Source organism: Elaeis guineensis, chromosome 11 (genome assembly GCF_000442705.2).
Source record: "Elaeis guineensis isolate ETL-2024a chromosome 11, EG11, whole genome shotgun sequence".
Lineage (NCBI taxonomy): Eukaryota > Viridiplantae > Streptophyta > Magnoliopsida > Arecales > Arecaceae > Elaeis > Elaeis guineensis.
The window spans coordinates 98,758,344-98,830,432 of NC_026003.2; the positions used below are offsets into that span (position 1 = coordinate 98,758,344).

At 35.3% G+C, this 72,089-nt stretch overlaps 1 protein-coding gene, 1 long non-coding RNA gene and 1 other non-coding gene across 5 annotated transcripts in view; 1 reads left to right on the top strand and 2 right to left on the bottom strand.

Moving 5' to 3' along the window:
- The first annotated feature begins 28,718 nt into the window (after positions 1 to 28,718).
- Positions 28,719 to 38,175, top strand: LOC140852401 (AT-hook motif nuclear-localized protein 20-like). The gene is made up of 4 exons (XM_073245331.1): positions 28,719 to 28,798; positions 30,936 to 31,054; positions 34,845 to 34,876; positions 36,971 to 38,175. The coding sequence occupies exons 1-4, from the start codon at positions 28,719 to 28,721 to the stop codon at positions 37,910 to 37,912; spliced, it is 1,173 nt and encodes a 390-aa protein (XP_073101432.1). The 3' UTR covers positions 37,913 to 38,175.
- Positions 38,176 to 47,000: 8,825 nt separating this feature from the next.
- On the bottom strand, positions 47,001 to 47,071 carry TRNAG-GCC (transfer RNA glycine (anticodon GCC)). Its single transcript has one exon. It is a non-coding gene; the product is annotated as a tRNA-Gly (tRNA).
- A 13,334-nt stretch (positions 47,072 to 60,405) lies between these two features.
- LOC105053581 (uncharacterized) overlaps positions 60,406 to 72,089 on the bottom strand; it is a 21,218-nt gene continuing 9,534 nt past the window's right edge. Inside the window, exons 2-4 of one of the 3 annotated variants that reach the window (XR_833481.4) lie at positions 63,744 to 63,879; positions 63,439 to 63,513; positions 60,406 to 60,913 (exon numbers count right to left, since the gene is read on the bottom strand). This is a non-coding gene — a long non-coding RNA (uncharacterized lncRNA). The remainder of the gene's footprint in view (positions 60,914 to 63,438; positions 63,514 to 63,743; positions 63,880 to 72,089) is intronic. The other 2 variants (XR_833479.4, XR_833480.4) reach the window with 2 other exon arrangements.

Below are 72,089 nucleotides of genomic sequence, written 5' to 3' on the forward strand. Positions count from 1 at the left end.
AAATTTAAGATTTTTACATCATTCATATACATCTTTCAACTGCTCCATTATTAAGGTGTAAGATGCTTTCGGCTTTAAAAATTTTCAAGATGACACCTCAACCAGCTCTAATAGAGGATGCTTACATACGTTCTTCATATTTGCTTGAGCCTTGAGATTGTCCTTTGTCTTACCCTTGACATCCATAATAGTGTAAAAAATATTATCGAATATATTTTTCTCAATATGTATGATGTTAAGATTATAACGGATCAAATTACTCAACCAGTATGGTAATTTTTAGAAGATGCCATGGTTCATCCAGTTATGAATTCTATCGAACTTCTGAGATTTTTGCTTGTCAAATAGTATACAAAACTGAACTTCATCTAATTAGGATAGCCTTTGAAATACTTTCATACCACTAAAACATGGGGGTGCATGGTCCTTCTCTATCTTATTCCTCCTAAAACAATCTCGTTGCTTTCGAAAAGGATAATGCTCGAAGAGAAATTGACGATAACAATCAAACCAGCAGGACTTACGATTATGCTCAAGTTGAAATATATAAATATATAAAAATATATAAATATATGAATATCGTAGAATATATACATTAATTAAAAGATGGGTCTATCATTATATGCAATGCAATATTTTTAAAATTTTTAAAATACTAAATTTCTAGGTAAAGAATATTTTTGCAAATGGAGACAGTTGGGATGCGTGTCCCGCACATGTGGACTTGGAGCATACCAGACAACTAGCTCATGCGAGCATACCAGCATGGCATCCAAGCAAATCCCATCCTGAAGGTTCCAAAGTACTGAGCGGGATTGCAAATAGGGTTGGAAATGGATCGGGATGGGCCAAGCTACTGTTGGGATGCGCAGGAGTTTCATGCATGCATTTCAAAAATTTTATAGTAAAAAAATATTAAATTAAATTATTTAATCTATAAATATATGTATAAGATCTAATCTTAAAATTTTTATAAACGGATCTATGATATGAATTTACATGTATAAAAATCTGAATTTAAAATAACAAGCATATGAACAAAAATTAGCGCACAGCAATAGATCTAATCTATTACTATTAGGATTTCGAACCTAAAATCTGAGTGTAGGTAGTCGAACTTCATGATAAAAAATGTAGATCTGAAAGTTCTCTCTGATCGTTCGCAGCCACATAAAGTACCCGGTCTCTACGGATGGTCCATACAAAGCCCTCAGATCGATTAGATCTCCATGGGAGTGCTAGCTTGCATAGTCGGCTTCTGATGGTGGATCTGATTTGATTTTCTCTTTCAATCATCTCGAATTTTTCTAATATCGAAGATAGATTAGAGGAGCACCTGGATGGTAGAAAAAAATCAGATGAAGACTCTCTTCTCTTTGATTTTTTTTTTCACCCAGAAACCCTAGAACGATTTTAGGTCTCTTATCCGAGAGGAAATAGATCTCCTCCTTTGCACACACCAAGAAGGTAGAAACCCACCCCAAACCTCATGCCCCAAGAAGGATATTCAGCCCCTCTCTTTCTCAGCTATCTCATGGTGAAAATCTAATATTAGGTAGCGCACAAAATCATAACCCTTTTATGGTTGCCGCACCAAAAGAATTGGATGAGATAAGAACTTATTTGATTTGAATTCAAACTCCCTTTGAATTTGAAATCAAATGCCACTTAACCCATCCATATTCAGATGAAAAAGGAGGCTGAACAAGCCTTTTTGGTGTGAAAATAATTTAGGGTACTTCTCTTTTGTCTCACATAATAGAGACCTTTTATAAAGTTCCGACGTGTGGGAGGATAAGGATATACTTTTAGGTTTAAATTCAAACCTTTTGAATTCAACTTAAAACCAACCTAATCCTATCACTAATGGGTGACAATGGAAGGGCTTTGGCATGGATTATTCAGTGCACAAAATAATTTGTGCGATGAAAGAAGGCATGGAGACAAGGGGCGGCGCAAAGGAAGAGAGAGTTCCATTCATTTGGGACTCTAGGGTTTAGCCAATTAGATTTCTTTCAAACCTAATTCAATTAAATCCAAATAAAATATGATGAACCTAATCTAATTAGGCTCCTATAATCTCAATTAAACTTGATCAAATCAGCAAATTAATTGAGCTATAGACCCGATCAAATCAATATCAATTCTCCCTTACCGATTAGGTCATCTCATAACCTAATCAGACTTGATCTGATTGAATCCAATTCAATTAGTCTTGATTCAAACTTTAATACTTAATCAAATTAAGTTAATTAGTGATCTAATTACTGACTAATCCTTCATTAATGATAGAATTCCAGTCCAGTGAGACTTTTCATCAGTGTCTCCATCCAATGAGACTCTTCACTAGAGTCTCCGTCCAGTGGGACTATTGAGATCACCATCCGATCGGAGAGGAACTTCTAATGTGTATGACTCCATAGGTTCAAACCTAAGTCAGTAGTACAAAAATAGACTCTTATACCAATCAAAGTAACCATCTAGCAATGGTACTCGATATCTGGATAGGTCGAATGTATGCAAAGCAAAACTCAAGAACCTACTTGGATACAGTTACTTTATAATTCATCTCTTTGACTCTTGATGCTAGGATGACTTAGAGTTTAAACTGTCAACTCTTAACAGTACATCCATTATGTATCTCAATCTAATAAATCCCATGACTCCTTACAAGGACTGCTCTAGCCAAGGTCTTACTAAATTAAAACACAAAGTATTCTCTCCAATCCCTTGGAGTAGTTAATTCTATCTTGACTCATGTACTGACTTCACAAGTACTTGACTGTATCCAAAAATCTTCTGATCCTGAATTAAAAATTTAGATAGTCTGGCATCAAAGCACAATGAGTTGCTTACAAGTCACCATGGTGATCTCAGATCAGAGGGACACTTATACCCATATCCCTTCAGAATAACTTTTGACAGTAGAGTACTTCGGAGTCATGTTCAGTGAAATATACTCCTGCATTTCACCTGCATACCATACCAGCATCTCCATGCTCCTTTGTTAAGAGGACAACCAACTTATATGGCATATAATGACCTACACTTGATATGTCTATCGTCCTAATAATATTATATCATTTGGTCACGAACTCATTTAAGGACTAAACGATAAATCCTCTTTTATCATAGTTCTAAGAACTTTCATCATAATATAGAAGTTTGATATAGAAGATGTATAAGCTTATGATGAAAATTACTGAATAAATATTTTATTAATAATTAATTTATATATAATTACATCAAATAGCACAACCGTCAACAGACTGATGATTGACTTTGGGACATATTTTCCAACAACTCTCATTTGTACTAAAGCCAATCGGTACATTATTGTATATCCATCTTCATTTTATGATCTTTGAACTTCTTTACTGCAAGAGCTTTAGTGAATGGGTCGGTCAAATTCTCTTTTCCATCGATTTTTTGAAGGTCGACCTCATCTCGATCCACGATCTCTTGGGCAAGGTGGTAGTGACGCAGAATATACTTCATCCGTTGATGTGCCTTCGGCTCCTTTGTCTGAGCTATGGCTCCAGTACTGTCATAATAAAGCAGAATTGGACCATCGATGGAGGATGCCACTCCAAGCTTGGTGATAAATTTTTTTAGCCACACAGCTTCCTTTGCAGTATCAGATATCACGATGTACTCTATCTCGTATACTGAGTCGGCCACTCTATGCTGCTTGAAACTTTTTCAATAGACAGCTCCATCATTTAAGATAAAGATGCATCCCAATACGCTTTTGCTATCGTCACGATCTAACTAAAAATTAAAATCAGTGTATCCCATGAGTTTCAAGTCAGATTCTCCATAAACGAACCATTGGTCCTTGGTATTTCTTAAATACTTAAGAATGATTTTTTACAATCTTCCAATGGTTCTCATCCAGATCTGATTGGTATATGCTCACTACTCTTAGTGAGTATGTCATATCTGATCTCGTACATATCATGGCGTACATTATAGAATTCATTGTCAAGGCATATGGGATTCTACTCATATGCTCTCTCTCTTGAGGGGTTATCGAAAATCCTTCTTCGAGAGAAAAATTTTATGACCTATCAAAAGATAGTCTTTTTTGAAATTTTCCATACTGAACCATTTCAGTATGGTATCTATGTACGTAGATTGGGAAAACTCAAGCAGCCTCTTAAATCTATCCCTATAGATCTTTATTCCTAGGATGTAGGCTGCTTCTCCTAGATCTTTCATAGAGAATTATGACGATAGCCATATTTTTATTCTTTGTAATGCACGAATATCATTCTCGATTAAGAAAATATCATCCACATATAAAATAAAAAATACAATCACTGAACCATTAGCCTACTTATATATGCAGGATTTCTCTTCGTTCTTAATGAAGCCATACGTTCTGATCACCTTATCAAAATATATATTCCAACTCTGTGATGCTTGCTTCAATTCATAAATGGATCTCTGAAGCTTGCACACCTTGAACTCATCTGTGGATGTGAACCCTTCAGGTCATATCATATACACCTCTTCGTTTAGCTCCTATATAGGAAAACTATCTTCACATCCATTTATCAGATTTCATAGTCTAGGTGTGCTGCTATCGCAAACATGATACGATTGGACTTGAGTATTGTCACAGGAGAAAATATCTCATCATAGTCAATATCATAATGTTGATGATACTTCTTGACAACCAGACGAGCGTTATAGATTTTCATCTTTTCGTCTCTACCTCTTTTTCTTTTGAAGACCCACTTTCACCCTATGAGTTTTACCCCTTCAGATGGATCAACTAATATCCATACATCATTAATCTTCATGGACTCCATTTCAAATTTTATGGCTTCAAGCCATTTTTCAGAGTCGGACCTCTGCATTGCACCCATATAGGTGATTGGATCCTCATTATTTTCATCGAGCTCAATAGGATCTCTGTCCCGGACCAAGAAACCTAAGTATTTGTCTGACTGATGTGGTGCTCTATCGAATCGCCTTAAGAATGATTTTATACTAAACTTCGCATTTGATCTAATCAAATCTAATTCAGATTCAGTCACTGGTATCGGTTCTTCTATTTGTCAAACTTTATCAAGCTCGACTTTAGAGGTACTTGTTCCTTCAATAAAGAACTCCTTTTGCAAAAAGTATGTCTTACTGCTGACAAATATCTTTTGTTCAGCAGGAAGGTAAAAGTAATATCTCTTCATTTTTTGAGGTACTCTATAAAATTATACTTATCAGATTTAGGTCCGAGCTTGTCAATTTGTAATCATTTGACATAAACTGGATACCCCCAGACCTTAAAGTAAGTGAGGTTCGGCCTACACTCTGATCATATCTCATATGATATTTTACTAACTAACTTGTTTGAAATATTATTGAGCACAAAACAGGCTGTCTCAAGTGCATATCTTCAAAAGAAGATCGACAGACTTGCAAACCCCATCATGGACCGAACCATGTCCAACAAGGTTCGATTCCTTCTTTCTGAGATGTCATTATACTGTGGTGTCCCTAGAGGAGTCCATTATGAGAGAATCCCATTCTCTTTAAGATATGCCAGAAATTTACTAAAAAGGTATTCACCCCCTCGAATAAATCAAAGAGTTTTAATATCTTTTTCAGTTTATTTCTCTACTTCATTATGGAATCATTTGAACATTTCAAATGATTCGAACTTGTGTTTCATCAAGTAGACATACCCATACCTAGATATATCATCTGTGAATGTAATAAAATAGTTATATCCTTCTCTGACACTAATATTCATAGATCCACATATATCACTATGTATTAGACTTAGAACTTCACTAGCTCGTTCATATTTTTCAATAAAAAGTGACTTAATCATCTTTTCAAAAAGATAAGACTCACAGATCGACAATGATTCACAATCATTGATATTGAAGATACCCTTTTGTGCTAACTTATTTATTCTGCTTTTGTTAATGTGACCAAGCCTGCAATACCGAAGGTAGGCATCTGTGACATTATCTAACTTTTGACATTTATTTGGAGTGTACATTACACTCACAGACTGTGACAAAATATAAATATGATTTTTTAATTATCCTCGCATTATTGTAACATCATTCATAATGATATCACAATAATCATCTTTTATTGATAAACTATAACCATCTTTGGCCATAAGGCCAATAGAGATTATATTCATAAAAAAAGATGGATAATAATGACAATCACCTAAACTGATATTATTAGATTTGAAAACAAGCTCGACGACTCTTAAAGTTAGGATTCGAATTGACTTCCATTTTTCACATTTAAGAATCTCTCGTCGTTCTCAAATTTTGTACTAACTTGAAGTTCTTGCAATGAATTGCATATGTGAACTGAACTTTCAGTATTCAATACTTAGGTAGTAGTATCACATATAGAGAAATTATAAAGTATTATCATATAAGTACTTTGACCAGTAACTAATTGCTCATTTCTCTTTAGCATATTTGGGTCATAGTATGCTTGACTCAGTTCAGTCTTAAACTTTTTAGCTAGATTGGGCACAAGACCAATGTTCCACTTCTGACACTGACTATCGAAGTTGGATCCAATAAGCTCATTATTGTTTAACAGTGAGTGGAGCGATAAATTGCTAGCCATTTTTGAAAAGAAAAAAAATATAAACCTAATTAGTATATAAATTAATCAAGCTTAAAGATATAGACCTTAGTCTAAAGGTTCTTTCATTATTTTATATGAATTGGTAGCTTCTACCTTTAATTCGATGAATTATCTTAATTTTTTAGTGGGTACTAGAATCCACACAGACTGCATATAAGCTTGAGTATGGCTCGACTAACTCATATGCATCTATGGGTAGGTTCTCAACCAATTATTTTTTCAAATAATTTTTAGTAATTAATTTTACTTCAGATTTTATTTCAATAGGCGATGGGCCTTCACTAAAAATTTTGATTAGGTCCAACCATTAACATGAACCTACTTAGTAATTCTAACTAATGAATGATCAGATTTGAGTATGGCTCAACCAATCTAACCATTTATCAGATAGTACATCAGAGTCATCATATGATGAATGATAATTTCATTGTTTAGAGAAACACTAGATAGATGGCACCTGCAATGTCAATCAAAATTAATGGATCTATTACTATTCACCTTAATGCGAGACTATGATCTAGCTATCATCATAACCAGCTTATTTTATAGACCTAATAAGTTAAAAAATTTAATTAACATAATTTTAATAAAATTAAATACACAGACCAGCTAATTTTGATCCTCCCACTGACTTCATCAAGTCAGATCAAGCTAGACTAGAAAGAAGTCGGTCCAACTGATAAGTCATCAATCCTCCCATTGACTTCACCAAGTCATGATGAAGACTAAGACAAGTCAAACTAGGAGCACCTAAATCAGTTATAACTAATTTACCATGTTGGTCAGGTAAGTGAGATCGGTAGGAGAGATATACTATTAATTCATCATAGATCTAATCTATGCGAGTAGCTTCCAATTAAAGTTCATCGGTCAAGACTACCAAACTTATCTTAGACACCAACTGATTAATCAGTTATAGTTGGATCAACTTATGAATTTAGGTTCGACTGCTGAGCTCAAGGTCAAAGTCCATTTGGATCTAATCAAAGATATGGACTCGACCAGCTACAACTATTATGTTGGCTCTAAAGAAATTCTAATTTAATCTAATTCAACTTTTGGTTAGACTTAATTAATTTTTTTATTTAGTCTATTTAATCAATTAAATTTGAGGCTGTAAGTAGGGGTTTGATATTCAAAAATAATTTTAAACTTTATAAAATATTTTTATAATTAATTTTCATACATAATTATTTAGATCTGAAACTTGAATCGACTCACCCCTGAATTGAGTCGACTCATCATAATGGGTTGACTAAGTTTTGAGATTTAGTTGACTCATTGATGATGAATTATTAATCTCATTTTTAGCTTGTTTCATTGAGTCAGCTTAATAGAAATTGAGCTGACTAACCAGGATCCTGAGTCGATCCAAATAAAACTGAGTCGACTCAACAGATAAACTACAATAATTATATTAATTTTAGATCAAAATAATTCTATATAAATAGTAATAAAATCAATCATAAATTATTTTAAAATTATTCTAAACATGTTTATGATTCTAAATTTTATTTTCAAAGATTAAATGCAGCTACTTTTCATACAATATATCACATACACAATCCTAAGATTTTGCAGAAAAGTAAAGCTTTCCTTTCACATTCATCTTCATGGGATATAGTCACAATGATACCCCTACACATCATAAGAGGATTCAATAGAATAGAAAAAAGAGAGATCTAATCTTTATTACCTCCTATGACTGGATGGCTTGGTGACAAATCCGATCAGATTACTTCGCTACTCAGATTATCTAATCTAAATAATTTAAATCTAATCTAAATTATTTTAAATCTGATTATTATATTTTGATTATATTAAAATTAGATAATAATTATCATAAATAAATTTTATATATTTTAATTTAAAATAAGATTTTATAAGGATCAGCACAAACTAGGACAACCTTTGCACTGTAAAGGGTAAATCTTGCAGCAGGACAATCTTATACCAGCTTGTGCGATATGATCTATAACTAATTTTAGATCTAAATATCATATATCAAATCTAATCTAAATTAAATTATAGATCTAAATGTATATAATATCATATCATATAGAACCATAGCTTTGATACCACTGTTGGAATGCGCAAGGGTTTCATACATGCATTTCAAAAATTTTACAGTGAAAGAATATTAGATTAAATTATTTAATCAATAAATACATGTATAAGATCTAATCTTAAAACTCCTATAAATAGATCTATGATATAAATTTACATGCATAAAAATCTGAATTTAAAACAATAAGCATATGAACAAAAATCAGCACACAGCAATAGATCTAATCTACTATTATTAAGATTCTGAACCCAATATCTGAGCATGGATAGTCAAACTTCATGATCAAAAATATGGATCTGAAAGTCTTCTCTAGTCATTCATAGCCGCACAAGCATCCGACCTCTACGGATGGTCCATATGAAACCCTCAGACCGATCAGTCCTCCATAGGAGTGCTAGCTCGCGTAGTCAATTTCTGATGACAGATCTGATTTGATTTTCTTCTTCGATCACCTCAGATCTTTCTGATGTCGAAGATAGATCAAAGGAGGATGCTGGATGGTGCAGAAAAATTAGATGAAGACTCTCTTCTCTTTAATTTTTTTCTTACCTAAAAATTCTAAAATGATTCTAGGTTTCTCATCCGAGAGGTGATAGATCTCCTCCTTTGCACATGCCAAGAAGGTAGAAACCCACCCCAAACCTCGCACCCCAAGAAGGATGTTCAGCCCCTCTCTTCCTCAGCTATCTCACAGTAAAAATCTAATATTAGGTGGCGCACAAATCATAACCCTTTTATGGTTGCCACCCCAAAAGAATTGGATGAGATAAGGACAAATTTGATTCGAATTCAAACTCCCATTGAATTTGAAATCAAATGCCACTTATCCCATCCATATCCAAATGAAAAAGGAGGTCGAACAAGCCTTTTTGGCATGGAAATAATTTAGGGTACTTCCCTTTTGTCACACATAATAGAGACCTTTCACAAAGTTTCTATGTGTAGGAGGATAAGGATATAATTTTAGGTTTAAATTCAAACGTTTTGAATTCAACTTAAAACCAACCTAATCCTATCACTAATGGGTGACAATGGGAGGGCTTTGACATGAATTATTCAGTATACAAAATAATTTGTGTGATGAAAGAAGGCATAGAGAGAAGGGGAGGCGCAAAGGGAGAGAGAGTTTCATTCATTTGGGACTCTAGGATTTAGCTAATTGGATTTCTTTCAAACCCAATCCAATTAGATCCAAATAAAATATGATAAACCTAATCTAATTAGACTCCTATAGCCTTAATTAAATGTGATCAAATCAGCAAATTAATTGAGTCATAGACCCAATCAAATTAGGATCAATTCTCCCTTACCTATTAGGTCATCTCATAATCTAATCAAATCTGACTTGATTGAATCCAATTCAATCAGACTTGATCCAGACTTTAATGCTCAATCAAATTAAGTTAATTAGTGATCTAATCACTGACTAATCTTTCATTAATGATAAAGTCCCAATCCAGTAGGACTCTTTACTAGCATCTCCGTCTAGTGGGACTCTTGAGATTAGCTATCCGATCGGAGAGGAACTTCTAATGTGTGTGACTCCATAGGTTTGAACCTAAATCGGTAGCACAGAAATAGATTTCTATGCCAATCGGAGTAAACAACTAGTAATGGTACCTAACGTCCAGATAGACCGAATGTATGCAAAACAACACTCAAGAATCTACTTGGATACATTTATCATATAATTCATCTCTTTGACCCTTGATGCTAGGATGACTTAGAGTTTAAACTATCAACTCTTAACAGTACATCTATTATGTGTCTTAATCTAATAAATCCTATAACTCCTCACAAGGACTGTCTTGGTCAAGGTCTTACTAAATTGAAATACCAAGCATTCTTTCCAATCCCTTGGAATGGTCAATTCCATCTTAACTCACGCACTGACTTCATAAGTATTTGACTTTACCCAGAAACCTTTCGATCCTGAATTAGAAATTCAGGTAGTCTGGCATCAAAGCATAATGAGTTGCTTGTAAGTCACCATGGTAATCTCAGGTCAGAGGGACACTTATATCCATATCCCTTCAGAATAACTCTTGACAGTAGAGTGTTCTAGAGTTAGCCACATTTAGTGAAATGTACTCTTATATTTTATTTGTATGACATACCAGCATCTCCATGCTCTTTAGTTAAGAGGATAACCAACTTATATAGCACACAACGATCAATACTTGATATATCTATCATCCTAGTATAATCATATCTTTTGATCACGAACTCATTTAAAGACTAAATGATAAATCTTTCTTTATCGATTTAAAATAGTCCTAAAGATTTTCATCATAATATAGAAGTTCGATATAGAAGATGTACAAGCTTATGATGAAAATTATCAAATAAATATTTTATTAATAATAATTCATACACAATTATATCAAATAGCACAACCATCAATAGCTTGACGATTGACTTTGGGACATATTGTTTCAACAACACCCCTCTTTGAGTCTGATCAAAAAAAATTTTTTAGACTACGGGCCGGATCTAAGGCCTAAAGTCCAATCGTCAAGCTATTTTGACTGCCATCATAGTAGATGAGTAGGCTAGAACCAGTTTGATGATGGTCTGATCTCGAACTCTTACCATCGAAGACAGTAGGACTACTCTTACCAGAGAACTTTTCAAAGTAGTTCCACCTCCTGAGAATAATATTAATTTAAATAATAATATTATTTACATTATTAATAATATTATTTAAATTAATAATATTATTAATTTAAATATTATTCATATTTAAATTAATAATATTTAAATTTAAATATTATTAATTTAAAATTAATTATATAAATATAATTTTAAATATTAAAAATTTAAAAAGGTAGGAATGGGTTGTAGTGATGGAGCCGTCACTGATTAATCATATAAATAAAATTTTAAATATTAAAAATTTAAAAAGATAGGAATGGGTTGTAGCGATGGAGCCACTGCTATTGCTAAAAATTACCTGACGGCTTCGACGGCAGTGCGGATTCGACGGTGGGTCGACGGTAGGTTCGATGGTGAGTCAGCGGTGCGATGCTCCAGTAGCTGGGCATCCGAAGGGGGAGGGGTGGAGGAAGAATAGGGAGGTGGTAGGGGGCCTGACCCGACAAGGGGAGGGATAGTCCGACAAAGGAGGAGGCAATGGGAGCTCCGATCTGATAAGGAGAGGGCTTGAGAACATGTGATTCGATGAGGGAACACCAAATCAAAGGCAGGGATGGTGGCACGGGGCCTAGGGGGAGGACGTCAGGGGCTCAGACGATGCTACGAGGGAGAAGGAGGATAGGAGGTGGGGGAAGAGGGGAGGTGTAGGGCGACCCAACAAGAGAAGGGCTCAGGAACACGTGATCCGACGAGGGAACATCAGATTAGAGGTAGAGATGGTGGTGCGGGGGATGGGGGGAGGAGGTCGAGGGCTTCGATGATGTAGCAGGGGAGAAGGGGGACCAGATGCGGGGGGAAGAGGGGAGGTGAGGGGGAAGCAGGGAGGCAGTCGGAGGCCCGATGGGATTTTTAAGGGCAGACTATTAGCGACGGTTAGCTTTCGTCACTAAGGTCGTCGCTAATAGGTTTTTTAAAATTTAAATTTATAGCGACAGCTTTGCCATTGCTAATAAGTATTTAAGCTATCGATAAATCTTAGTATTAGTGATGGTGTTTTGTCATTGCTAATAGCTGTTGCTAATAACACAAAATGCCATCGCTAATAAGTTTACAGGATGGGGGGGGGGGAATTTAGGGTTATTAGTGACTGCAAATTGCCATCGCTAATAAGGTAAGTCCATCACTAATAATTCTAGAAGTAAATTAAAAAAATAAAATTATTTGATTATTAAAGATGGCAAAATACCATCGCTGATAACATAACCTCATCGTTAATAATCTTAGAATCATATTAAAAAAAATAAAATTACTTAATTATTAGCGATGATAAAATACCGTCGCTAATAAGATAACTCCATCACTAATAATCTTAAAATTAAATTATAAAAAATAAAATTATTTTTTATTAGAGATGCAACTTACCATCGTTAAAAGTCAAAACTACCGTCACTAATAAATTCTTTTTTAGAATGATAAATTTGTTGGTCACCATTCGTCATTGGTAAAAATTGATATTAGCAACGATAAAATTATCGTCAATAAAAAAGTATTTTCTTGTAGTGATGTTGAGACTAAAATAATTTTTGAAGCTAAAAAGATGCTAATTGGATTATTTTAACATAAAAAAAATTAAATCAATTTGAAAAAAATAATATTTAAGATTTAATTAAGAGATCTAATTAGAATCATCCTATTATTGGTACAAAATAGATTTTTTGAAATAAACTTGATGAGCAAGATAATATAAATTAGAAACAAGGCTACATTAATTATATAAGGTTATAATCAAAAAGAATGATTTTGATGAAATTTTTGCACCAGTTGCTAGACTTGAAGCTAATAGATTGCTTTTAGTTTTTATATATTTTATAGATTTCAAACTTTTTCAAATGGATGTTAAAAGTATATTTTTAAATAAATTTATTATAAAAAAAATTTATATAGAACAACCTCCAGATTTTGAAAGCTATAAATTTTCAAATCATGTTTTCAAATTAAATAAGGCTTTATACAATTTAAAACAAGCTCCTCACGCATGGTATGATCATTTGAATAAATTTTAGTTTGATAATAATTTTGAAAGAGAAAATATTGATGCTACTCTTTTTATCAAAAATATTAAATGATCTATTAATTGCTCAATTTTATATTGATAATATAATATTTGGTGCTACTAATAAGGATTTGGGTCAAAATTTTGCAAAGTTAATGTAGGGAGTGTTTGAGATGAGTATGATAGAAGAATTAACTTTTTTTTTTGGATTCTAAATCAAATAATCAAATAAAAAGATCTTCATCATTGTTGGTCACTATTCGTCGTTGGTAAAAATTGATATTAGCAATGATAAAATTAATGTCAATAAAAAAGTATTTTCCTATAGTGATGTTGAGACTAAAATAATTTTTGAAGCTAAAAAGATGATAATTGGATTATTTTAACACAAAAAGAATTAAATCAATTTGAAAAAAATAATATTTAAAATTTAATTTAGAGATCTAATTAGAATCATCCTATTATTGGTACAAAATAGATTTTTTGAAATAAACTTGATGAGCAAGATAATGTAATTAGAAACAAGGCTAGATTAATTATATAAGGTTATAATCAAAAAGAATGATTTTGATAAAATTTTTGCACCAGTTGCTATATTTGAAGCTAATAGATTGCTTTTAGTTTTTGTATATTTTTTAGATTTCAAACCTTTTCAAATGGATATTAAAAGTATATTTTTAAATAAATTTATTGTAGAAAAAATTTATATAGAACAACCTCCAGATTTTGAAAGCTATGAATTTTCAAATCTTGTTTTCAAATTAAATAAGACTTTATACGATTTAAAACAAGCTCCTCATGCATAGTATGATCATTTGAATAATTTTTACCTTGATAATAATTTTGAAAGAGAAAATACTGATGCTACTCTTTTTATCAAAAATATTAAATGATCTATTAATTGCTCAATTTTATGTTGATAATATAATATTTGGTGCTACTAATAAAGATTTGTGTCAAAATTTTGCAAAGTTAATGTAGGGAGTGTTCGAGATGAGTACGATAGAAGAATTTTTTTTTATTTTAAATCAAATAATCAAATAAAAAGATCTTCATCAACTAAAGTAAGTGTACAAAAATAATTAAAAAATTTGATATGGAGAATGTCAAGGGCATTAGCACCTCTATGATTTTAAATTGTAAGCTTGATCAAAATATAAAAGATAATAGTGGTTCTAAGCTTTATAGAGGTATGATCATATTTCTAATTTACTTAATAACAAGTATACCTAATATTACGTTCAGTATCAATCTAATCCTAAAGAATCACATTTTATCATTGTTGAAAAAATTTTTAGATATTTGATTGATACTCAAAAAGTTAGTTTATGGTATTCTAGGCAATTTTTTTTTAATTCGATTGGTTATTCTGATACTGATTTTGCTGGATGTAGATTAGACAAGTAAAGCACAAGTGGTACCTGTCAATTTCTAGATGTTAATCTAATCTTTTAGTTTAGCAACAAATAAAATTCAATAGCATTGTCTATGACATAAATTGAATATATTGTAATGTAAGTTGTTGTACTCAAATCTTATAGGCAAATAACAACTAAAAAATTTTGATATTAATTATAGCAAAATTTCTATTAGACATGATAACACTCATGCTATTAATTTAACTAAAAATTTAATTCAATATTCTAGATCAAACCATATAGAACTCAGGTATCATTTCATTAAAATCATGTGTAAAATGATGATGTTATGCTTGAATATGTTTCTACTGATAATCAAATTGTCGATATTTTTTACTAAGTTTTTAAATAATTTTTTTTATATAATTAGAAAAGAATTAGGCCTTTATAATCCTTATGGTTGATTTGTTAGATTCTATTTAAATTGCTTTTATGTGGTTCAAATTCGTTGAATTCATACATGTTTCAATATATGTTTGAATGTGTATTTCAATGTCAATTTAATTGACTGTGATGAGTATTAAATGAGATATAATTGATGGCATCATTGTTCGAAAGTCTAGTTCTGAAACTCTTTTTGTGCCGGTTTGAGCTGGCTAACTTAGAATTTTTGTTGATTCACTATTAACCGACTAATTGAAAATCTTAGTCAATCCACTCTGAGCCAAATAATCTGAGAACTTAGTCGACCCAAATATCAAGATCCAATTTTTAAACGAAAGCCTAAAGAGACCCCATTTATCACATCATTCAGATTCTCTTAGTTGTCTCTTTTCAAAATTGTTGCCCCACCAAAATCTATTCTCCGTTATTGTTTTTCATGTTTTTAATGGGTTTTTGATGTGATATGGCTCCTAAGAAGCAATTGGTTTATCATATGAAATGGCCATGCCAACATCTTGCTATTTGAATGATAAATCAAGTTAAGCTAAAATATGAAAGAAATATTTACTTGCCTATCTTATGACTAAAATATTAATATTTTAGTTGCTTATGAATGAAGTTATGTATGTTTAAATTATCTTGTTGTTACTTTTTTTTGTTAATGAATTTATCCTTTTTGTGCTTCAATACTTCTCTCAGGTATGATTTTCATAGTATTTTTGATATTGTCAAAAAGAAGAATAAAAAATTGAGAAATGTTTATTGCAAATCAAAAGAGTAATGCAAATTCATCTTGAATCTTTTAGAATTTATATTGATTCATTTGCTATATTTGTACTTTTACATCAATTGAATATAAAAGGAGCAAAAAGAGTAATTAGCAATATTATAGTCTTGATCATATATTATTTATCATTGACTATCTCTCTAATATATTGTTTTAAAATCTTGCTATGTATTGATGATCATGTTTATCACTGATATTATCTAGTGTTTAGTTCTATTTCTTTTTTCTTTATCATGACTTTTGATTCTGCTAATGTAATATTAAAAAGAGAGAGATGAAATATATTTGAAAAATAGTAAAGAATATGATAATTAGTGATGAAAAATAAAATCTTTTCAATAGATTCATTTGAAATTTGTTTTAATATACTTTATAAAATTTAAAGCTTGCTATTTATTTGATTTTCTATATGATCTTTGTCTTGATGAAATTTCAAATCTCATACTTGTTGTTCTCAACACTAATATGATTGATTTTGAAAAACAAATTTGAAGAAAATGAGCAAATGAATTCTTTAAAAAAAGTAAGAGTAATGAAATAATTTTTGTTTGGTATCTCGAGATAATATAAGGTCTGAACCTTTGGAAAAAAATTTGTATTTGAACTTATACTACAAGAAAATAGTATATTAGCGATAGCTTTTAGCGATGGCAAACAAGCCATGCTAATAGCAATATTTACCAACCAAGTGTTACGACAGAAAATAATCCCATCACTAAAAAGATGACAACTTATCAATGATGGCTTATTTGGTTATTAGCGATGGTGCTACCGTCGCTATAAATTTAAATTTAGATAATTAGTATTATGAATGGCTTTAGTCGCGCAACTAGTCATCGTTAATACAAATGCCCTAAAAACAGCCCACCTCGATCGCTCAGTCTCATTTTCCACCGTTGTCCCTTAATCCCTACCTCCAGTCCCCGTTCTTCCCCCTCCGCACTGTCAGATGCCTCGTCCCCATGCCTGAGCCCCCACACCACCGTCCCCTCCTTGGATCCAGTGTCCCCACATTCGATCGATCATCCCCAAGCTTGCACCCTCCCCCTTCTTCCCTGCCTCCCCCCTGTTCCCCCTACGTAGTGTAAGTTCATCGAAGCCACCGTCCTAATACCCTGCCCTCCCCCTTTCTTCCCCCGCCACCATCCCCATGTTGGATCGGACGTCCCCCATGCCGGATTGGCCTTCCCCTCGTTGGATCTGTCGTCCCCTGCCTCCCCCCTTCTTCCCATGCCTCCCCTCTTCTTCCCCCACTACGCTGCCTAAATGCCATGCCGCCGGAATGCCGCACCATCGGAATGCTGCATCGCAGTCCCCCTTTTTCTCCGGCACTACCGGTAGCCTCCCAAAGCCAACATCCCATTGCCCCAATCTGCCCCCTTCTTCGTTGGTGAGTATTAGTGATGACAACGGAGCCGTAACCATACGTCGTTTCTTCCTCTTTAAATTTTTAATATTTAAATATAGATTTATTAAATTTATTTAAATTAATAAAATTTGAATAAATTAATAAAATTTTGTATGGCAATGGAGTTCATCTGGATCTTGTCGATAATCAAAAATTTGTGCATGGGAAGCACATTCTCGATCACTGGTAAGATCCAGATGAGCTCCGCTACCGTATGAAATCTCACATCCAGTGGTGCTCTCAGAGGGTGGAATCACTTCGAGGAGCTCTCCAGTGACAGTAGCCCCACTGCCTTCGATGGCAAGGGTTCGAGATCGGACCATCATCGGACCGACTCTAGCCCGCTCATTTACTCTGGCAGTGGTTGGAGCAGTTCAGTCAGTTCTTTGATAACCAATGTACTTCTAATGAGGAATATTTGCCCCTCACAAATGATATGGATCGGTCCGATTGGATTCAAATCAGGCTTGGGCATTCTAATTTAAAAGCTTCTAGACTCTAGTCCCGGCTTGAAGCTTGAAAAAAATTTTCAAGCCGAGCTTAAGGAGGGGTGTGGTCTGGTCCAGCTCGGTCCTTTTTCAGCCCTATTTGCAATGCTACTTGGTACTTTGAAACCTCTAGAATAAGATTTGTCTGGATGTCATGCTGATGTGCTAGTGTGGCCTAGTCATCTGGTATGCTCCAGTCTGCATGTGCGAGATACGCATCCCGACCATCCTCATTTTTAATGATGCTATGTACTTTGGAACTCACTAATTTAAAAATTTTAAAAATATTACATTGCATATAACTATAGATCCATCTTTTGATTAATGTACATATTCTACGACATCCGTATATTTATATATTTTTGTACGAATAAAAAAATTATGTACATTGGTCAATTAATTATCCATTATGGACAGTTTGAGAAATGTAATTAATTCTATATGTCATTACAGTAATCAAACGATATGGTGAGGGTTCAAAAAAAATTTTAGACAGTATTTTTCTTTAGTTCTCCTTACACATCTTATGCTAAGTGGGGAGAAGTAAGGGGAGATGGTGTCGAAATTTTTTTTAGCCCCTGTTGCATATCGTTTGATTACTGTATTTGACCTATAGAATTAATATAATTTTTGAATAGGATAGGACTTTTTATACCTATTAGTTGATTGTAGGATACAATTATTACATAAGCCATTTAAAATGATAAAATAATTATTTAGCTATTGCTTTGCATTTGTATATGCAGAATCCTTAAGTAGTATGCCATGGGCCATAGTTGGATGGACGGTCGAGTAGTCGATGAGATGATTTGTACTGAATACAAAGAGAGTATAGAGTACTTCTGTGATTATGCTTTTGAGAATATGGCACTCTTATATCAAGAGGGGTTCATTGCCCTTATAAGAGATGTGGTAATAGAGAAATACTTGATAGGGATACAATGACTGCCCACTTATATAGGAGTGGATTTATGTCCAACTATAAGCATTGATATCTACATGGGAAGACATTGGAGACAATTGCAAGAGTTAAAAATGAGCAGGACAGGGACATCGATAGAATGGTAGACATGGTTATGGATGCTATTAGTCCTAAATTTAATTAGAATATAGAGGACGATCCAGAAGCTGACAGATGCGATTACTATCATATGTCGAGAGATGCTGATGAACCACTATGATCGAGATTTGAAACACATACTATATTATCAGCTGTGTCAGAGTTGTTGAACTTGAAGGTCAAGTTTAATATAACGATCAACTATTATGATAGGATGGTAGCGATCATAAAGAAAATGCTACCGAATGATGAGAAGCTTATTGAGAGTTTCTATGCTTCAGGAGGATGAAATATTAGGAGTTCATCAGTCTTTAATAGATGCAGAGTTAGATGCTCCAACAATTCTCCTACATGATGGACAATATGAGGAGGTAGAACATATTGAGTTTGTTTGAAAGGACAATCCTATTCAAGAAGGTGAAGAAGTGGAAGAAGTGGAAGAAGAGGAGGAAGAGAAAGAATCAAAAGAAGAACCTGACAGATACCAAATATCTGAAGAAGTTGATGAGTAGTCAATCTTAGGAAAGAAGGAGTCGATCCTAAGGTCAAAAGAGTCAATTATGATAGGTTGGAGGAGAGTGGCATGCAGCAAGAGTCGACCCCAAAGCTGGGGTTGTCGACTCCTGAATAATCAGAGTCGACCCAGGGCAGATAGAGCAGTTTTTATCTTTATGATGTGCTTATTTTATTTACTTCTCATACTTACATTGTATCATTTTTATTATTACATTGCTTGCCATAATTATATAATTAATCCATCAATCTATTTATTTTTATTTTCAGAGATTATAGAATGACTATTTCTAGAGGACGGAGCCATGCTTGTCGAGGAAAGAGCTCCAAAGGACAGAGCTCTAGAGGAGATAGCTTTCGTGCGGCCAGCTCCTATGGTTCTATGGCACCCACACCATGAGATAAACTCTAACACTTTAAAAATTCTCCATTAGATTATTTTATCTTTTATTATCTAATATAATATTTTTTATAATCTTTTGCTATTCTTAGATTCGGATGATGTGGGGTCACCACATTGACCCTATAGTCACACGGTGCAATGGCCAGCTCTCAGCCTTAGCACCATGGCAGAGGATCTGCCCAGCTTGCGGCACCTCTAACTCGATCAGAAAATAAAGAGCTCATGCACATTCAGAGTCACTCGTAAGTACTAGATCTTCAAAAAATATATTTAAAAAATTTTATCCATTTTAGAATCAATATTTATTGTTCAAAATCAATTTTGTAGGACATTTAGGGAGCCGAGGGTGTCTTGTGTGGTTATCAAGATCATTCAATAATTGATGCTGGGGTCGGTGAATGAGTTCTTTGATTGATCGTCGAGGGCTCGTGACACAACATGGGAGATATTTGTGGTAAGTCAAAGGTGTTTAATTTTTAAATTCATGGTACGTTGGAATATTTGTAATCTCAATATTAATACATGCCATCTTTTATTTATAGTCATACTACTAATTCGAGACTCCTGAGGATGAGGAGACCGACTGTCGGACTTTCGAGGAGGTTGCCACATGTAAGCTCTGAGATGGACTGTACCATCTCAGGCAGGCCATCATTGAGTTCTTCAGTTTCGAGTCACCATCGAACTGAAATTCTTTCATAGATCATTGGATGTGGAAGGATGTATGGGAGGCCCTTTGTAACTAGTGGATTAGTGAGGAGTACTCCGGTAGATGGTAGAGAGCCTGATAGAATCAGATCGCTCAGCAAGATCTGATCAAACACACCGATGGTTCTGTTGGCATACATGTTATAGCAGATAGATTGATAAAAATTTTAAATTTATATTAATTTAATATTTAGTTGATCATATGTTAGTTTTTATTAACTTGATTTCTTTATTTATTGAAGACACGGCAGCTGGATCATGTACCACGATAGCTGCAGTTGTGGGAGGCCACACATCAGTCTAGAAAGATCGATGATTATTTAGATTCTAGGTCCAGATAGATCATGATAAAATAAAATATTATTTATTAAGATTTTGTATATACTGATATATTTAATAGCACTAATAAATTTTTAAACCATGTAGATAGATTACAAGGAGTACATCGTAGCACGACACGAAGAGAATTCATCTTCTCAGCCCCTCTTTGACATCGAAGGATGGCTTAAGGCCACCGAAGGGGTTACTAGAAGTCGGATCCTTAGGTTCGGGCATAGCTTCGACCCTTTAGTGGCTTGCTAATCTTCGACGTCCTCTCCTTAAGCCTCGATGATCTAGATATGGGGTGATGCACATGTTAATGAGGTCGTGCAGAGGTTTTTTTGCCAATGATGTCAAAACTTTTGGGATATCATCCACATCATGGTTGTTGAGATTCTTCGAGATCCATATCTACGTGATCAATTGAGCTTGTTGTCACAGCTATCACAGCAAGTAAGTTAAGTAGTATTAATAAATTTTTTTTATTTATTTTAAATTTTCATATTTAGAAGCTTCACATAGTTAAGCTTGAGTCGGAGGAAGGGGATCTAGGGGTCAAAAGTCAATCTACCTATCCGATAGATGAGATGGAGGTGTAGATACATTCGTATCATCGAGTGAAATGTATAGAAACAACCATTCGAGAATTGAAGGAGTATATCAAAATATACCCCTTCATGTCGGTTTAGGCTTGAGACGAAAGTGAGGGATATCAAGAGGTCAAAATTCAATCTAACCATCCGATGGATGGATCAGAGATGTCTGTAGCTTCGTATCATCAAATGAAATGTATAAAAATAATTTATTTGAGAATTAGAGGAGTATATCAAAATATATCCCTCCATATCAGTTTAGACTTCAAATGGAAGGGAGGGAATATCCAGAGGGTCAAAATATAACTTAACCATCTGATAGAGTACTGGCTGAGGGTGTCTATAACTCCATATTATCAAATAAAATATGTTAAAATAATCTGTTCGAAAATCAAAGTAGTATATTAAAATATATCTATCCGTAAAGATTTAGATTTGAGACACATTAATTACAATAGTTTATGATTTTAATTAATTTAATTTTAAAATTATTAATAATATTTTATTTTTTAGCAAGCATCTCGGAGCTGGAATACTCATTTCAATAATGTGATCAAAATATTTGGTTTCATCAAGAATGAGGAGGAACCATGTGTGTTCAAGAAGGTCAGTGGGAGCGCAGTTGTCTTCCTCATACTATATGTAGATGATATCCTCATACTGTTGGGATATCTGATTCTCATTCACCTACTGCTGTAGAGGATGTGTAGGAGGAGCAGGAGGATGATCTCTGTTATTTTTTTTAGTTTTAATATAATGTATTTAAAATTTAAGCAGTGTTATTTGTACAATTTAATTTTGATGTAATATATAATATTAGTTTTTTATTTATAATGGTGATAGTTAACTATTATGTGGTATAATGTCCGTAAATATATGTTGCTTATTAATTTAATTACAATAGATTTTAGTAAATATAATTATTTATTAATTAAATTATAATAGATTTTAAGAAATATAATTTTTAAAAATATTTTTTTTAAAAATATAATTATTAGTGATGGCTGTAGCAACAAAAATACCATCGCTAAAGATATTAGCGATGGTTTACTAGAGACAAAATACCATCATTAATATTATTTTTTAAATTTTTAATTTTAAATTAAAAAAATATTATAAGCGATGGATAGTCATCACTAATTACCATCGCTAATATCATTATTAGCAACGGCATCGCTACCGTCACTAATATATATGCAGCTTTAGTATCGGGCTTTTTTTCGATCACTTTTTAGTGACGATATTTTCATTATTAGCGACCGTGATTGGCCGTTGCTAATAATAAATTTTCTTGTAGTGAATTAAAATATTTTGTTGCATTTATGCCTTGAATTTGTTCTTTAACACATTATGCTCTCATGCATTAATATTTTGATAAAAGGGAGCAGGATAAGTTTTAAATTTGATCTTGCATGTTTATATCCTTAAGCTTTTAAGACTAATTATGTTATGAAATCTTGAATGAACAAATGAATGAATGAATGAATATCATTGTAATGAATATTTATTTATTTGTGATAAAAAGTGGGAGAGAATTTTGTTAACTTTTTTATTATGACAAAAAGAGGGAAGACTAAGTGAGTACTAGAAAATATTTCAAATTTGATAGCAATCTCAAAAGTTTAAAATTATTTCAAAAATATTGCTTTTCTACATAAGTAAGGAGAGTTTTGTACAAAATTTATTCAAATTTGATAAATGTTTGATTTTTATTGAAATTAACTGTTAAATCTTATTAAGATGTTTTGTATTGGATTTTTAAAGCCTCTTGGTACTTGAAAGATAGTACTTAAAGGATTTTATCATCATTAAAAATGGAAAGATTGTTAGCCCAGAAATTAATTTTGATGATGTCAAAAAAGTTTTGAGTATAAATTATAGTTACTAATGATGCTTGTGAGAATGATTGTAGAATTTTTTATAATGCTTAATAGTTGATTTCATTCAAGAAGAAGTCCTATCAAAATTTGAGTAACTCAAAATAAGAAAAGAAACTAAGTTCGGCATGAAAAAAATTTGAAAAAAAAATCTAGCCTAAAAAGACTTTTCAACAAGATTATCTACTCAAAAATTAATTTTTAAAAGACAAGTGTAGCCCAAAATATCTTTGAACAAAGAAAACTGCTCAAAAATAAAGAGAATTAGTTTTGTCATGCCTGGCATGCCCTTAAGTTGATCAAGATAGAAGCTTAGTCAATCCAGTCTCAATTTAAGGGAAAAGATAGAAAGATGTAAAATTAAGACTTTGTTTCTTAGCTGACTAGATATTTTTCTAAGCCGATCAAGATAGGATCATAGCCAACTCACATAAATAGATAACTGATTCAGCCTCAAACTTAGGTTGAAGATAGAAGAATGAAGATTGCAAATATTTTTTTGAGCCAATTATGAAAATAAGATAGTCAATCAAGATACGAACTTAGTCAACTCAAAGAATGAGATAGTCCACTTAGTCTCAGAGGTAGAAGAAGACAGAAAGTAGGAAAAGTTTACAAATTCTCTAGGTCGATTCTGAAATAAGTTAGTTGACCAAATCTTGGAGTTAACCGACTAAGAAGATATCTGAACCGATTCAATCTTAGGTAGATAGAACAGACAGAAAACTAAAAAATGAGCATCTATTTCTTAGATGATCTAAAGTTTCACTTAGCTGACTCAGCATTTTATTTTAACCAACAAAGATTTTGAATGAATCGACTCATAGAATTCTGACAACATAATGACTAATTTTTTAGAATATTTCAAACAGCTATATTTTATGTCAAATGGTTATTTTTTATCTTCCAACGGTTAGAACATTAATTACAGCCATTTTTTAGGTCATAAATATTGAGAATTCAAATTAGAAAGATAGCTATTAAATTTATGGAGGAAAATATTCAAACTATTGAGTAAAACAAAAATAGAGAGAGGAAGGACAATCCAAGAGCTTTCAACTTTTACTTTTCTATATTTACTTAATTCAAAAAAGAGAAAGTATGAACTTAATTGAGCCAGCAGCTATGGAACAAAAGCATTCAAGTCTCCATCAATCCTCTCTTAGCATTCAAGAAAGAAGTCAAAGCATTCAAGAGCTAAATCACTCTGACTTCTTCAAGAGTTTAAAAATTTTATTTTATACTTTAAATTCTTGTATATCTTTCTTTATCTATTGTGACAAACTTTTTAGGGAAGAAAACTTAATTTTTGATGGTTGGCTCCAGTCAAAAATTAGATGTTGTAAAATTTTGATTGGTAAGCCAAAAAAAAATTAACTGAATTGATTATGAGCTTGAGAAAATAATCAGTTGTAAGATTTTGATGAGCTAGAAAAAATTAGCTAGATTAGATTATAAACTCTGAAAATAATCAAACTATAATCTTGTGGGAATATAGTTGAAATTTTTAAGTGGTTTGACTTGAAAAGTAAATGTAAATATTGAGTTGAAAATCGAACCACTATATATTTCTTATGTTTGTGATTTTGTTATTTTCTTTATACTACAAAAAATCAAATTATTAGCGACAGTTGATTGCCGTCGCTAATAGTCATTTTGCCATCACTAATAATACTAGCAATAGAATATTATCACTAAAAATCTGATGAAAATAACCTCATCACTAATTATCATTATTAGTGACAGTAATTTTTTTATCACTAATAATGATAATTAGCGACGGTATTAGCGATAAAAAATTATCACTAATAATTTTTTTTTTTTTTAATTAAAGTATTAAAAAACTATTAGCAATGAAAGGTATCATCGCTACTGCCATTGCTAATAATTTTTTAATTTTTTAATTAAAATTTTTAAAAAATTATTAGCGATAATCGAGTCATCACTAATACCATCACTAATAATTTTTATTTTTTTAAAAATATTTATAATTAAATATTTTAAAACCTATTTTATAATTATTTTTTAAATTTTATTGAGAGAGTCTATAGCTACCTTGTTTGCTCTAAGCCTTCCATCTGATTGAGATGGATCTAAACTTTTCTATTCAGTCATTTCGAACCTTCCATCTGATTGAGACTTATATGAATGAAAAAAATAAAAAAAATATAAAAAAATATAAAAAAAATCAACAAAAATAAAGAAAAGATGGAAAAATTAAAAGGCAAGATATTTTTTTGCATAGATTTAAATTTATTTTTTTACGAATCAAAAGCTATAAAAATAATAATATTTTTTAAAATATAATAAAAAGTTAATAATAAAAAAATGATAATGAGATTCACAGTCTTGCCTGCTAAGTGCAGTTGATAACTTCGTTATGCTGTATCGAACCTCAAGTTCATATATTAAACCTCAACTTCATTATACTGTATTGAACTCTTCTCTCAGAATCTAAAAAACTATCAGATTCACATCGACATCATTCTATTAAGCTAATAAAAAAATACAAAGTATAATGAATGATCAAACAAATCAATAAAAAATGAAAAGATATGCAACTCACTTTTTCTGACTCAATTCTTTGAGTTTCTTCTCGAGCAAACTGATGGAACAACAAAAAAAGAATAATTAAAAAAAGAATAATTAGTAAGAAATAATACCACTAACCATACTTTGCTTTAAATGAGAGAGTTTGTAGCCAGAGCAGGATTAGGTAATTATTTTTTGTTCTCCATCAGTATCATGTAGTTTTTAGCATCATATGAGAAACCTAATTTGATTTCTCATCAGCTATATAGAAGGATTGTTATTTTAGTAACAACAACCTTTTGCTCCTTGTTTTATATCATCGTTTGGGGGAAGAGGCGGTCAAAGGGTCCTGACACAGTTGCTGGTGTGATATAGTAGCCTTACTATCCCGAAAAAAAATTTCGAAGCACGATTGCCGCTGTAGTGCAGCAGCCTTCCTGTGCCCATGAACTTGGACAGAGGTTGCTGCTAGAATGGATTTCAGAGACAGGTTAATAGGTTAAAAGGACGTGTTAATGGATTTCAGGTTATTAAGCCTATAGATTGTGGTGGGCTTGGGGTTCGGTTAGTGGTTGGGTTGGGGTTAAATTAGGTTACGATTAATATCGGGTTTGATTAGGTTTAGTATCAGAATTGAGTTACGGGTCTAACCAAGGTGAGGGGTGGAGTTGAGTTAGGATTGGCTTAGGGTTAGGATTAGAATGAGGTTATGTTGCATTTGGTAGCTGGCAATCTATCTAGATTGCTGGCAATTTAAAAGGACCCTATCAGATTACCATGTTTGGTAAGTTTTTTGGGTTTGTAATCTAGATTACCTCCCATTAGGTAATCTAGATTACCAAGAAAAGGGGTGGCTATCTAGATTACCTCCTATGAGGTAATTTTGTAATAAAGTTTTTTGATGAAACTATTCTCCTCCCCTCCCCCTCCCTGCACGGTGCCATCTGCACCTCCCCCCAAACCCCCCCAACTCCTTCTCCGGTGGTAGGCTACCTCCTACACCGCCTTCATGGCCCTCATTGAAGGCAGCTCGACGGGCGACCAGGGGGCAAGGGGCGGTGGTAAGGGTAGCATGGGTAGCTGGGGGGCAGGGGGCGGTGGCCAAAGCAGCACGAGCGGTCGGAGGGGCCAGGGAGGGGTGGCAGTGCGACAGGCAGTCAGGGGTCTGAGGTGAGGTGACCAGAGCAGCACGGGCGGCCAAGGGGTCGGGGAGGGGTGGCAGCATGACGGGCGGTCGTAGGGCTGAGGTGCGGTGGCTAAGGCAGCATGGACGGTCGGGGGGTCGGGGAGGGGTGGCAGCATGACGGGCGGTCGAGGGGTTGAGGTGCAATGACCAAGGCAGCACGGGCAGTCGGTGGGCCGGGGAGGGATGGTAGCACGACGGGCGGTCGGGGTGTGGTGGCCAAGGTAGCACAGGCGGTTGGAGGGTCGGGGAGCTAGGGAGGGGTGGCAGCATGATGGGCAACGGACGGGGGGGCAGGGAGAGGGGGATCGAGGCATGGCATGCAGGGGAAGAAGGGGAAAAAATAAAAAATAGTTTAAAATTAATAATTTTTATAAAAATAATAAAAATAATAATAAATATTAAAAATAATAATTTTTTTTTCATATAATAATTTTTATCATTAAAAAATTAAATAAATAGTTTAAAAATATTAAACTAATAATTTGATTTAAGAGTATTTTGAAAATTTGATGTTGCTTTACTAGTAATTTGATTGTCATACCAAACATGTCAATCGAGATTTTTAATAATTTTTCTGCAATATTACCTATGTATACCAAACACAATAATCAACATTACTAGCAATCTATCCAGATTGTAGGTAATTCAGATTACCAGGTAATCTAAATTACCACTATCTAGTAATGCACCAAATGCAACCTTAAAGTTTGGCTTGAGGCAAGGATTAGAGAGGAATTATAGTTAGGGTTCGGTTAGGTCTAGGGTTCATAGGAGGGTTAGCAGTAGGGTTTGGTTGAGGGTTAGAGAAGAATTAGGGTTAGGGTTTGGTTACATTTAGGGTTTCAAAAAGTGTTAGCGGTGGGTTCGATTCTTAAGGGTTAGAGTTAGGATGAGGTTAGTGTTAGGTTAGATCAAGGGTTAGGGTTAGGATGGAATTAGGTTTAGGGTTCATTCGATTGTCGGAGAACTCAGAGAGAAGAGAAAGATGAAAAAAAAATAAAAAAAAATAAAAAAAGAGATGGGAAACGTTATCTGTGAAAGCTGACAGGCAAGATCTATGCTCAATTAGTATCATCGATGGAGAACAGGCAAAGGAGGTCAGAGGATGGAAGAAAAAATATGAAATATGGAGAGAAGTTAGAAGGAAATAGCCAAAAAAAATCCATAAAAAAATATCCATTTGAGATGAGAGAGCTTTCCATGAAGGGAGCTGCTGGAGGTGATCGGTTCCTTAGTGGGGTACAGAGATCTAGGAGAAGAGGAAAAAACATAGATCTAAACTGGATATAGGAGGTTCTCGATGAATTTTGAGTGGACCATTGGAGTGGGGAGAAAAGGCAAATAGCGACCTCCTTCGGTCTCCTTGCCGCCATCTCCTGTCGGTCTCCACCATCACCTTCCTCCCTATCATCACCAATGTCGGGCTTCCCCTCCGATCTCCCTCAAATGCTTTCCTTCCCATAGATCTCCAAAAAAAAGAGAGAAATGAAAGAAAAAAAAGAAAGGGAAAAACTTACCCAGCACAAAGCTCCAGCCATTGTCTAAGCCTCCCTATTCGACCGCTCCAAGCTTCCCACCCACTTGGGACTCCTAAGGATGGAAAAAATGAAGAAAAAATAGAAAAAATATAGAAAAAAATCAATGAAAACAAAGGAAAGCACTTGAGAGAGATTATAGGGGGAAGCCCGACACTGATGGGGAGGAAGGCGATGGTGGAGATGGCGAGAGATGGTGAAGACTGGTGGGAAGTGGCCGAGAGGAGAGTGGAGCGAAGGTGAGGATCCGCGAGAGGTCGGGAAGACTCCAGAGGGCTCAGGAATGGTTCGGAGCAAAAAAGAAAAAAAAATATTGTCCGAAAAAAAAAGCCACCTGAGAGAGATGGGAGGGGAAGGCTGATGCCAATGACGATAGAGATGAAGGCGATGGCACACACCGACGGGAGGTGGCGGTGAGGAGAGTAGGGAGGAGGGTGGCTTCAATCTGTGGAAAGAAAAGCATCTGAGAGAGATTGGACGGGAAGATCGAGAGGAAGGCGACGGTGGAGACTGACAGCAAGTGGCAGTGAGGAGAGCGGGATGGGGAGGAGGTTGGCCAGGGCTCGGGGAGTTGGCCGGGTCTCAAGGAGGCAAGAGGCGACCAAGGGGCTCAAGATCTAACGAAAAAAGGCTCGGGAGGCAGCCAGGGGGAGGCAAGCCGGGGGCTTGGGGAGGCGACCGAGGGATCAGGGTTCAGAGAGATGGCCGGGGGCTCAGGGAAGTTCGATCCGATGGTGGGAGAAAGAGGGGGATCGGAGGCGGCCAGGGGGAGGTGGGTCGGGGGCTCAGGAAGACGGTTGGGGCTCGGAGAGGTGGAAGGCAGCGAAAGGTCTCGGGATCCAATGGACAGAGGCTTGGAGAAGTGGCCGGGGGCTCGAGGAAGTGAGATCTGGCGGTCGGTCAGCCGTCGGTGGGGGAAACAGGATCCAGAGGCTTGGGGAGGGAGAAATTTGGGGGAGGGTGTTAGTCGCCGGCTTGAGAAAATGAGAGGAGAGTGGGGGAAAATGAGGGCGCACAATTTGATAAAAACCATGAGAATCGAGATGTGGAAGAAAAATCAAAGGAGAAAAATTTAAGATTATTAGCGATGACAAAATACCGTCGCTAATAAGATAACTCCGTCGCTAATAATCTTAGAACTAAATTTAAAAAAATAATTTTTTTTTTATTAGCAACACAACTATTGTCGCTAAAAGTAAAAAATATCATCACTAATATATATATTTTTTTACGACGGCAAATTTATTGGTCGTCATTTACTATCAGTAAAAAATATTATTAGCGATGGCAAAATTGCCGCCGCTAATAACCGTCGGTAAAAAAAGATTTTCTTGTCGTGTTTTTTTTATCTTTCTATCGCTCATTTATTTTCTTCTAAGCACTGCACGAACACTTTCAAAATTATTTTTGGATATAAATATTTTTTAAATTATAAAAAAATCTAATTTATCCTCTCTCTTGGATTGCCATATCTAGAAAATAACTAGTACATAATTAAGAAGATCTATTGGTTGGCTGCATTCGATCAAGGTTCCAATATATGCATAGTTGATGGAAAAGTGTACTAACAAGTCAAAGCTCACCTCCTAATCAACTTTGCCATGACCTCATCAATGAGGATTATTTGTCTAGTCTCTCCTATTAAGTTCGGCATTTACCAATGGCCATTTTAAAAGAATTCTTCATAAGAGACAAGGTTAAAGTTTAAATATCTTGCGAAAGCTGAGATGCCGGATAAACTAGGGTCCGACTTTTTCTCTTTGTTCTCACTCTGGACAAGCAACCTTGGGCTGAAAAAGTTCCACACTCTCTCCCCCATCCACAGTATGCTAGCACAATCCGTCTACCGTCTAACATAATTGCTGTCTTTGTACTAAATATTTCACCCCAAAATACTTCTTTACTTTAACTAATTTCATTTTTAATGAAATCCCCGTGGATTCCATTACTTTCCTTTTCTTTGAAAAAAAAAAATCTTTATATCATATTCGTTGAGATGATTTTCTACACTGCATACATCATATTGTCGTACATATCATCGTTACAACTGCTAATTCATATTCCTCAATGTTTTGAGATGGGCGCTTAGTGAATGAGATTTGGAGCGGTTGTAATTGATGGTATATATGATCATATGATGCATGTAGTGTAAAAAATAATTTATTCTTTCAAAGAACATGAGAAAATCTTTGTAATTGAGAAGCTATTGTACTTGCAAGTTAACACCGTTCATGTCATATCTCAAAAAAACAATTTGGTTTTTCATATGGTTCCTCTGTGATGATTCCTTCAATCCATGGGGACATGACATCTCACCCGCAAGCCTAGTGGATGAGTAGTGCCGGTTGAATGGTCTTCGGGAACTCATCGTAATAGGCAAAATGGTGGGTCCTTGCACGGGCTATCTTTCAATCCCGGAATAGTGAGGCAAATCTTGTGCTTTTATTTTAGATTTCTAGGCCTCGCGGTGGGTCTTTCGTCGTACGAGACAGCAGGTTAGCGTGAAGGCCGATCCAATAAGTGAGGTTATATAACAAAGAAAGCCACTGCTGGGCCCCATCGTACTATCCAAATCATCTTCCTTATTTCTTCTCACCTTTTACTTTTTAGCAACTTTGTGTTGGAATGAGATCTCCATAGCTTTGGCCCTCTCCATTCAACAATAGCTTGTTTTGTGATTGCTGCAAACATCTTGATCAGCAGACGCATAGTAATGGTCCTGCTGTTACTATCATTCTTAGATCCAGTCCATTGTGGAGTCCACCTCCAACATAGCTTTGCTCTGCACATAGGTGGTGTTGTTGCACGTATATAATCTAAAGTTGGCAATTGAAGACTGCAATTTCTATGCCATATGAGAGAACTAAAATCTTGATAGAAAATTGAAAATAACATCTTTTTTTCAGTTTTCTTTCAGGTTTCGGTATACAATGAACTTTGTAATAAGTAGGCTTCTCCTAGGATGCTGAATCCGCAAAGGTTTTTGAAAATTAACTACTTGAGTTGGGATTGCCCACACAGAAGTCAGAGATGTGTTGGCATAGCATGCTGCCATTGTAGTTTATTCATTGTTTATTTATTTTGTGTGTATCTAGTATTTATGTGTGCTTACACTGCCATGTCGATTTGACCTCATTCATTCTTTGAAGGAAAAAAATTTAATAATATCCTATATTTTATCATGATTTATAAATAACTCTATGCATCTCCAATTATTATAATGGCAACTTATATCTTCCAATATATTGCAATGTTTCCATTGACTTCTTAATTTGGATAAATCTTACTTCCGATGCCTACATGATAAGTTTGGAGTTAGATGACTGATATGGATTTGTTAGTTTATTTTAAAATTGAATGGAATCTGATGTGGACTCAAAAAAGTTCAATGATCAAAATATCCACATTGCGGCCATCGTTGCCACCGCCTCCATCCATCTGGCCGCAACACCCCTATCCTCCTCTCCTCCTATCTCTTCATCTTTTTTTCTTCTTCCTTCCTTTCCGCCTCTTTTTTTGATCTTATCCTCATCTACTTTTTTTCTATGGCATGCAAGACTACGTCTAAACCTCAAAAAACTCCACCATCAATCATGCATTCAATCGCTGCTGATTTGATCAAAAAATCTCCTTGAATTTTCGTTGAGATTTTTCGGTAAGCCACCACCGATATCTCACCTCAAACCTCCTTGAACTCCCCTATTTTTGATTTTCTTCCCTTGTTTTAGTCATAATTTTTTTTTTAATTTTGCCTGCTCTATCATTATTCTAGGCCGAGGCTAGCTTTTGTTAGAGCTTTGCTTGAGCTCTCGACCACCCCAATGATTAAAGACAAAGCCCATCGGTGTTCGATGAGCCGACCTACTCTATATTTCCTTGTTTTGAGCCGATCTAGCATTAGTTTTCTTTTTTTTGCTTCCACTGTCAGCCATCATAAGCATTGCTACTGTTGTGATCTTTGTTGGAGGTCGAGCTTGGGCAAATGTTCATTATGATCGACAGTTGTGCTAGATTTCTCATCAAAAACAAACCATCCATCCTTGTTCCCTCTTCTCCCTTTCCCTTCTCCTCTTTTCCCTCTCTTTCCACTTTCTAGCTTTTCGGGCCTAAATAATGGGTAATGCAGGCACATGTGCTACTCTTGGACCAGATATTCACCCACTTTAATCATCAGGCATGCATCTATTTGCCATCTGACCTCTTATCTTAGAGGAAAAAAATTTGTCTTCTCATAAAATATATTAACAAATGTTCAAAATGGCAAGGAGTAGGAATTGGTGAATCTGATTTTTTTAGAGCTTAATGAGGCTTGCTGTAATCTAGTTTCAATTAAGAGGAGAGGGATGAAGCAATGGAAAGAAAGAAGAAAGAAAAGGAGAAGGGAGAGGGAGGAGGAAAGAGAGGGAGAGGGAAAAGAAGAGGGAGAGATAGGAGGAGAGTAAGATAGAGGCGGCAATGGCCGAAGGGATGGGGGTAGCGGCGATGGTGGCTAGGGGATTATCGACAGGGGTTGTATGACCAACATAGGGAGGAGGGCTAGAAAAGGGATGGAATTAAGGATAGGGTGTGAGTATTTTTCTTATTAGACTTTTTTAAATCCACATTTGATCTCATCTAATTTTAAAATAATTCAATAAATTCATATTAGTTATCTAACTCTAAATAACTTGCCACATAAGTGTCAGTGGCGAGCTTTGCCTTAAATTGAGAGATTGGTTTGAGATATTACAATAAATTAGAACCTGTAGGATTGACATTGCAGCAATTGAAGTTACAGGGAGACATTTGCAAATTAAGATAAAATGTAGGTTGTTATTTACTTTTTATCCTTCTTTTAATAATTAGGTGCATATGGTCCTCAACATTGAGGTATTTGTAATACTATATCTTCTATGTTCACTTCAAGATATTATCAATTAAGTAGTTGAGTTTAACGGTCATGCTCTACATTCATCCTACCATTTGTCATTGTTATGCCATTAACTCAAGAACAAGTATTACCTTGGATTTTGAAATTTGAAATGTGTATTTTATAGAGAATTTTTTTCTAAGAAATGATCTGATAGAATTTGAATATAACCTCCCTCATCTAATTTGTCGGGAAGAGCTTGAGCGAAAATCCACCTGATGAAATAATTCTTAAGATAAATGAAAAGATCACAAATGACTTAGAAATGCATTATTTTGAAAGCATTATGAGATGGTAAGAATAATGTCAATTGCATGACATAAACTATGATCCAATCTTGTCAAGTAAAAATCAGCTTCTATGTTATTTTATGAGATCATTCCTTTCTTTTGCTCTTTCTTTTTCCTTTTTTGAAGAAAAATACTAAGTTGAGTCCAACCTAATGAAAGAAAAAGCTAAGTATATGGTAAAAATCTGTAAGCAAAGAAAATAATGTATGGTTTGAAGGCTAAAGGAATCAAGCTAATTCTCAGGTAAATTTGTTTGGTGGAGGTTTCTCAAGGCAATTCTGGTCCAATTGGTTACTAGGACTTTGATGCTAGAAATCACCTATAAAACATAAATTTATCTAGTTATGAGTATTTTTTTACATATTTATCAATGAAGTGGGAAGAAAGCCTACGGATGTAATGTTTATGTAAACTACTTCTAGTCTAAGGTTAATCCATAGGGATGGTTGTAACAGTAGTGGACCTTTCTTGTGCATACTGAATTCGCTATTTCTATACCATTAGATAAGGATTTTCATATTCATGTGAGGGTTTTTCTCAAATAGAATGATAAATTTTGAGAGTGCACACCATGAAACAATTTTTTTTTTGAATGAGCATGGTGAATTATCTATTTACAAAATTTATGATGGTTTTTTGACTTGAGGGAAAAATATATTCTAAATATTTAATATATTTAGGATAATTATAATGCTTTTGGAGACAAACTGGATTATTGTTTATTATGCATGTCTATAAGTTAGAATGGGTTGTTCAATAGAAATTTGTTGCTAGCATAATTCAACTTAGGAAAGAAATATTTTCAAAAACAAAATTCTGGTGCAAGGTAATTAATAGCACACAATGATGCTTGATATTGGATCCCATAAGGCATAACCAACTAATAGTGGGACATCATATTGCTGATTTATGCCTATAATATCTAGTAATTCTAAAAATGATTTCATATGTTTTATATAAACTTGTTACCTAGACATAAATTTAATAATTAAATGAATAATTTTTCAGTATCGAACAATAGATGCATCATAGCATATGGCTAGAAGTGTTCAAGACATTTGAAGTATGGTTTTTATGTCTTTCTAGGTGTGCAGATTATAACAAACATTGTGTATATGGTTAGAGAGAGAAATTATATTAAATCTTTGACATTTTAGTGCTTCATAAACGTAACAATTGTTAATTAAATTAATGAATCTAAACTTATGATCCAACAAAATTGATCATCATTCAGAAGTAAAAATGTCTAAAAAGATGTGTTCGAGGCCTTCTATTTAAGGCATCAAATGATTAGAAAAATGGATAACAAACTAATGCTAGCTATATATTAGAATATATAAAAAGGAATATGAGTTGAAATTCACATTGCTAATCATTATATATTCATCTTAAAACATGCATATATCTTAGAATATTACTATATCATGCTATTAAAATAGTCCATTTTTTATTCACTTGATTTATGAGTAAAACCTACAATGTATATGATTTTTAGGTTTTAAGCATTTTTAACATTGTAGACCATGATTCACAATAAAGATCTTCAATTTGAATTGTTCTTTATTGATTTGATATTTAATGTGGAGTATGCTCATATGTATCTATAACCATCAGAGATTTTTTAGCAATGTATGCATATCAAAGGAGAAAGAGTACAATCTCTTTTATTTTTTGGTGTACACATCTAAATTTTATCTATTTTAATAATATTACTATGGAGCTGCATGCTAATGAAGATGCAAAATATATAAAATTTCCACGAGCATAGAATAGGTTTGAGATCAATTATTATAGTGTTACGTCCAAAGCCGACTCAATAATTTAGGATAAAAATTTGATTTTTTTTCTCTCTCCAATGACCCGGTCAGCTTTCTGGGCCGTAGACTTCGTTCCCAAATCTAATGCTAACAAAATAACATAATGGCAACAACAAGAAGAAGAAGTTGAAAATGCTATGCCAAATGTGGTACCTAATAATGATCCAACCTCATGTATTTATCTCATCAACCCCTCAAGAACCGAACAACTCCTGACACATATAAGGAATAAAATAGTGAATACGAGAAATTATTGATTAAAACGGTTCTACCATATATACTTTGGATTATCCAATAACAAACCAATACATCATCTAACATTGAAAAAAAAATATACTGTTATTCAAGTTTGATTGAAAATTATAAATAAAAAAATTTTACTGTTAACAATGATTGATCCATTGGTAATTTTTACTATTTTGGATAGAAAAAAATTAATTTTTTTAGATAATATATGTTAGCTTGTTATTATATGATCCAATTTATATATGATAGGACCCTTCTAACTAATAATTTTTCAAGTGGATACGGTGGTGAGGCATAGCATGACGTACATCTGAACTCAGCTCTTGAATACTTGTGCTTGAGGACCCGCTACGAGTGCAGGAAATACCACAATGGAGGGTGAAGACAATGTGCTCTCGGGACTTCAAATAATCGATTCCGCTCTCAAAGCATCCTTCAATGAATAGTGTATGGGAAATAAAAAAAACAATAGGAATGGCCCACGTATCATCTCTCTCTCTCTCTCTCTCTCATTTTTTGTGGTTGGGATGTCGGGGCTTGAGAAAGGGACGTGCTCCCCGCCTGCCCAAGCGCACGCGGCCCTACAAACGAACCCTAATTTTCAACTCCTTCCCCTTCTACTGTTTCATTTCTACTCTCCAACAAAGTGCAAAGCACCCATCATCTCCACCATTACCGCAACTAAAATGACAACTTAATAAACAAATGTGTTTGTGTACCGAAAAAACGAATGTGTTTTAATCAAATGCAAACCCAACCAATCCCTCTCTCTCTCTCTAAGTTGGTCTTGGCAAGCTTTCTCGTGGGCTCTTGACCGAGGAAGAGAATACCTATCCGTATTCTCTACTGTGTTTATACGCTAATAGTATAATAGTGTCGAGAGAGAGAGAGAGAGATCCTCCCTATGATAGTAGGCCTTCAGAGTTGTTCCATTCCTGTCCATGAATTAATTAGGGCAAATATTCCTACTTTTGGTTCCTTCCCTTGAACTCTCCTATTCCTGTCAAAGAAGAAATGTAAAACACAATCTTCTTCCTATATAGCCAGTCTAGGAATTTGTATAACTGAGTAAATATATAGATAGAAACTAGAGAAGCTTCTCTTCTTACCTGGTCTTCCTTCTACCGGCTTGGTCTCTTCTTCTAAAAGGCTCATCTTCTCTTCAAATTAATCTCAGCCTTTCTGAGTCTTCTCCTTGGAAACATAAGAAAACAGGAGTGGGAGGAGGAGAGGAGGAGGAGGAGGAGGAGAATTGAGAAGGATCTCTCCATCGAGAAACTGGCGAATCGTTGGTGGGCCGGCCACCTGGGGCTTCCGGGAGTCGACCCGGCATCCCCCGGTTCCTCCGGCTCCAAGAAGCTCAACCACCCGGAGCCGCCCCAGAAGGAAACCGATCCTGCCACCCGAGCTGACGAAGAAGAGGAGAGAGACAACAGCGACGAGCCCAAGGAGGGCGCCGTCGAGGTCGGCACCCGCCGGCCCCGCGGCCGCCCTCCGGGCTCCAAGAACAAGCCCAAGCCTCCCATCTTCATCACCCGCGACAGCCCCAACGCCCTCCGCAGCCATGTCATGGAGGTCGCCGGCGGTGCCGACGTCGCCGACTGCATAACCCAGTTCGCACGCCGCCGCCAGCGCGGCGTCTGCGTCCTCAGCGGCACCGGTGCCGTGGCCGACGTTGCACTGCGGCAGCCCGCTGCAGGTGGTGCGGTCGTCGCGCTGCACGGCCGCTTCGAGATCCTCTCGCTTACGGGCACCTTCTTGCCCGGGCCGGCACCGCCGGGGTTCACCGGGCTGACGGTGTACCTGGCAGGCGGGCAGGGGCAGGTGGTGGGGGGGAGCGTCGTGGGTGCGCTTCTCGCGGCGGGGCCGGTCTTGGTGGTTGCCGCGACGTTCGCCAACGCCACCTTCGAGCGGCTGCCGCTCGAGGATGAGGAGGAAGGAGGTGGGCAGCTGCCTGGCGGGTCACCGACGGCGATGGGGGCCGGACTGCCCGATCCGTCTCCATTTCCCATCTATAATTTGCCGGCAAATCTGCTCGCCCAGCTGGGCCACGACGCGTTCGCATGGCCTCATGCTCGGCCGCCGTACTAAAATGGTGGAGGGGGAATCAAGGAGGGAAGGAGAAGGTAAGAAATCTTGGTAAAATTTATTTTCTCTTGTTGGGGGGGTGGGGAGGGGAGAAGGGAAAGGAGAAGCAAGCAATACTCTCATCTAAAACCTCCAGTTTTCTGAGTGTAAATGATGCATGATGGGTCGTGATATGGAATACTCTCATGGTGAGCTTTTATTTCTGTTTCCTTTGAAATGTGTGGGAGTGGTGTTAATAAATAATAATCAGTTTATTTCCCTTATTAGATCTAACCTAAAGTATATGTCAAAGATGTATCATAATTAATTGTTGGAGATTTTGAGTTTGGGAAGGGTGGGAAACAGCAATGAAAGCTGCTTCAAGGCCTGTCTCAGCCATATCTTTTTATTATTATTTATTAATTAGTGATCACCTAAATTCCATATCTTCTCAACTATGAGCTGTTGAGACGACTAAACACAAGCACTAAAGATGCTAAGAATCATTTTGGTGGAAAGTGTACCATGGTAGGCCTTCAACATAGACTATAGGCCTCCAACATACCATAGTAGGCCTGCAGAATTTCATCATTTTATGCAAGAAATTTCTTACTTTTTGAAAATCTTTTGAGAAGGGCCTGTGAGTCAACTGCGCATGTTTGTTCAGATTCACCTCTTTGATCACCATGAGCTGGATAAAATCATTTTAATTCTACTCTATACGCTTATGATGCTTATACGCTTCCTACTTTTAATTTACCATGTGCAGGGACATGTACATGAAACTTTTTTGGGCATATATCAGCGCTATTTATCACAATATGAGTGCTAGATGTACTGTTCTGCACATCATTGCACCAAAATCACATTACTGATCATACCTTCACCAGAAACGTGATGATAGTTAGATGTGATGCTAGTCTATGCCTATAATTCTGCGTTACTGTTATTTTTTTCAGCAATAATGAACCTTATTATATATTTTCATGCTTGTCAAAGATTTAAAATACTAAGTTTTTTCCTAAATTTTGATAAAGAAATGTAACACAGATTGTGTTTCACAAACTTAGAGGTGATGGATGGGAAACAAATTCAAAGAGAATACGAAAGTCAACAACTTAAATATTGTTTGTGATTTATGTTAATCTATGCTAGTACACAAGGGTTAGATTGGGCAAAAGAATACCCTAATCTAGAAAAATAAATAGAACATACCAAGCATGCACACATTTATTTACATTTAAGTTCCCCAGAAATCTTTCCTTGGAATAAGATGCATGCATTCCCAGTATGAAATGCTTTGAGAGATGCTTCTAGCATACCAATTAAGTTCTTACTCTATATTTTTTTACAAAAAAAAAAAAAAAAAAAAAAAAACAAGTTCCGTGTTTGATGATAATATGAAATCCATCAGAGACGATAGATTCCTTTTTATTATTTTCTCTGATATGTTTTCCAGTTAAAATAAATTAACTAAGTAATTATTAATTAATTGACCCAATACTTCTTCTATCTTTCTTTAATTATTATATTCCATTATCTTAATGTTGAACTCTGACAACAGAGCAACTCTTATATTTTCACTCATCAACTTACACATGTTCGATTATAAAAATATTGACAGATGTACGTTTGCCATATAGAAGCTAATATACATACTCTAGATACATATCCATGCTTGAATTAGTTTGTCTCGTGCTCCTCAGTTTACAGCAACCTCAGGCTGATACACCTTATCATCAATATCTGTCTTCTTTTATGTACTGACTTAATGCTCTTCAAAGGATGAATGTATAGAGATAATGGCCTGTATAGCTTCTGTTGGATAAGCTCATGGATTCAATGTCTTTCTCATATACCGTCTGCACTGTTCTTCCAAAACCCTTCTCTGACTTTTCCTGGCTTATGTCGACATTGATCATCATCATCATCACCATTGTCAATTTCTTTATAGCAGCTTCCTTCTGATAATTTCATATATGGTAACCTTATGGTACGTACATTTGGTGCTTTTCCGACCCCTTTTCTCCTATTCATCCCTTGAACACTACTGCCAAAATTTTAGTTTGTGTTAAGTTCTACTGAAGGTTCATGAGTATGTCAGGGCTTCTTCAACGCATGCAAGTTAGAAAGGGATAATATTCTCAACTTTGATTATATAAGAAGTTGGTTTCATCATAATCTTTGATATAGAAAAGGGCATAATTTTTGCATTCAAATTAGAAAATTCTTCATGGAATCTTTAGTTGCTATGTGTTATTTGCTTCAGATTGTGGTCTTCCGTTTCCTTAAGATCCTTTTGCTATGGTCTGAACTACTTTTATAATTAAAATAAGAAAATCAGATTGTGATGGTTGTTGCAAAGGCGAAACTAATTATTGATGGGGCTACCATCAAAATCAAATCTACTTACTTTGACAAGTTTGCGGATCATAATCCACTTTGCTAAATGCTGCAACTGTGTTAAACCAGTTCCAAGATTGTAATCAAATTGGAGGAAGAATTTTGGATACAGACAAAGAGCTTAGGGTTATCTTACATCCTTCAAAAAATATGATAACCCACTGTTCATGCAAAACCTAGTCATGCTGCAAGAACCTGAACTGAACTCTTGCTACCTAAATGAAGCCTACATATTTGTTTTTTATAAATTTAAAAGCCTAAATCTAAAGACCAATAATTGAAGAAGAATCATGTTGGAAAGAAACACACATGCACAGGGGGCTGGGAGCAGGGGGACAGAGAGAGGCAAAATGTCATCAAGTGCCATTTAATCACAGCTTTAGGTATCTCTTGAAGAACGTTCTGTTTTGTTAGTAATCACATGAACAGCTTTCTCAAGGACATCATTACAAGAAACATCTTCTACTTATCTCCCCAAGATATTAATCCTTTGTTAACCAGTTCTTCTAATGTTGTTGATGGAATCCTCTTATTTGGTGAGCGAGTCTAACTCACCCTTATTTTCCTTTGTGAATTGTTAAAGTTGGTTTCACTTTTCAGAACACCTAGAACAACTTCTATAACGCAAATTTCTTTGGAGAAAAAGGTTCAAGCTGGCGCCACAATATTTAGCTGCACCATAGGTTATTTTCCGGCAACTGTAACATGCTTAATGGTGCTGGCCTCATTGATTCTGTGTTTTGTTACTGTCTTGACACCATCAAGAGATGCTCCTGTCAATCAATGGAGATCATCTGATGAAGGCCGGCAGCACAAGCTTAAGTTCTACGCCATATTATTAGCTGGAAGATTCACTAATCGGCAACTTGTGATGCAGGCCAATAATTAATATTATGGAAATTGCCTACTTGAATAGATTATTTGATCTTAGGGCATTCATTGTAGGAATCCAGATATTAAAATGGACCACGTGTTAGGCTTACTATTCTCTTTAGCTATGCGGGAGAAAGTCTCGTCCGTAGAAGATGACGTTAAAAGTCCCTTTGTCCACCTAGTGACCTTCATGAGTAGGGGCTGGTTTCAAAATTTGTTACTTTATTTTGTTTTCTAGGTTGAATTCATCCATGTGAAATTTGAGCCATGGGAAGTTGCATCAAACAATTTTGATTTCAAGCTTACATCACCAGCAAGTTAGAGAAATCTCTCTCTTTAATATAGTTATGTAAAGTTGTCGATCGACAATATTTAACGAAGCCACTTTATTTATTGAAATGATAAAGCTGGGGTCTATCAAATGAATTTAAATGGTGCATGATCCCAGTAGTATTTGTTTCTTTTTTCCAGTCTTTAAGAAGGCCATGTGTATAAGCCATAGATGAGGACGAATGAGGATCTCTATGTGATTATCTGATAACAGGTTAATCCTAAAATGCAATCTCTTATGTCAAGAGATAGATTGACAAAGAATAAAACTATAGCTTTACTTTATAAGAATATTATTTCCAATGCATTATATGAATTGCAAATATTACAAAGAACTGGCTTAAACATTTATACGCTTTTTCTCTACAAAAATAAAATAAAATAAAATAAAATACAGTTCATATGCCCTCCAAAAACATACGTTAATTGCCTTGATGGGTTAATGTTAAAAGGGCAATGGGCACTATAAATTTGACTGACCATGTGCTTACCACAGCAAGAAGTTTCAAATGGAGAACAAGAGGTCCCCATCTTCACATGGATTCACATGAAGTACTTTGTTTATCCTAATTTATAATTAAGCAGAGGTTACATGGATCTAACACTCCAATGGTAAGGACTCAGTTCCATGAATGCTAGTGAAATTATTGCACCCACTAATAATAAAAAACTCTTGCATCCACCAGAATGATGATTCCCCACTTTTTGAGTCACCGGCCTTGCCAAGCTTAGCCTCGTCGACACTCGCTACTTTGAGCCAAAGGTGCCAATCAAATTAGAGCCTAAAAAGGTACCCTCTAAACATGAACTTGTACTAATAAATTATCGGTACTGAATAAAGTAATAAACTAATAGCTAGGGTTCCATGCCTAGTCTCAGCTTGTCTTTCACCAAAGAAAAAAAAAAAAAAAGTGGAGTGGACCATCTTATCAGTTCTTATCAGTATATAAAATATTAAGACCTAAGTGTGGAGAGTTGTGCATCACTAGAAGAAATCTAGGAGGAAATACTTATTTAATGGTGCCAGCATCCATCGTTGAGGATATGCACCAGCTGCACCTAATTAGCTAACAATTCAGTTCACTTTTTTTGATATTGATATCCAAACAAGTAGCGTCTCGAGTTGGGAAGCTATCTTGATGGATCAGGCCAGTTGGCCTAATTCAGGTTAGATTTTAGTTCCTCACCTGCATATGAGTTTGCATGCTTTCCAAGAATTAAGGTCTATTTCATGGACAACTCAAGTGATCAACGGAACCGAACATTTCCCTCACTGTTTTCTTCAAGTACCATGAGAAAGTCTGATTGTATTATCATACTTTACCAAAGCACAATGGCTAACTTCTAGATCAACTTCTTTAAGAGCATCAGTCACGGTGCACCCTGATATGTGCTCAACTAAAAGAGGAGATTCTCAATAATAGGGCCCTAAGCTCTAATTTCCATTTGATAATCAATTTAGACTCATGTGAATCGGTTTTATTTTATATTTATTTTTGAAAGAAAAAGATCAATTAGTTCAAATGGAAGAGTATTGACATGAGTTAGCTATCCCAAGAAAGAAAGAAAAAAGAAGAAAAAGAATGACAGATGTTGAAGTGGATATTAATTGTTGAAAAATTTTGGAAAAGGGAACCTTTATGGGATTAGATTTCACACATATGGCTTGCAGTCACTTAAATAGTTCATTAGCCATTTTGGAGGGCAAAAAGAATGCTGTCACAAGCGCATCATTTTCACCGGTTAATGCAGTTTAGAAAAGGTAGAAACAATGTTTATGATATAGTTGCTCATATATGATAGTTAAGCTGGGATTTGCTGTTCAACATATATGGGTTAACCATGGCAAGAAAAACTACAGCTCTTAGGGCTTCAAGGCTTCCTGAAATCTGGAGCCCCTATGTATAAGCTTAGTCTAGGTCAAGTGTTATGGCTTGGAGTTGTAGATATAACATAAACTCCCAAGAGATTGGTAATAAGAAGACTTTTGCTAGCTTTGTATTTGAATTATACTACTATCGAGCTGAAAGCCTAAAGTTCTAATGTCACTTTGTCTGATTCTCCTTTTTCCTTCAATCATACTGACTTTTTCTTTGTATTACCTTCATTTATTTAGGTGGTAAACTTATTAAAATGGTAGAGACATTCTTTGGATAATTGTGCCCCATTGTTGGGTGTTGTTTTACTTCCATTTATATGTAAGTCAAAGCTCACAACCATTATTTAATGGAGTAAATCTACACTTTTCATTTTTAATTGGGTAGAGGAGGCTGTATACAATTTGGGCTATATGTGTTTTGTTTCCTGTGTTCAACCCTCTTATGGTACACACACATGCTCCAAACCTATTTCTCTAACTCACCAAGTAGGCTCATGTATTCCTTTATTATAAATTCTCATAGTCATATTTGCTTTTTGAGCATTGACTCTGACTTTTTTTTTTCCAAATGAGCTTTGTTGGGAGCTATATCTCCCTGGCTTTCTCAGGATTTATTAATTATCTATTCATCTATTTATTATTATATATATTTGTATGCAGCTTTATCCAACCTACCTCTAACTAAAAGAAATGTCTACGTAGATATCATGCATATTCTCTGGAGTTTCAGTAAATGAACTATTAGCAAAATACCTTTGTTATGTAGGGGATAGAAAAGAGAGTAAAAATAATAATACTAAAAAAGTAGAAAAATGAAGTAAGATAATTAAATATATGTAAAAAAAATTGACCACACAAAGTTGGACTTGATCTAATTAATCTATACCAAGTGGACTTGATCAAATTTGAAAAAAAAAATATTGTCAAAGAAGTAGGTCAGTCTCCTAAATTTAGAGTAAGCATAAATCCATGCTAAAAGTAAACCTAGCCAACATGTTGCAAGTGACTGGATATGAATTTCAGAATCATAGTCCATTTTAGATTGTGCTTGATTAACAAGTGGACATGTTCTTATCAACTTTAAGACCAAGATTTAATTTAAATGCATTATATTTTGATTATATGTAGTGACCTATTGCAGTGGATGCATTTGTAAATAGATTTGATTATCATCCATTCATTTCTGAACTGTATAATATAAGTATAATCGTCACAGAGCTAAATTCGTATAGTAATTTGAATTCTTCCTTTAAAATATGTGCAAAACTACTTCAATGTATACACTGAGTAGAATCTTTAATTACTCTCTTTTGAAATCATGATTTCTATGGTTTTGATACAATTTTATAACAGTTGCACATGAAAAGTTTATCCGTCCATGGTCCTTGTAATTTTAAACTATGCATTTCTAGCTGAATAAACTTGGTGAAAGAAACTATTTGAAACTTTTGCTTCATATTAACGAGTATAACATCAATTCTTAGGATGCCTAGGATATCCAAAAGAGAGTATGGAAGGCCATCAGTATACCTTCTATTTTTAAAAGTTTATGGAACTAAAAGAATCTTTTTAAGGAGCTCAAATAGCATAATCTTTCTATCTTAAAAAGGTTCCCTATACCATAATCACCATAAGATTCAATGAGTTTGTCAGCAAATGCAATTAGAAGTGCACAAAAAGTATTATTTCACCTTGCCATATCATAAATAGAACATAATTCACAAAAAAGTCTCACATCATAATTACAATAATAGATAGAAGATACACAAGCTAATGGAAAAAGAGTTAACGATAGACAGAGGGCCTATGGAAAATAGTCTAATCAGAGACTCAAGCATTTTGTTCATTGTATGTCCAATGAATAACTCTCAAAAATACAACAAATATGAAAGGAGAAATGTCACGAAAAGCTTTATGTAAGATGACCAAATCAAGAAAGAGAAACAAACACTAAAATCCAACCTTTCTTTTCATTTCTTAAAATTTAATAAGACATTAGGAAAAAAATTGTTGTGGCTACCACGCGATTTTTTTTTTTTTTTTTTTTTTGCTATTGCCATATTTCGATGAATGTTAAAGAGGGGATAGACATTACTAGATTGGTTTAATGAATCGCATTTATTATATAACCAAACCATTAAAAAATTACTTTTTTAGGATCTGTCTCCTAAGGTGGAGGTTTCTAATGGATTCCCAATGAGCTAATTTTTGAACTTTCAAACACCTTAGCTATGCTTCCACAAAAAAAAAAAAAAAAAAGAACACCTTAGCTATGCAACACGCACATTTATACCCAAACCAAAGCATCATTAGTACATGTGGTGGGACCTAGTTTTGCTTTAGTCAAGACATATAGGTTGTTACCTACACTAGCTGCTAGTCCACAAGAAGAGCCACAACAAAATTATCTTTGCGGGGTTTACGGGAATAGGTGAGAAAAGAGAACTGCCTCTATAATTTAGAATTTGGAAAGGAAAAAGAAATTATAATTTGAGATTTCAATGTCTTGCTTTATTTTTGCAATAAAATTCTTTTTTATTATTTACAAGAGCTCCCTCATGCCTCATGCAAACTGGCAAGAGAAATAATGGCATGCATATGCATGACCATGCTGGTGCACGTAACTGATCATCGACATAAGCTAGCATGGATTCCATTCATCCTGTGCTTGTCTGTTGGGAGCTTACAACAATATGCCTCGACAATTGATGGCGTGCACCACCATCATGATTGTGCATTGCCAATAATTTTCCAAGGACAGATTTGCTCTTTGATACCTGTACATTTCTGTACCTGAGATTTTCTTCACCTTGGTATGGAATCTTTCCTTTTTTTTTTTTTTATGTAAATAAGTTAGAAAAAATCTAACTCAGGGAATATTATATTAGCATACTTAGAGTTACATATAATGGTACTTACATATATAATTATGATGTGAGAGTTGGATACTGTTTTCCATCCAACTTCAGTATTTTCAGACATACAGAATTACAGAAATAACCTACACTAGTATTACAGGTTCAGCATTTCTGAACTTTTGCTGGTCATTACAGATCGTTGAGCTATTGCCGTTCTGAGATGTATGACTCTTGCTTACCAGATCTCAACTACGAAAATTCTGTAAACTATTTTTTGTTCTCAGCTAGCACGCATGTAAAGCCATTTTAGAGGTATGGAATTTTTCCCCGAGGTTAAATGTTAGAAGAGAGATGGTTTCATGGCTGTGTGGTTGTTAGTTACCTGGCCTCCTTTTTCCGGTGCTTTCTTGACTGAAAGTTGTGCCAAATTTGATGGAGGCTATGATGGCGTTTAGTGGATCCCCGATTACGACGATGCCAGGTCCTCACAAAAGGTGTTCAGGTGCAGTGAATCCACCGAAGAGCTTTTCTTTTTTCCTTCTGCTTCTTTTCAGTGCACGAAAAGGGAGGAGGGAGGGAGGGAGGAAAAGAAAAGCATGGATGGGTCCTAACTAAAGATCAGTGTGGGTACGGCACCTTTCCCTGTGGGCAACTAACATTGGACGGGAGCAGGAGAAGGAGAAACCCTGCCCCCGCGCCCCCCCCCATTTAGATGTGACCCCACTTCGTGATGTTCAAAAGAGAAATATATATGGAAAAAAAAACGAATTGCACCAGCCGGGAATCGAACCCGGGTCTGTACCGTGGCAGGGTACTATTCTACCACTAGACCACTGGTGCGTTGAAGGATGGTGTCGTCCTATTCTCTTATATACTAGGTCTACAACTTGAAGCCAATAACCCCAAGCCCAACCCGGTTGCGCAACAAGAGGGAAACCCAAACCCACCGATACTAAATTTCATAATGGATCACATAGCAAATGTTAAACTTCTATGTAACTATTTCAGCATTCTAATCAACACAACTTTACCCGTGAAATTAAGTTTCCATAGTGGATCACATAGCAAATGTTAAACATCTATGTAACCATTTCAGCATTCTAATCAACACAATCTTACCTCTGAAATTACTTAATAGCTCTTTTAGTGCATACTGAATGCTAGTCGTAGGGGTGTAAATGAGTCAAACTGACTCGCAAGCTACTCGAGCTTGAGCTCAAAATTACTGGACTCGAGTCGAGCTCGAGCTACTCAAGCAGTCATTTGAGCCGAGCTTGAGCCTGATAATATTAAACTCAGTAGGCTGGCAAGCCTAATTGAGCTTTTATATATATATTTATAAAATATTCTTAAATTAGACAAAACCCTAACCCCTTTTTGCATTTCTCATTTTAGCCTCCTCGCCCTCGGCCCTTTTCTTTCATCCGAATTGCTTTTGTTCCGACGGCCATCTCCATTAGCCGACTTCTCTCTTTCCTCCATCATCTCTGTCAGTCACATCTCTTTCTCTCTCTTTCTCAGCGAGCCTCTTGCCCTCTTCCCCTACGAATTGTGATAGACTGATAGCCACAAATCTTCTCCTCCTTTCTTCTATTTCTGGGTTACTCTCCCTCATCAACCAGATATAGATTTTTCAGTTTACTATCTTTTCTTTTGTATCTTTTTGTTTAACATCCAAATTCCATGTAGGTCCATGTGGGTGCAACACAATTCCTATTGCTAGCGTTAAAGTATGGTATTATTTTTGCAGCTACCTTAATAAGCCAAATCGATTGCGTAATCAAACATAAGTTTCTCATACAAAGGAACAAAGAGATTCTGATAAACATAAATAAGGCATGTTCTGTGACAGAAGCTTATGGTTTTTTGTTTTATTTTTATTTTTTTCTGATCTCTTCATTACATGGCTAATTATTCTTTATGCGAGTCAAAATGAAGAATTGGTCTCTACGTGTGCAAAGCCATGGTGAAACGTTGGTCCCCTTATTTTCATTAGCATTACTTTAATATTCTCTTATTTTCGATTTTTTTGTGTTACTTATGTACATGATTATATTCTCTTAAATTGACGACAGGTATGTCTACTCCTACCACCTTGGAGATTCTTCTATGCCTTTTCAGTCAAATCCTGACTCATTTGGGAGTCAAATTATACAGACAATGAACCTGACATCAATTTAAGTGATAATATGGATGATGGTGAAGATATTGATGAATTCAAGATGAGGGCAATAACAATACAAATGGTACTAATAATGTTAGTGGTCCTACTCCAACTGATGAACAAGATGATGGTTCTAATGCATTTGAAAAGAAAAAGAGAGCCAAGACTTCTTCAATTTGGTTAGAATTTAAGTTGAGCTACCTGACAAATCTAGGAAAGGAGAATGCATCCATTGCAAAAGAAGGCTCGATATTCCTAAAAGTAAGAGTACAACTCAATTTAAGAGGCACTTGGAGGCATGCTCAAGGGGCAAAATATACCAAATGCAACAAAAAAAGATTAATTTTATGGCTGCTGATTCAAGTGTTGATGTAAAAGCAACTGGATTCATTGGTGCTTTACATGATGGGAAGCTTATGACCTGGCCTAATTACCCAGCCCACAAAGCCCAACAAAAAAAAAAAAAAATTGAGGAAGACTCCTCCCGGCCGGCTCCTAATCGGAGTAAAAAATCTCCCTGGAAATGAGTCAAACTCCTCCCCTCCGGCTCTATTTAAAGGGGAGACCCCTTCTTCCTTCTCCCACCTGAGAATCCCGAGGCAAAACAGTGGGGATCGCAGGAAAATCCTCATGGAAGATCGACTCTGTGCCCATCCAATTTTTCACTAGAAAGCCTCACCAGCATCGAAGGTGAGCCTCCTCCCCTTCCTCTCTTCTCCTCCTTTCTTTCCGTGCAAGTGTGCACGCTCGCCGGCGACCGAGTCCCAGATTTCTTTGAGAAAGGGGTTTCGGTTTCGTTTGGGTTTGAGCGCCGATGGTCGCCATCGGCCATGGATTTGTGTTTTCTTGGGTGGTGGGTTGCCGCCCTCCTGTCGATGGCCGCCCCCATGCCGGCTACGCCGCCGATCGGTCAGCAACGAAGGGATTTGAGATCCCCTGTTTCGGCCTAAGCCCAAGACAAGCCGCAGGAAGAAGGAAAAGAAAAGAAAAAGAAGAAGAACAAAAAAAAAAAAGAAAAATAAAAGAAAAATAAAAAAAAATATAGACTCTCTCTCCTTATTTTTTTCTCTCTCTAAAATTTCTCTTTCTCTCTCTAATCTCTCTCTACTTTCTCTCTCTAAGTTATTTCTCTCTCTAAGATTTTTTTAAATTTTAAAAAGAATGATGATAAATTGAAATTAATCCTAATGATGAATTTTGATCTGTGATCACCAGACAGTATACCGACATCCACCTTGATCAAACCTAATATTTTTAAGATTCTATTTCTCATGATTTTATTGAATTATCCACATGATAATTTTAGCATAATTTGATCTGATCAATCAGATTTGTTGAATCATATCATCTGAAGAGTCTAAGATGAATTTTCTCTCTCTAAAATTTTCTCTCTCTAAAATTATTTATCTCTCTCTTGATTGATTTCTCTCTCTAAAAAGATTAATCAATGAAGAAATTTTTTTTAATATTTTTGATCTGATTCTAATGAAAAATCTTGATCCATGATTGTCGGACAGCATGCTGATACTCGTCTTTATCAAATCGGATATTTCTCAATTTGATCATCCATGATTTCGATTTAACCATGACTTGATTAGATTATTTTGATCACACCAACCAAGATGTTGGACTATAGCATCTGATTAATTTGGATTATATCTCATAAATTCTCTCTCCTCTAATTTTCTCTCTCTACTTGGTTGATGAATCCAATAAAGAAATCTCGATCTTATCACTTCGAATCCGATTTGATCTGATAGTCAAATTTTGGATCGTTTATGTTCTAATTAGATTGTGACTAGATAAAATTAGATGATCGAACCAATCTGGACGATAGGATACGAGCGTCCATCAATTCTATCTTTTTTAATTATTCATATTTTTTCTGATTATTGAAATGATCGTGTATAGATTGTGGATGTTTGATCATGGGATATCGGATATGATCTACAAACAGAATTTTTGAAAGAAAATTTATAGAATTATGTGATTATTGGAATGCGTTCAAGGTAAGTAATTTTTACTTTTTCTAAATTTATCGATAAATTATAATGTATTTTTCTGATATGATTTATAAAACGATGTATGAATTGGATGAATGATATTTTGTTATAAAAATATCATATTTTGATATGTTATGATGAAGCATAATTGAACATATTGATTTCATGATGCATTATAATGATTGAGTTCGATACTACATGATTATATATTTTCTTATCGAAATTAGAATATGCAATATGATTTATGAAGAATTCTATATAAGAATAATATGAATTGACAACCTGACTATGTAAAGGACCCCGCCAATGGAGCATATACATTGATAATTGATTTGTCCTAAGGGTTTATGTCGTCAGAGAAGCCAGTGACATGTCGCAGAGAGACAAGCATTTCGAAGAACTTTGCTGCCAGATAATTCGTAGCTCACCGTAAGAAGATACGCGGTATTATGATCCTACCATAGAAAAAATATGGTTATAACTCATAGTTGATGAAAAGAACTTAAGAATGAAAGAAATTGAAATCTCAAAAAAAATTTGAATTTTCGAAAAAGAAATGAATTCGACATGAACTATGTTACATAATCGAAATTGATTTCAAATTGATGAACTTAATATATTTATTTTCTATAAATGATTATTTACTTAAATACCTGATGAAATCTATTAAAAATGATCATTACTTACTGGGCTGTCTGGCTCATTATCTCTATTTTACTGTTTTTATATATGTTAAGGAATTAAGATAATACAAGATAGAAATGAAACAGTGATTAGAAGCAAAACTTCCATACTTTTAGTTAGACTGAAAATCTTATTGAATTTAATGTAAGGCTTATGGAACATTGTGAAAGTGATTGAGATATTAAAGTTGAAATTTGGATTGTTATCTTTTCAATTTAAATTATTAACTAATTATTCCACTGTGAAGTATTGGTATCGTGATAAGATGCCTTGCATGCTTATAGGAAGAGTTTCCTATGACCATGCGACGGTTGCCATGATCCTCAATTCACAATCTCGGATCAGGGGCGTGACAGAAGAAATCTGCTGCACATTGGATACTTATGCATGATATTCATTTTCTATTTTGGAAGAAGAGGGCTTTAATTTGATGATGAAATGTAGGATGCCTGAATGGCAAAAGATTTCTCGACAGACCGGTAGTGATTGCTACAAGGTGTATATGGTCCTGACTGGACATTTTGTTGATTCTAATTGGAAGTTACAGGAGTGTTGAAGTTTATCCACTCACCCCCTCCTCGTCGTGGTATTGATATAGCAGATTCTATATTCAAGTGTTTAAATGAATGGAGTAATGAAAGCAAAGTAAGTTTTATTCTAACAAACTTTATTTTGGTTTGTTTATTTATATATTATATTTGACAATCTAAATTTAATTTTTTTCATGTATTTGTAGGTCTTTATTGTCTCTGTTGATAATGCTGCTGCAAATGATACATGCATAAGGATTTTGAAAGACACTTTCTGAAGAACTAAGAAGTTAGTTCATGGAGGAAAGCTGTTTCATGTTCTGTGCTCACATTTTTAATATCATGGTGCAGCATGGACTAAGTGAGATTAAAGTAGTGATTGAGGATATTCGTGAAAGTATCACTTATCTTAATGGAAGTGAAGGAAGACTAAAGGTGTTTGCTGAGATTGTCTAACAATGACAACTGCCATATAGAAAGTTGATTTTGGATTGTCCAACCCATTGGAATTCAACCTATGACATGTTAGTATGTGCAATCAAGTTTAAAGAAATTTTTCCTAGATATGTAGATCAAGAACTAGGTTACACTTGCTGTCCAAAAATTGAAGATTGGAAAAAAGTTGAGAAAGTTATGTGAGATTTTAGAGGTTTTCAAGGTTGCCACCAAAATTATTTCTAGGATAGATTATCCAACAGCAAATTTATTTCTTAATGAAGTATACAGGGTGAAGGTATTGTTGGATAAGAAGTCAAGTTCAGAGGATATTTCATTAGACAATTGATTACAAAACTGAAGGAAAAGTTTGATAAATATTGGGATGAGTGCAATCTGTTGATGGTTACAACTGCTATTTTGGATCCTAGGTGTAAAATGAGGGCAATTGAATTTACTTTTCCAAAAATGTTTCTAAAAAATGAAGCAAGTCAGAACATTTTGAAGGTGAAGGAAGCTTTGTATGAGCTTTATCAGGAATATGTGACTATCTATAATGCTTGTGGGGAGCAAAGTGGAGAAAATCAGGGTTCTTTTAGTTCCAATGTTAGTGTTGGACAAGAATCATCATCTGGATGGTCAGAAATTATGCAATTTGTTAGAATGGTTGAAACTGTTCAACCACAAAAATCTGACTTGGACAATTATCTAGAGGAAGGGTGTTTTATTTGTGATGGAGATACAGCAAAGTTTAATGCATTAGAGTGGTGGAAGACAAATAGCTTAAAGTATAGAATCTTGTCAAGGATGGCAGCTGATATCCCATCACCACAGTGGCCTCAGAAGCAACTTTTAGCGCTGGAAGTAGGATCATTGATCCATACCGCGCCTCTCCAAGTCCAGAGACAGTACAAGAATTAATTTGCGGAGGAGATTGGTGCAGAAATCTCCATGGAGTGAAGAAGAAGCTCAAAGTAAGTTTAACTAATAATTAAATTTGAATTATTTTTCTTTTTACTTATTTAGTTAATTAGTTGAATTATTTTGATGAATTTTATAGGTTATCAAGGAGGAAGATCAACCCGAAGAAATTATACTACCAATCCTTGATCTTTGCAATGGGTATATCTTTTATAATATTTTCTTAAAATTTTAATTTTTAACTTCAATAAAACTTATTGTCAAGCTATTAGTTTTACTTTATCTTTTAATTTCTTTTATAAACAGGTGGGATTTGCACCTAGTAGATGCAGAAGCTTCTTTTCATATCACTAAGCTTTTGCTAGTCTTGCCTAGAGTTGGGATGTGATGCTATTTGATGGTTCTCCACTTTGATGCTTGCTTGTGGAAATCAAAATTGTATTATGTGATGTCTAAAGTTGTTCTATTTTCTTGATACTTCTAATGTTAATCCAAGAATGCTATGGACAATTGGATGCTTTATTTATATCATATTTGGTACTTTGATTTGTTTTTGTTGGATTTAGACACGATATTCTATATATGTTGTGCAATATATGCTATATTCTGTATATATTTGAAAATATATGCAAGGATCATGTTTATTTTGAAATTTAAAATTTGCATGTAACCAAGCTCAAAATTCAAACTCGAGCTCGAAATAGGCTCGAAAGTAATCGAGCTCAAGCTTTGGCATTTTATCTTTGAGCCAAGCTTGAGCTTGAAAATAAAAGCTCGTCGAGCTCGAGCTCGGCATAATTGAGTCAAGCTCGAGCTCGACTCGATTACATTCTTAGCTAGCTGCAGTTAGAATGTTACCAATATATGAATGAATAATTGTTGTTACTTTGCACAGTGCTCTTAGCAATTTGAAATATTAGGTAGCAAGATAATCTGATGTACACACACTAGGCAAGATAATCTGATGTACATCGCGCATGCATGCACGCACACACACGCATATATGTACATACATATATATACTACACACATATATATATATACATATACGTATGATACATATATATATATATATATAACATGTATGTACATACATACATATACATACATATATATATATATATATATATATATATATATATTATATATATATATATGTATATGTATGTATATGTATGTATATGTATATGTACATATATATGTATATTAAAATGAAGCTTCTACGTGAGCCTCCATTTGACATGTAAAAATATGGAGTGGAGGCTGTAATACATGGCACCGTGCAGCACCTAGATGTGGGAGGGGCGGAAGTCATTGATCTTGCACTTGGCTGTCGTGCAGACCCAATTCTGGAACTTTCTTAGACGGGGGTTAAAAAAAAAAAAAACATAAGACCCATAAGTATTTTGTGGCTGGAATGCTGTATCAGAATATCATGAAATGATAGTATTATAAACTAGCTTAAATTCCGTACAAAAAATAATTTTTCTCAAAAAAATATTTTATTTTATTAATTTATTAATATCTATTTATATATATTTCAAAAATAATTAAAATAATTCAACTCAAAAAAATAATTAAAATAATGAAAAAAAATGTAAAGGAGCTCAAAGACAGATAATGGTGCAGCCGATGATTTTGCTCTCCGAATGAGGTGGAGGATGAGGTCAGCGGTCCTGTGGATGGATGCTGACAGATCATATCCTCGAAGATGGTGCAAACCTTCATATCAGAGTCAAGACCCAGTCACGATATGCAAGTTAATGGTGATACGCTCAATTCAGATGAGATCCCAACTCTCTGAGAATCTTTTGAGCTCCGATGGTAGTGGAAAGAAAAAAAAAAAAAATGAGCTCCAGAGATAAAGAGTAAACAGACAGAAAATCTAGATGAGAACCTTGATCTTAGACATCTCGAGAGAGAAGAGCTAGAGAGACGATGGCGAAGGAGATCTCCTCGCCAAGAAACTTAGCAAGGCCCATGGCAATGACGGTCTCACCAGTGCCGAACTGACCAATGAGGAGGATGGCGCGACCTATGATCTTACTCTCATGGATGAGTTAGAAGATGAAGCTAGCAGCCTTGCGGATGGACTGTTGGCCAACCATGCTCATGAATATAATACAGGCCTCTAAAGTGGAGTCGAGATCTAAACCATAGATGTGCAAATGGATACTAATATACTCAATACGGATGTGATCCCAATCCTCTAAAAAATTTTTGAGCTCTGCATAGAGAAAAAAAAAGAGAGCAAGCTTTGGAGGCAAAGTGCAAAGTAGATAAGAACAATGCTAATATGGAAAGAAAACAAGATTCCAAAAAAACTAGACGGCAAGAGGCCTATGGAGTACAATAATACATTAATTCGAGCTAGCATGTGTTATATGCGTGCCTTAAGATGAGTATGGAGTGAAAAACAAAAAATAAAAATGAAACTTAAGAGCCTTAGTTTTTTGGGCATGTTTCAAAAAATAGAAATCAAACTATATCTGCTTGCTTCAAAAAATTTTAAAATCAAAATAGACAAATATGAATATGAATGAATCCAACACAAATCAGTTGACTTAAATATTTCTCTAACCTTCCAATAATAATATATATAAAATTTAAAAAATTTTAAATTAGAAATAATGCATGTTGTCCAAAAGAAAAACGAAGATCTAGAAAAGAAACAAGGCCGGAGAACCCCAAATTTTAAAAAAAAATAACTTATAAATAGTTTATAATCCGCACTATGCATAAAATATATTTTTATTATTTTAATTATTTTTGAAATATATATAAAATATATATATTAATAAATGAATAAAATAAAATATTTTTTTCAAGAAAAAATCATATCCCGGCATAGGATTATAAGCTGGTATATATTGAAGTTCTAGCACCCATCCATTATTTGTAGACCATGACATGACCATGGTAGCACTATACAGCACCTAATCAGTAATCACCATAAGTTGTTAGACTAACCCACTGTTTAATATAATTTTCACAAGTAAAAAAAGATTCAACATAATTTTTATTTTTTTGTTGAATTTTCAAAGTAATAACTGACTACTCTCTGGAAAACAACAACACACTCATAGAACAAGCAAGTTTAGAGTTGGCATCATTTAGATCGGATGGAAGCTGTAGGAGAATGGGATAAAAAAGGCAACAAATTTAAGTGCTTGTGATACCAAAAAAACATAAATCAACCTACCAAACGAACATAATTTAAGCAGTCCCAGTAAGTATAGATGAATTTTTCAAATAGAGCTCACGGACGTCGGTCAGGCTGACGCCATGAATAGCTTTTTATCTTAACGTAGCCAATTTAAGTACCTCTACTTTCAAGCTCTGATTCACAAGCAAAGTTGGTGGCCTTTGTCCTTGGTTTTCAGATTAGCAGGTCAAACAGGTCGTGTTTGTAAAATAAACCCTATGGAAAAGAAAAGATGGACTTATTTAAGAATGACAAATATATAATTAACCCCATATCTATTTAAATAAGGCAGAAAGAGTGACTTCACTGCTAAATAAGTCATTAATCAGTTTAACACTATACATGATTCCCAGCTGTTCTTTTGAAAAAGGTGCGGACGCAGGCTTGTTTGGTTGTCATCTCTGTTCTCTTGAAACCAAACAGCTTCTCTGCTAAGACTAGAAAAAGTTATACTCTGCATGGACAAGGGATAAAGGGCCTAACCTGTCTGATAATGGGAAAAGACATATTGGGAATAAAATAAATTATCTAGCCTACAACTTGCAAATAACAAAGTTATGTATCTGACGAAATAGTATGCGGTGTTTTCTTATGCTACTGACCTTTCTGTATCATACAAAACAAAGTTATGACAGATATACCATAGACAAAAAGACCTGCAGTGCACCAGGAAAGTCCATTATCAAGGATATGGTGTCATAAAAGAGAAATTTTTCCCATTATTCCTTAACGAGAAGAAAGCAATGTGTAGTTTCATCCATCTGGAAAACCTGCAAGCAAAACAGCCCAATCTGATCTTCTGTTGATTAGTACAAAAAAGCTCTTGGGAGGGTACAGACAACAGATCACTGTACACTGATTGTAATAGGGTATCCAATAAATGCCTGTCGAGCTTCCACAATTCGCTAGCAGTCCACATAATCTAAAGGAACGAGGAATATCAACTTTGCGCAATCTAATTGATAACCAAGGTTCGCTGAATTGATCCAAATCGGATGGTTAAAGGCATGCGAAACCATAACGGCAGTTTATCAGTATGGTTCTGGCATAAAATCCCAAACACCAAAGTAGAGAGAGAGAGGAGAGAGAGGAGGGGGAGGGAGGGAAAGGGAAAGCCGCAAAGATCGTTGGAGGTCAGTGGAGACGGCCACTGTGACCAGACCACTATGGTGCATAGGATAAGATGAGCCGGAGAGAAAAAAAGGAGAGAGGGGGGAGGGATGGAGAGAGAGAGAGAGAGAGAGAGAGAGAGAGAGAGAGACGATCGTAGCTAGTAGTAGCCCTCGGAGAGCTGCTTCACAGTAAAGCTGGCAAATAGTTTGCTAACGAAAGAAAATTCGATCGTGAATCGCGGTCGAAATAGAGGCTTCTCGCCCTTGTTTCAATCGGATAGAGGGAGAGGGCTCTCCAAGGGCCTCTCCGACCCTCCAACGGCAACCGCCAGCTCTTCTTCTCCTTCTCCCTCCCTCCACGGCCCTCTGGCGACCATCGCCATGGCCGACCTATCTCTTCCACTCCTTCTCTCCCCCTATCTGTCTCTATCTCTATCTCTCTCTTCCTCTTGGATTCTCCCTCTCCACTTTCTTTATCGTGTCGGTTCAAGCTTGATACAATGGCTACCGAAGCATACCACCAGCCGCCTGGCATGGATTCGGTTCGGTTCAGCCAAACCTAGTTAACAACACTTTGTTTTTTCCCCTCATGGGCATATGCAGTAAAAGAAAGGCAAAGCTGAAACTCCAAAGAATTCATGCACATATATTACTAAGTATACTGTCAACGGCTTGAATACTACTGTACAGCCAACGCCACTACCATTTACTTCCATTTGAAAATGAGTGGCATGGACCATATGTCTCACATGTATGTTGTACTTGCCATCACACATGATGAGTATGTTACTATCACTACCATTTTTGGAATGCCATGGAATTGGGCCCTTGGTATTAATATCTTGTTTGAATGGAAAACCTGAAGGAATGACGAAGTCTACACCATTGATATGATGGTGTTGACATGATAGAGAAAGCGTAATGAGATATATCACAAATAAATGATTGCAAGATTGAATAAGCATTAGACTAGAAGGAATCAAATCACTTAGGGTGAACCATGAAAGTGTACAGATTGCACCAATGACAAAAAAATGACTTACATGAACTTTGTTGTATTCCATTATATCTAAAATTAGTCTCATGCTTCTCCCCTTTAACGAAGTAGTCTTCAATGATAAATGATACCGCATGTTTCTACACTCGCCTATCATAATATATTGAAAAGATCCTCTTCCACATTAGAAGTTGTTAAAAATAAACATATAAAACCTGAGTTTATCAAAATATTATTCGTTTTCAAATAAATGTTATCAGCCATCCTGACAGGCAGTTTCCTAATGGCCTGTCATTCACAGAGCTCTATCACTTACATCTTTTTGATTTTATCAAGAAAATCACCATGTGTATTCAATTCTGCCTACCATCATGCCAACATCTGGGTCCCTCCACAATCTCCATGCTCTAAAAACTCTTTCTTTTGACAAGTATACTAAAGAAAACAGAAGAAACAAACATAATCCCTTTTGATATAGAAGAAAAATGGATTGAAGCAATGGTTGATTCAACTCGTCAACTACTTCTCCCACCAAACTTATGCCATCACATCATATTCTGATATCATGGTCACCTCTCAGTGCAGGTAAAAAAAAAATAAGACCATTAGAAATAGTCGTTCTCCTAAAAATTAGCTTACTTGTTTGCCCAACTGAACCAGACCATCAAGAAACAGTCTCTCTATACTATAACTATTCAAAAGACTAATATAAATTACTAGACACAAGACCAAGAAACAATTTCTACAGCCCAACCATTTATGGAACGGTCTCAGATTGCAAGTGATATTTTACCTCTTCAATTGGACTACAGCAGAAAAGAACCCTCCACAATTTCTTTCTACCTCAACCTACAAATGTTTTAATTGCAAAGCAACATTATCTACAGAGCCAATCGATGAAGTAACAAAATAATGCATGGTCTACATATAATCACATTGATGGTTTTCCATGTAGTGTTGGTTAATTGTGGTGCTCAACCTTGATGTTGTTGGTGGTGCACAACCTTGATGTTTTCTCCTACTAGTTGCATTGTTGCTAGGAATATAAAGCTGGTCAACATGATAATGCATAAGGAGAGAAGCTCTTCCATTGCAAGATTGTCAAGCTTTACTTTCAATCATTTACAAGTATGAAACATAGCAGCATTGCTTATTCCAGTGATGAACCATTTTCTTTAGTTCATTTAATTGTATAGGGACTCCCCTAACCGCCAAACTTTTAAAATATAAATATCATAATATTTTTACATGAACCTATATTAAAAGGCATTCTGTGCTGTTCAATGTTTTATGTTTTTGGAAGGAAATTGCACATCAGTTTTTAGGAATGATATTCTATTCCAGTCCTTTAGGAATCACATGCCACATAATCATCCCACTTTATGTTCAATTCCAATAAGTTCTTACTCAACTGCATATGCCATAACCAAAAGCAAACTTGGAATCTTCCTATTAGCCAAACTCAACCAAGAATAGTCATTCTGTTTATTGCTACCAAATTGTTCACTACATCAATAAAAACTTAAAGGAATGCCACTGCAGAGACCAATGCCACCACAGAAACCAAAAGTAAGCTGAAAAAACTCAATCCGCAGACAATAAATCTCCAAGAGGTTGGGCCCACAAATATTATTGTCTCATACAGACCATGCAAGTGTTTGCGATCATACAAGAAAATGCTTGGAATCATCCTCTGGGTAAACTTTGTCCCAACCATATTGATGATTCAGAATAACTTTTACTTGTTTTAAATAAATAAAAAATATTAACTGGCAAGTAGATTTAACTCAAAATTACACATACATGATATTTCATTGTTAACATTAATAGAATCTAAACTGCCCCAAAGAAGCATTTTCTCATTGTCATATCTAAATGAATTTCCACCACTTGAGATTACCATACAAGCAAAATGGCTATGTTTCCATTATTTTTTCTTGATGATCAAAGAATTAAATTTACAGTCATCCTATCTAACATGAAAATCCTCACCTATTAAAATACTAAACCAAAAGCCTTCTTTATCCTTTTTGTGTCCTTACATTGAAGGAAAAACTATCACACGTTTGTCATTATCATGATTCTTAAGTCCTAAACTGGCTCACTTTTTTCCTGAAAATTGATTTTCCAACATGAAAGAGGGATAAAAGAGCTTGCCCTCTACGGGTTTCATTGATCAAAATATATAGAATACAGAATATACACATATGGCAACATAGACCAACACATATGGTAACATAGGCCAGCAATAATACAGCAATAATGCCACAAAAACCTCCACTATACATGAAAAGAAATATCCATTATATATGAAAAGAAATATGCAATACTAAAATACTAAATATATCTTAACATTCCCCCGCAAGCTGAGCATCCTTGGCATGGAGATGAAGATTGGTTCGCAAAAGCAAAAACCGAGAAGTGGTCAAAGGTTTTGTAAAGATGTCAGCAAGTTGTTTATCAGAAGAGATATGGACCACATCCAAATCACTCGATTGAACTTTCTCCCATAAGAAGTGATGATCAAGTTCAATGTGCTTTGTACGGACATGTAAAATGAGATTTGCAATACCCTTTTGCAATACCCTGAAGTAGACCTCCGTGTATCTGGACAGCCAACCCAATTAGCACCTGAAAAAACAATGAATGATGGATTCAGATAGCGGGAGATAGAAATGCCGTAGGACAACGTCCCGCAAATATATCGTAGAAGATTTTTAACAGCTTGCATATGTGTCTCATGAGGTGCATGGAGATATTGAGCAACTGTATTAACAGCATATGAGATGTCTGATCTTGTGAAAGTAAAATATTGCAAAGCATTAACAATTTGACGATAGAGAAAAGAATCTGCAAGAAGACGTCCTTCATGAGCCGAGAGACGAGCACTCGGAGAAAGAGTAACAACCGGCTTAATTATGAGAAAATCATAACGTTCAAGCAGTTCGCGTGCGTATTTCTGTTGAGTCAGAGAAAGACCAGAAGGAGATCGAGTAACTTCAATGCCCAAAAAATAATATAGAGACTTCAAATCCTTAATGGCAAACTCTCATTGTAAAATTCTATAAGTGCCTTTAAAAGAGAGGAGCTTCTAGTAACAATAATATCATCGACATATAGGAGAAGAACAAGAGTGCCAGAAGAGGAGTGACAAATGAACATGGAAGGAGCTACAGTACTTCCAATAAAACCAATCTCAGAAAGAAAGGAAGTAAAGCATTGAAACCAAGCCCGAGGTGCCTGCTTTAGTCCATAGGTGGCAGACATGATGAGGAAGAGAAGGATTTACAAAGCCAGGTGGTTGTTTCATATAGACCTTTTCAGAGAGAATACCATGAAGAAAGGCATTCTTCACATCAAGTTGCCGAAGCGGCCACCTAGAGGAGAAAGCAATAGAAATAACAGTGTAAATAGTAGTCGATTTGACAACTGATGAAAAAATTTCTGCAAAATCAATACCCTAGTGCTGTTTGTATCCCTGAGCCACAAACCGAGCCTCAAGATGCTCAAGAGAACCATCAGCCTTCTGTTTAACCTTATATACCCATTTGCAGTCAATGAGATTAATAGATGATGGAGGAACAAGATCTTAAGTAAAGTTAGCCAATAAGGCATTAAATTCTTTGATCATAGCTGCACGCCAACATACATCCTGAAAAGCCTCAGCAAATGAGTTAGGCTCAATGGAAAGAGAAGAACTCGTAGAAGCGAGGAAGGAGGTAGACGCAGTCATATCCTTTGTCATGGATCAGATGAACATAGAGTGGGTACGGAAAGGTGGAGGAACAATGGGTGAAGAAGATGATGAAACTGGTGGGTCTGCAGTAGGTGGAGTGGAAAGAGGAGGTTCAAAAAGTATAGGAACAGAATTGGTCATAGTGGTGGGTGCAACCGCCCTGAGGTTGTTCATCTTGTATAGACCTGAAGCTTTTTCTAACCAATAGCAGTGGTATAGTTCTCATCTCTAACCTGTATAGCATCATTATTCAAGTTGATAATAAATTGAGTTAATGACTCAGAGATTGGTGAAACAGACAAAGTGGACCGATCGGTACAAGAAGTGCTAGGATCATCAATTGTAGAAATATGGGTGAAAGTGAAACAAAAGAATGCATTAATAGTAGGACTCTCACCTAGTAAAGAAGGAATATAAAGAAAATTTTGAAATATGTAAAAATCTGAAACAGTAGAACCAGTTGCGGAAGATATAGAAAATTTGGAGAGACGGGGATATGAAAAAATAGTTTCAACAAAGATAACATATTTGAAAATTAAAATTATTCGAGTGCTTAAATATAGGCAACGAAACCCTTTATGCTTATCTGAGAGTCCCAAGAATACACAAGGGAGAGATCAGAGAGAAAGCTTATGTTTGGCAATATCCTGTAGATCAAGATAACACAAACATCCAAAAACTTTTACAAGTTGCAAGGTAGAAGGGACACAACCATGCAAAGCATTATAAGGCAATTTTCCGTCCATAACAACAAGTGAAGGTGTACAATTTACAAGAAAAACAGCAATTTATAGGGCCTCTACCCAAAAACGAGGCATGCAAGCTTGAAAAAGAAGACTTCGAATAACATTGGATAAATGTCTATGTTTTCTTTTAGCAACACCATTTTGTTGTGGTGTGTGAGGACACGAGAATCTCTGAATAATCCCAGTTTATGAACATAGAGCAAAAAATTTTTCATTCACATACTCCTTACCATTGTCAGATCAAAGAATTTTAATGTTGTGATGATAAATATTTTTAACCATTGCTTGAAATTCTAAAATTTTTTCAAAAACCTCATGTTTAAATTTCAAAAAATAAATCCATAAATAATGGAAATAATCATCTACAAATATATATAATATTTATATCCAGAAATAGAGGGCACAGATGCTTGCCATACATCAGAATGCACAAGTTGAAAAGAAAAAGCATATTTTGATTCAGAATCATGAAAAAAAAATTGACATATTTTTCTATATTGCATGCATTGCAAACAGATAATTTGAGTCCAGAATAACCATCAGAAACAACTTTATTTTCTTTAAAAAATTTAGAAAGAACAGCCAGACTAGGATGATCTAACCGTCTATGCCAAATATCTCCACTAAATCTAGATGCTAACAAAGATCGACCGTTGCTTATTCCCTATACTTACAACTCTAGAAGAAATTGGATAGGGTGAAGTTCCCGAACTACGGCATCTGAGAAGCTCCTTCCCCGTTTCCAGGTCCTTTACAGAAAAATCAGAAGAGTCAAATTCAAAACGAGAATTATTATCATAACAAAATTGACGAACAGAAAGTAAATTTCTTTTAATAGAAAGAACGAGAACATTTTTTAGAGCAAAGGAGTTAGAAGCAGTACTCAACCGTGTTTCACCAATCTGAATAATAAGTAAATTTTTATTACCAACTAGAATTTTTTCATGCCCATTATAAGGTTTAGAGGAAGAGAGAATACCAGAGTTAGTAGTCCTATGATTAGATGCTCCAGTATCTGGATACCAAACTTCCTCACCAAGCTCCTGAAGGCTCATAGCAGCGAAGGTCTAAGGAATATCATCTGTGGTGAAAGCATGATTGAAGCATTGCCTGCACTGAAGAGCAGAATGATTAAATTTTCCACATATCTGACATTGTGTGCCAAATTGTGAAAATTGGGTTGTTGGTTAAGATGAGGAAAAGGCTGAGGATATATGTACGCTCTATTGTATCCACAATCAGGATTTGAATTGTATCTGCCACACTGTCCTCGACCTCTGCAAAAACTACCCCTGCATCCATCACGATGATTTCAACCGCGATTCGCATAAAGGGCTTTTCCTTCAGTGGTGGAAGAAGTAAGAGGTGTCATCAATTCGACACGGCGCTGAACTTCTGTCTCTTCTTGCAGTAGAAGAGGTCGAAGTTGTTCAAATGTAGGTTTCATCCTATGTGTGTTTAATACACTTACAAATTCTCTATATTCCTCTGGTAGTCCTAGAAGAACAATCATGACCAAATTGTAATCGGACTCATCTTTACCAATCGCCTGAAGGGCATCCCCTATGGATTTAACTTTTTGCATATATTCACTCATGCCCATTGATCCTTTCATAATGCTTCGTAATTCAAATTTCAGAGAAAAGGCCGTAAAAATTTTGTCAAAAAAGTATGCCTCAATGATTCTCCATGCATCATGGGCAGTTTTGGATGAACTGGATATAACCTCTGTAATATGCTAAGAGAAGTAACATTAATCCAGGAAAGTATGATGATGTCTACCTTCTTCCGCATTAAATACTTTGGATTCTCAATAGTCTTCTTATCGATAGTTTTAATGGTCTGAAGAGGGATAATACTAGTCCCATCCACGTGTGGAGTGACACCAAAACTCTCTAAGACACTTAGAAAAACTTATTTCCACACCAAATATGTAGAATCTATGAGTTCTAATGGTACAAGAGTTTTGATGTTAACTGATAGTGTTGCAGTAAATGAAGACATGTCTACCACCAAAGAAAAGCACCACCGAAAGGAATGAGATCAAAAGTTATCAATAAAGATCACTTTCCAAGAGAAGTCAAGCAGCACTAGAGAGGGCCAACAGTGCCAGAGAAGACCAGAAAAACAAGTGGCAGTAGAAAGAAAAACAGCAACTCAAAGAGAGTCCGAGCGGCACCAGGGAAGGCCAAGCGAACCAAGGAAAATCTGAAAAAATCCAACAGCAGCAACAAGAGAAGCCGAGCAACACTAAGAAAAACTAACAGCACTAGGGAAGACCAGAAAAAAGAAAGAAGCAGCAGCAACAAAAGAAACTGGAAAGCACCAGAGAAGACCAGAAAAAGGAAACAAGCAGCAGCAGAAAAATCTAGCAAGAGAAACCGGACAGCACCAGGGAAGACTAGAAAAAAGAAACCAGATGGTAGCAAAGAGGGGAGGAAGGAGAGGTTTTGATGGTTAGTGGCTGATAAATGCACAAATATATTATAAGAAGTATTAAAATTCTTGATATTTAATCTCTATTATTTTGAATTTAATACTTATTATATTCTTCTTCAGAAATAATTAGTGACGAAGGTTCAATCACATATCTAGCTCAATATGCACAGATAAAGCCCAAACTCATCATGAATGCGGCATGGAAAAGAGCAGTTGGGTTTTTTGGGACCCGTGCGGCTGAAAAGCTGGGTGCATGAGTGGCTTCATGTGGCTGGATATGCAACAAAAGAAGAAAGAGCCAAAAATTCAAAAAATGGAGAAGGGAGGGAACCCACGACTTCTTCACGTGGCTAGGAGTGGCTGGATGACGTTGGGCTTTGAGAGGAAAGCTAAGGGTCCCACAGCATTTAAAGCAATAAAAGAGGAAACAGTGAGCTGGGCTTCACACGAGTGAGCTGGGTTCAAACGAGGCTTTACACGGGATGGCGTTGGTATGTGGCAGCCTTAATTTTTGAGGAAGCATGAGGTGCGAGTGCTGGGACGAAGCTCGGAGCGCAACTTGGGTGTGGCAACGCGATGTGCGCTGTGTATGGGTCCAAGCGCAATTCAAACAGGTTCAACATTGAAAACGAAAGTAGAAAACTTTCAGCAACGAGCGGTTGCTGCGAAGCAGGTGTGAGCAGCCCCTGGCGTACAAGTGCGAAAGAAAAAAATAGACATGGGACAACGCGGTCTTCACACAACACGGACGGCTGGGACAAGCGATGGAATAGAAGAAGAAATTTTTAAAAGAAAATAAATACTTTCTCTAGTTCATTAATCCCACATCTAAAAAATACGAAAATGTGCTACCTCTAACATCTATAAAAAGGCCTCAATGCCTCTACTCTTAGATATCTCTCTCCACATCATATCTTTTGTAGGAGCCCGTGTGACAGACGAAAATACCCATCTTTTTAATTCTTTAGCCTTGTTCTCATTTTCTTCCACCCTTCCAACACACGAGAAAGAGAGTCAGTCAGGAGAAGGTGCGAGAATCAGAAGGCTCTGCAAAGGAAGGCCGTAGAAAGAGAACCTAATTTAGATTTTTCTCTTCTTTTTATTTTAATTTTTGATTTTTGATTTTAACTCCAAGCCCTGCAATGGCTTAGGAGTTAAAAATTTTGTATCTAAAATTTTATTCCAATAATAAATTAATTTTTTTTCTTCAATTTAATTTATGCAATTTTTAATTTCAGCATCAGGATAATTTAAATTCTTGCATTTATTTTTCTACAATCCTTTAACTCCTGCAATTTTAAATTTCCTCAATTAGCATAGTTCTATTTTATGTTTGCTTCAAATCAATTTATGTCTAGCTAAGCAATCTTCCTAGGATTTGCGATGAAGCTAGACCATGATTAGAAGCTTTCTTCTTTGAATTTCTTTTCGAGCTTTTAATTTTTAGAGTTCTTCTTCCTTCATCTCTCTTACCAAGAGACTTGATGGGCAATAGTTGGCTCAAAATCCTTTCATAGTCCATGCTTGATTCGATGCAAAAGGGGATAATAGGTAGAAGGCTCATAAATCTTTTAAAATTCTTTCATCTTCTTTTTTGTGGAAAACTTTGATGAGTTATAATTGGATTTGAGCCTCTTTATAATCCATACTTGGATAACACAAGAGAAGTAGTTGAAAGGAGAATCTCTTAATTAGGATGAAAGCGAAATACTTGATGGATCATAGTTAAATTAAATCTCTTCATGGTTCATGCTTGTTCATGCTTTACACCTTAATCAAGAGACATCATAAAAGAAACTACAGAAAGGCTATCTAATTCATTATTCTAATAGATTCAAAAGTCCTAGATCTTTTGCTTGATATAATCTGTAATTATTTTTCTCACTACTTTAGTAGTAGTTACAATCAATCTCTCCATCTTTTCTTTAGAGCTCGTCTGAGTAAGAATTTAAACACACTTTAAAAAATTCAATTCCTCGTGGGATTGACCTATACTCGTCGAACGTGCTACATTGCACACCATACGCTTATGTTATAATTTAAGACATATCAAGTTTTTTGGCACCGTTGTCGGAGAATTTGACATATTTTAATTTGTGTTTAAATTTTTGCTCTTCATGCTTTTAGTTTTCTTTTTCTCTATTTACTAAACATAAAATTAAAAAAAAAAGACACTAGCACATCATAATACTTAATTAATATAGAGAAATAAATTAAAATTTAAAAATTTTCTACTGGTTTACTTGGACATCTTACTTTGTTTGCATTGCATAGTCATAAAATACCTTAAGAGCACAACCCATTAAACAAGATAAGATAAGGATTTGATCACCCTTCCTTAGCCCGAAAGATCACCACCCTTCATATTGGATTAACCCAAGCTCCTAAATTAAAATCAATTAGACGTCAACCCTAGGAACATCCGAGCTCATTAGGACAAAAGAACCCAAGAGTTGGTCCGAATTCAAGTTGCTTGGCTTGTCGATGTCTAGAAAAGTCGTTCAAGAACTACGTTCCAAAGAAAGATGATTCTCAATTAGGTCCATTGCGAGAGCATGGAGAACCTTCCATCAATCTTATACTTATCTGACCGATTCGGTAAGCCAATTTCGAACTTGAAGTACTCGAAAGCAACCTTGGCAATTAGAAGCTGTCTAAATATAGACTAACCTTAGGTAGAGTTCAATTGCTTGTACAACTTGTTTGCTAATAAAAAAATTTAAATCTAATTAAAACACTCTTTTCTATCGTCTCTAGATTTAGAACCCTCTAGGTTTCTTACCTTTAGAATTCTCCTCTCATCTATCTCTCCTTCCTCCTCTTGTTTCGTCAAAAAAAAATTAAAATAAAAAAAATAAATACATTAAAAAAAAATCTTCTACTAGGACAATCGACGATTGGTCAGACAAAATCTAAGCCTACAAGCCTATAAGGTCATTGAAGAAGAAATGGATTCCATTAGATAATCTAATCCTGCAGGATCTGTGTTACCTGATTAGCTCTATCCAACCGTCTAGAATTAGATCCTCAACTAACAATTTTACAATTAGCCCTCAAACAATTAACATGCATCCTACATTCACTGAAATTGAAGATGCATACATTTATACAAGAAAGTTTGAAGATACTAGAATTGCAATTTTGATCAGTAAAATTGAAGCCTTAGAATTCGAAAGATATATCCAATTTAACCAAATGCTAGCATCCATGTGCACTGGATGCGATGCACCAGATCATATTGTGGAGGAATGTCCTTACTTGATGAGTCCAACCCAAAACGGATTCACACAGGAAAGTGCATTCAATGAGAGATATATATCTTATGCACCAACCTATAACTCATGATGGAGAAATCATCCTAATTTTACATGGTCACAATATGCAACATTAGGAGCCCATATTTTTGATCAGTTCTACCTAAGGCCTAATCAAGCAATGAACAATCAACTAGATTTAGATCTTAAGAAAGAAGTTAGCACATTAGAAAGGAGTTTAGAAGTCTTGGCGCAGTCAACTTCAGACATGACAAATATTTTCAGTAATTTCATGCAAACCACTAATCAGTTATTAATACAATTTGGCCAAGCAGATATAGTGATTAGTGAACAAGAAGAGGGTAGATTACCAACCCAATTTAAGGTTGACCCTAGAGCCTAGAATGGTCTAGAACTTAAGCAAGGAGACCAGTTGAGGACATTTAGGTCCGGAGAACTGGAGGAGATATCCGAAGCTGAAAATATTAATGAGATATCTACACTTAATGACTATTGCATTCAACCAAGATCAGAATTATTAGTTGAACCCCTCATGACACTGGTTGAATCTTTGCCTAGAAAGGAGGAGGCAATAAAGGGGCATTCTGAAACACTCCCTCGGCACCTCAAGTATATAAATCTAGGTCTCTTAGAACCCCAACCAATACTTAAGTTATACCTAGATCTAGTTATAGAGGAAGAGTTGTTAGCTATCAGGGGAATGAATCACATAAAGGTTCCACGTATGAAATACTTTGAGGAAGAAACCGAATCACGTAGAGAATTATAGACCCATGTTAAGATTCGAACAGGAATAGGATAAGCATTCTTTTAGCATCTGACTGAAGATGTTAAACTTAGTGCTTCTGGGAAGCAACCCAGCTCCTTACATTTTAATTTCTCCTTTTAGTTTATTTAAATTTTTACTTCAATAAGGACTATGTCAAATAAGTTGGGGGAAGAGCCATATATGCATCCTCAAAGACATCTGAAGACCCCTGCTGGATCAAGAACACAACGAATCAGGTGTATTCTTTCCTGTTCCTTTTTATCTATTACATCTTTTATTTTTCTTTCTCCATTAAGGATAAAGTTAATTAAGTTGGCGGAGGGTAAATAAATTAATTAAGTCTTGAGTCTGATAACAATGAGTCTTATGTACCTGATTTCGTCTTGCTTTAAGTTAATCAAGCAATTTAATCAATGATTGATTAATGATCTAGAGAATTTCTGAAATACCAAGGACCCAATTATTAAGGAAACCCAATAAATAGTTAAGTCTAGAACAGAACAAACTTCTGAGTGATTCTAAAACCTTCGTCCAACCTATATCAATAAAGAATCTACTTTGTATGGGCATGAGTAGAAAATATCAATATATGCAAAAAAAATTAAATAAAAATAGATTTTTAATATTGTCTCACTGAGTAATCGATCTTTCCACCTAAACAAGCGGTGAATCTCGTGTCAAAAAGTGGGGATGTGAAGAAACTCAATCATACAGTCAGTCAACCCATAGCCTTTTAACTCGAGTCAGTAAGCCCATGGGGTGTTTTACACCTAATACCCTAAAACCAACTAGTTTGGAAGCCATTGGCCCAAAGCACGCTACTAAGATCAGATAGAAAGCTTAAGGGGTTAGGACATTGCACTGGCTGTAATATATACTTAAAAAAAAAAACTCCAACCCATACTAAAGATAGAGGACTTAAAGAATAAAGTGGGGAGTTGGTTAAGAAAAAATCTAAAATTTTATGTTCTCTACTTAACCACTACTTGGGATTGAATTGATAATTCGATAATATATCTCGTTAACTCTCTGGCCAAATATCAGCTAATCTTAAAATCGCCTGATGAAATTTTTACATCTAAACAAGTTGGTACATGTATCTCATTTTCTTCTTTACTCAAGGATGAGTAAAATTCAAGTTGGAAGGTGTGATACATGCACAAATATATCACAAGAAGTATTAAAATTCTTGATATTTAATCTTTATTGTTTTGAATTTAATACTTATTATATTCTTCTTCAGGAATAATTAGTAACGAAAGTTTAATCACATATCCAGCTCAATATGCGCAGATAAAGCCCAAACTCATCATAAACGCGGCATGGAAAAAAGCAGCTGGATTTTTTGGGACCCATGCAGCTGAAAAGCTGGGCGCGTGAGTGGCTTCATGCGGCTAGGTATGCAACAAAAGAAGAAAGAGCCAAAAATTCAAAAAGTGGAGAAGGGAGGAAACCCACGGCTTCTTCACGTGGCTGGGAGTGGCTAGATGATGCTGGGCTTTGAGAGGAAAGCTAAGGGTCCCACGTCATTTAAAGCAATAAAAGAGGAAACAGTGAGCTGGGCTTCACACGAGTGAGCTGGGTTCAGACGAGGCTTTACACGGGATGGTGCTGGTATGCAACAGCCTTAATTTCCTAAGGAAGCACGAGGTGTGAGTGCTGGGACGAAGCTTGGAGCACGACTTGGGTGGGCAACGCTATGTGCGCTGTGTATGGGTCCAAGTGCAATTCAAACAGGTTCAGCATTGAGAACGACAGCGAAAAAACTTCAACAACGAGCGGTTGACGCAAAGCAGATGTAAGTGGCCCCTGTCATATGAGCGCGAAAGAAAAAAAAAAGATATGGGGATAATGCGGTCTTCACATGACGCGGACGGCAGGGACGAGCGACGGAACAGAAGAAGAAATTTAAAAAAAAAATAAATACCTTCTCTAGTTCATTAATCCCACATCTAAAAAATACAAAAATTTTCTACCTCTAATATCTATAAAAAGACCTCAGTGTCTCTACTCTTAGATATCTCTCTCTACACCATATCTTTTATAGAGGCCCATATGACAGACGGGAATACCCACATTTTTAATTCTTTAGCCTTGTTCCCACTTTCTTCCATCTTTCCAACACACGAGAAGGAAAGTTAGCTAGAAGAAGATGCGAGAATCAGAAGGCTCTGTAGAGGAAGACTGTAGGAAGAGATCCTAATTTAGATTTTTCTCTTTCTTTTATTTTAATTTTTGATTTTTGATTTTAACTCCAAGCCCTATTAATGGCATAGGAGTTAAAAGTTTTGTATCAAAAATTTTATTCCAATAATAAATTAGTTTCTTTCCCTTCAATTTAATTTATACAATTTTTAATTTCAGCACCAAGGAAGTTTAAATTCTTGCATCTATTTTTCTACAATTTTAAATTCCTGCAATTAGCATAGTTCTATTTTATATTTGCTTAAAATCAATTTATGTCTAACTAAGCAATCCCCCTAGAATTTACAATGAAGCTAAATCATGATTAGAAGCCTTCTTCTTTGAATTTCTTTTGGAGCTTTTAATTTTTAAAGTTCTTCTCCCTTCATCTCTCTTGCCAAGAGATTTGATGGGCTATAGTTGGATCAGAATCCCTTCATAATCCATGCTTGATTCGGTGCAAGAGGGATAATAGGTAGAAGGCTCACAAATCTTTTAGAATCATTTCTTCTTCTTTGTGAAAAACTTTGACGAGTTATAGTTGGATTTGAGCCCCTTCACAACCCATACTTGGGTAACACAAGAGAAGTAGTTGAAAGAAGAATCTCTTAATTAGGGTGAAAGCGAAATGCTTGATGGATTATAGTTGAGTTAAGTC

What these genes read in the sequence shown, in the direction of transcription:
- LOC140852401 (XM_073245331.1), top strand. Translation starts at nt 28,719, where the DNA reads ATGGGGAGGAAGGCGATGGTGGAGATGGCGAGAGATGGTGAAGACTGG. An exon ending in GAGAGGAGAGTGGAGCGAAG is followed by an intron (nt 28,799 to 30,935) that starts GTGAGGATCCGC and finishes TCATCGTAATAG; the next exon opens with GCAAAATGGTGGGTCCTTGC. An exon ending in TAACAAACATTGTGTATATG is followed by an intron (nt 34,877 to 36,970) that starts GTTAGAGAGAGA and finishes TTCTTCTAAAAG; the next exon opens with GCTCATCTTCTCTTCAAATT.